Source organism: Rutidosis leptorrhynchoides, chromosome 11 (genome assembly GCF_046630445.1).
Source record: "Rutidosis leptorrhynchoides isolate AG116_Rl617_1_P2 chromosome 11, CSIRO_AGI_Rlap_v1, whole genome shotgun sequence".
In the NCBI taxonomy this organism is placed as follows: Eukaryota; Viridiplantae; Streptophyta; class Magnoliopsida; order Asterales; family Asteraceae; genus Rutidosis; species Rutidosis leptorrhynchoides.
The window spans coordinates 20,580,106-20,652,194 of record NC_092343.1 but is presented as its reverse complement, the minus strand read 5'-3'; the positions used below and the strand labels follow the sequence as shown (position 1 = coordinate 20,652,194).

Here is a 72,089-nt window from a genome sequence, read left to right as displayed (position 1 = left end):
CGAAATTTCTTTAACGGGTAGGTACTGTGACGACCCGAAAATTTCTGACCAAATTTAAACTTAACCTTTATATGTTTCCGACACGATAAGCAGAATTTGTAATGTTGAATCTCAAAAAGTTTGGAACTACATTCATGTAATCAATTACCCTTTGACCGTGTTTGACGATTCAAGAACAATTATGAGTATATAGATATGTATATATAATATATAATATTAACTGAAAACATTAACAAAGTATTAGATATATGATACTTTACATGAACGTATTTGTTCTGATATATTTATCGACAGAATTAAGAGATAATATCAAATGATTGAATTATCAGATACATTATGATATGATTACGGGCCTATGTTATGAGGTCCACTGTGATTTAAGAAATCTATTCTTTTTGACAACATTCGGAAAATGGTAAAGTGATTTATAAATAAGAACAAATGTGTCAATTAACGGGAACTAGACAAGGGTTAGTGGAAATTCCTGTCTAATTTCCAAGGCATGTTTTATAATATTTTTCTCGTGACCTTGATAAGATAACTATGTTAACTTTCATTTTATTTAATATGAAAATAAGAACGTGGAGTATAAATAACTTAGATGTTGGATATCGACAAGTTAAGTAACTCGACATTTTTTATTAAGATGATTTCATACGTTTATTTAACCTTTGGACTTTATCCCATGCTTTACCAACAGACTGTAATTTAAAAACTTGAAACCTATTATGAATATATATAATTCTATTTTTTTAAAATGTTTTGTGATATAACGATTTCCATTATTTTAACCTTTTAACAAAATGATTCTTAAATATATTTAGTTTTGGAAAACAAAATTATCATATTTATTTGATTTAGTTTCAAAAGTACAAAAAACGTTTTCAGTTTAAAAAGAACTTTATTATTAAAACGTATATATCTTTTATAAATATCTAGAACCACTTTTGACAACTCATTACTTAACCAGTATGATAAAGATAACGATATTTATATTTTATTTTATTAAATATATATAACGATTTAAATTAATATTATATATATTTATACGCGTATTATACGTATATAGTTTTATACTTTTACTATACTTTTACTTTACCTTTACTTTACTTTTATTTTACTTTAACTTTAATAATTCACTTTAATAATTTATACTTTAATAATTCACTTTAATAATTCACTTTAATAATTCATACTTTAATAATTCATACTTTAATAATTCACTTTAATAATTCACTTTAATAATTCATACTTTAATAATTCACTTTAATAATTCATACTTTAATAATTCACTTTAATAATTCATACTTTAATAATTTAAAAATCTATTATAAATATAATTCAATAGGTTTCATTATTTCATAGAAACTTGAAAATATATTTCTTTAAACTCTCTCAATCGAATTACATATATATATATATATATATATTTTGTATTATTTCAAGATATTATTAGTATACATAAAATACTACGACGGAGTTATACTCAGACGATTTCAAAATAAGTTTTCAAACGGGATAGAGCTAAGGAAATTATGGGTTATAGCTATGGAGGTTATGGGTATTGATCGAGGGTATTGCTCGTGAGGTCAACCTAACGTTTATCATTTTCGTTGCGTCTACGTACTTTCCTGCAATATTGAATCACAATATTGATACGTTCGTGAATCCGAGACAAACCCTGCACTTGTTCAGTGCCGTCATATATATAATTGCTACGAAATACAGTATTGTGAGTTTCATTTGCTCCCTTTTATATATATTTTTGGGACTGAGAATACATGCGCTGTTTTTATAAATGTTTTACGAAATAGGCACAAGTACTAAAACTAATTCTATGTGGGTTTAAACCAGAAATATACCCTTAGCTTGGTAACATTAAACTACTTGTCTATGTACGGTAGGCGCGAATCCTAAAGATAGATCTATTGGGCCTGACAAACCCCATCCTGACTATGGGATGCTTTAGTACTTCGAGGTTATTTTAAACACACCTGATCTGGTGTACTTCAGAGGGTAAAACATGAACGTTAAGGCTTGTTACCGGGTGCCTACAACTTATAGAATACTTTTATACACTTGCAAGTGTACATATATTTATAAACGGAAATCTTGTGGTCTATTAATATGTTGAAATGATTGTTATGATAAACCTATGAACTCACCAACCTTTTGGTTGACACTTTAAAGCATGTTTATTCTCAGGTATTAAAGAAATCTTCCGCTGTGCATTAGCTCATTTTAAGGATATTACTTGGAGTCATTCATGGCATATTTTGAAAGACGTTGCATTCGAGTCATTGAGTTCATCAAGATTATTATTAAGCCAATTATAGTTGGATGTATTATGAAATGGTGTGCATGCCGTCAACTTTCGTTGTAAAGAAAGTTTGTCTTTTAAAAACGAATGCAATGTTTGTAAAATGTATCATATAGAGGTCAAATACCTCGCGATGTAATCAACTATTGTGAATCGTTTATAATGTATATGAACGGGTCCTTTCATTTTCAATGCGTTCATTACCATTGAACGTAAAATCCTAGGAATTCAACTGGAATTCATTATGTCACCTGAACCAAATCGGGTGTCAACCGTAAGAACGGTGGTTGCATAGCATGGTCGGAGACAGGACCTTGTGCCAGACCGAAAAATCGTAGGATGATCTTTACTATTGCTCCTACCAAGGATAGTACTAGCATCCGACACGTTATAGACCATAATCATCTGCATGTCACGGGACATTGCCTTAACAGTTTCTTGTTCATCGCTTTCCTTTACAACCGGACGGTAGTTTACCGAAAGATAATATACGGAACAAGTAAACTGGATGTGTGCTTTCCGATACAGGGATAACAGTGGATTACACGAGTCTAAAAGTTTTAGCCAAAATATTGATCCACAAATATATTTTGCAACACCGATGGTGGATCAAATCAAAAAACTTGTCTAGGGTAAAATCTAGCATGAATTTTCAAAAGATCAAATGTTTTCATAAAGATCCAATTTCCTAAAGGATCTAAATTTTTATAGTCATGTGAGACTGTAAACCACATCGTTACTATCATTGTTCATACCGCCGTATTGAAATCACTGATGTACAAAGTGTGAAAAATAAAGAAATGATTCAAGTATTTTTATTTCAAGACTATATTGCTTGAGGACAAGCAACGCTTAAGTGTGAGAATATTGATAATGCTAAAAATGAACACATATTTCATAGCATTATTCCTCAAGAAAGACAAGATTTTAGTTGAAAATTGTTCTATTTACAAGTGATATTTGTTTAAATATTAAAAGGTGAAGACAAAAGGCAGATTCGACAAATTGAAGACGGAAAGGTCCAAAAAGCTAAAAAGTACAAGATACAATCAAAAAGGTTCAAATTATTGATGAAGAACGTCTAAAAATGACAAGAGTACAAGTTACAAAACGCAAAGTACACGATATAAAATAGTACGAAAGGACGTTCGAAAATCTGGATCCGGGACATGAGTCAACTCTCAACGCTCGACGCAACGGACCGAAAGTTACAAATTAATTATGTATATAAATATAATATAATATATAATTAACTATATAAATTATATATTTATATTATATTTATATTATTAAAATCCGTCGGCAAGTAAAGATCCAAAATGGATGAGCTGTAAAGTCGAACTCCGCTACTTGCGGAGTTTGAAGAACAAGAGTGTCGCGACTCGCGGAGATACCTGGTCCCAAACTGCCTATAAAAGGCCACACATTTTTCGAGTTTTATATATCCATCCATCTCTCTATCTCACATACGATATATATTTATATTTATATTATAATTTTAATTTCTAATAATAAGGGTATGTTAGCGAATGTTGTAAGGGTGTAAGTCGAAATTCTGTCCGTGTAACGCTACGCTATTTTTAATCATTGTAAGTTATGTTCAACCTTTTTACATTAATGTCTCGTAGCTAAATTATTATTATGCTTATTTAAGCTGAAGTAATCATGATGTTGGGCTAAAAAAATACTAAAATTGGGTAATTGGGCTTTGTACCATAATTGGGGTTTGGACAAAAGAATGACACTTGTGAAAATTAGACTATGGGCTATTAATGGGCTTTATATTTGGTTAACTAAATGATAGTTTGTTAATTTTAATATGAAGATTTACAATTGGACGTCCCTATAAATAACCATATACACTCGATCGGACACGATGGGCGGGGTATTTATATATACGAATAATCGTTCATTTAACCGGACACGGGAATGGATTAATAGTCTATGGAATTATCAAAACAGGGGTGAAATTATGTACAAGGACACTTGACCTAATTGATAACAAAGTATTAAAACCTTGGGTTACACGCAGTCGATATCCTGGTGTAATTATTAAACAGAGTAATAAAACCTTGTTACAGTTTAAGTCCCCAATTAGTTGGAATATTTAACTTCGGATATAAGGATAATTTGACGAGGACATTCGCACCTTAAATTTATGACCGATGGACTGTTATGGACAAAAACCAGACGGACATATTAAATAATCCAGGATAAAGGACAATTAACCCATGGGCATAAAACTAAAATCAACACGTCAAACATCATGATTACGGAAGTTTAAATAAGCATAATTCCTTTATTTTCATATTTAATTGCACTTTTAATTATCACATTTTTATTTATTGTCATTGTATTTAATTGCACTTTTAATTATCGCACTTTTTAATTATCGTACTTTTTAATTATCGCAATTTTATTTCATCGCACTTTTATTTATCGCAATTTCATTATCGTTATTTACTTTACGTTTTAAATTAAGTCTTTTATATTTTTAATATTTTACATTAGGTTTTAACTGCGACTAAAGTTTTAAAATCGACAAACCGGTCATTAAACGGTAAAAAAACCCCCCTTTTTAATAATAATATTACTTATATATATTTGTATTTTTTATAAATTAAAACTAATATAGCGTTTAGCTTTGTTTAAAAGATTTCTCTGTGAAACGAACCGGACTTACTAAAAACTACACTACTGTACGATTAGGTACACTGCCTATAAGTGTTGTAGCAAGGTTTAGGTATATCCATTCTATAAATAAATAAATATCTTGTGTAAAATTGTATCGTATTTAATAGTATTTCGTTGTAAAATTTTATAGTATTTTATACCCCTTAGCTTTAACATCAGGTATCTCGATCCAAAATAATAGATATAGGACCCCCGTGTCGAGAGATGACTTCCTTGATAAGCAACTTAGCCAACGTCTCCGACGATATCGCTTCCTTAATGGGAAGAAACAAAGCACTTTTCGTCAATCGATCAACTATAACCCAAATCGAATCAAATTGGGTTCTCGCCGTTTTAGGTAACTTTGTGATGAAATCCATGGTAATGTGCTCCCATTTCCATTTCGGGATTTCTAACGGTTTTTGGTGTTCGGCTTTAACTTGCAAACATGTAACACATTGTTCAACATATTTTACGACATCGCGTTTCATGCCCAGCCACCAATAATCCTTCCTCAAGTCAAGATACATTTTCGTCGCGCCCGGATGAATGGAATACTTCGACTTATGTGCTTCATCAAGTAGCACTTGTCAATAATCACCCATCTTAGGCACCCACACTCTTCCTTGAAAAGACAACAACTCACGCGAACCCATAGTAATAAATTCCGATTGTCCCACAATTCATTCCGCATGCTTGTTGTGAACATAAGCCTCTATTTGAATCACACCAAGTTTTTCAAGAAAATCATTAGTAATAATCATACGTAACAATCCCAATCGTAACGTCGGGTGATGACTCTTTCGAATTAACGCATCCGCGACCACATTCGCCTTGCCCGGATGATAAAGTATCTCACAATCATAGTCTTTTACCACATCCATCCACCTACGTTGACGATAATTCAAATCTCGTTGATTAAAGAGATGTTTCAAACTCTTATGATCCGAATAAATCGTACTTTTGACACCATACAAGTAATGGCGCCAAGTTTTCAACGCAAGTACAACCGCCGCCAACTCAAGATCATGAGTCGGATATCTCGTCTCGTGTTCCTTTAATTTTCGAGAGGCATAAGCGATGACTTTATCCCTTTGCATAAGAACACACCCGAGCCCATTTAGAGAAGCATCACAATAAACCATCATGTCTTCCACACCTTCCGGCAACACCAACACCGGAGCTTGACACAACTTCTCCTTTAACAATTGAAAAGCAATTTCTTGTTCGTTCTCCCAAACAAACCTCGCGTTCTTCCTCGTCAATTTCGTCAACGAAGAAGCGATCTTAGAAAAGTCTTGGATAAACCGACGATAATAACCGGCCAATCCGAGAAAACTTCGGATTTCCGTAGGCGTATTCGGTTGTCTCCAACTCTTCACCGTCTCTATCTTCCCCGGATCTACTTGAATACCGTCTTTGTTCACAATGTGACCAAGGAATTGAACCTCCCTTAGCCAAAATTCACATTTGGAGAACTTAGCATACAACTTCTCCTTTCGTAACTTCTTCAATACTTCACGCAAATGACGTTCATGTTCGTTCATGCTTTTCGAGTAGACTAGTATGTCGTCAATGAACACAATTACCGACTTGTCCAACATAGGTTGGCACACTCGGTTCATAAGATCCATGAATGCCGCCGGTGCATTCGTAAGACCAAAAGGCATAACTACAAACTCAAAATGCCCATAACGCGTTCGAAAAGCCGTTTTCTCGATATCTTCCTCACGGACCCGCACTTGATGATAGCCGGACCGTAAGTCAATCTTAGAAAAGTACGTCGCACCTTGGAGTTGGTCAAACAAATCGTCAATCCGAGGCAATGGATAGCGATTCTTGATCGTCACTTTATTTAACTCCCTGTAGTCGATGCACATCCGCATACTACCATCCTTCTTTTTCACGAATAAAACCGGAGCGCCCCACGGCGAAGCACTCGGTCGAATAAAACCCTTCTCAAGCAACTCTTGGGTTTGATTTAACAACTCTTGCATTTCCGTTGGTGCTAAACGATAAGGAGTTTTAGCAATGGGAGTAGCTCCCGGAACCAACTCAATACGAAATTCAACTTGTCTTTCCGCCGGAACACCCGGTAACTCGTCCGAAAAGACGTCTTCGAATTCAGCAACCACCGGAATTTCACGGATGGTTGGTGGCTCATCGCGAGTATCAATAACAAGGGCAAGAAAAGCCATGCTACCACTAACAAGAAAATGACGTGCCCGTGCAAATGAACATAACGGCACAAGCCTTCTTCGTTTATCACCGTGAATAATTAACTCTTCCCCACTAGGGGTCTTCACACGAATAGACTTCTCATGGCATGCAATATCGGCTCTATTTCGATCGAGCCAATCCATACCCACAACGATATCAAAATCTCCCAAAGTCATAGGAATGAGATCAATTTTAAAGTTTTCGGCACCAAACACAACATCACAATTTTTACACACGTCAACCACTAGCACCGTCTTGCCGTCCGCTATTTCAACTTCTACCGGACGACTTAACTTAGCTAATGGCTTATTAAGTTTAGGTACAAATCGAGGTGACACAAAAGACAAATTTGCACCACTATCAAATAGAATCCTTGCCGGATTAGAGTTAACCATGAAAGTACCGGAGACAACTTCGTTTGATTGTTTGGCTTCGTCATTGGTCATCAAGTAGTTTCACCCCCGGGCCGTACCTGCCGCCTTCTCTAACCTCTTAACATTATCATTATTCAAATCGGGACATTCCGACTTCTTGTGCCCTTCCTTACCACAATTATAACAAGTGAGTTTGGTTGTGGAAGATGGTTTGGTGCAATCACGGGCCATATGCCCCCTTCGCCCACAATTGTGACAAGAATAAGGAAAATCCCCCGAAGCACCTTTCTTCACGCTACCAACACTCTCGGAGCCCTTCTTATGTCTCTTGTTAGAAAAATTCGATTGACTAGTAGCTTCAAACTTCTTTTTGCCCAAGGTAAAGCCACTTTTTCTCAACACAAGTGCCTCAAAACCTTTGGCCATGTTAAACAACTCATTAAAGCTTTTCACTACATTCACACTTATCTTCTCTTGATAACTATCATTCAAGATCCGATAGAAATCTTCTTTCAACATCTTATCATTCCCGACATACTCCGGGCAAAATTGGGTCTTGGACAAAAACACGGATTTGAGAGTGTTCAAATCCATCGACCCTTGCCTCAAGGAACGTAACTCGTCCTTAAGCCAAGTAAGATCGGCCGAAGTTCGGTACTCATCGAAAAAATCCACCTTGAATTCATCCCAAGTAAAATCCATGCATTGTTCTTCACCATAAACTTGGATTTTCGCATCCCACCATAGCTTAGCATCGCCTCTTAACATGCTACAACCATACCTCGTCTTTTTATCAAGAGGGCATTCGCAAGTTCAAAAGGCCCCCTCCATGTCGGAGATCCACCGGGCACTCTTTAACGGGTCTCTTTCGCCCTTAAAATTAGGTGGTTGAGCATCCTTAAAGTTCTTATAGAAAAAGTCACGTCTTCCCACATTATCTTCATGTAGGACGGCCTTAACTTGTTCTTTGACTACATTGACCAATTGCTCGTCAATTGAGTCTAGGAACATCTTCTTGATATCCATAAGGTACTCCGCTTTTTGACTTTTAAGAATGGCCTCAATCTTGGCCGTCAACTTGGCGTCCTCACTAGTGCCCCCATTTTCGGTGTCGTGTCCGTTTCTCATCTTCATTCTATAAAACGAAAAAGATTAAACAACGAACGAAACAAAAGGACATAACACGTATGCATATACGTATACCCCACACTACTCCATCTTACTCAACAATCGTCGTACATTACTTGTTTGACACGATTTGCACCCGTAACAATGGTAGCTAATCATTGTTACTCGAGAACTTCGCATTAACTTGCTAGTACAACGTCCATCTCGCTTGATGATTGCTAAACACAACACAATCAATTAGCATGAGGTTAGTTCATATAAACCAAAGCACTAACAATTCCAGATTAGACCCAAAGTCCTACAATTCCCGCATAAAAGCGCATGCACAATAAAGTCTAAGTCTAGGCACCTATCTCAAGTCGCCTAAATCCCTTAGACCATGCTCTGATACCACTTGAATCAACCCAACCCGTATTCCATACGATAATTTTTTTTTTATAAAACACATTTACGCGCCAATTAAATATGTAAACCATTCCACAAGGTTCATTTAAACGTACAACAATTTAAATGTTTACAAAAGGCACGAAGGCTATTAATTAAGTTCAATACAAGTTTGACCCACTACAAAAATGATAGTTTATAATCCAAACGATACTTGAGCATGGTTTGGGACTAAACTACCCAAAACGTTAGGCCAACTCCCAAGCTTCAACAAAACATCATCAAGGGCCGCCTAATGCCCGATAACCCCTTTGCCCTTATCCGCACCTGCGACTAAAAAGACAAACAACGAGAGGGGTAAGCTAACGCTTAGTGAATGCAATAATTATACATGTTCATATATAACCTACTTACTTGCATCACTTACACAATACCGTACACAAGCTAGCAATTCGACAACTATGCAAACATTAAGCATAAACCAAGATCCGCAATTCACAAGAAGCTAGCAACCAACAATAGCATATAGTTCATAAGTTAATATGCTAAGTACACATTCACACAACCATGGTTAACCAATCATACAAGGGAATGGTACATGAAAGCCCGTTGGAGTTCATAACATCCACTAGTGTTACTTAACCACCGCGTAATCACTAATCCCCCGGGTGATGTCTTGAATACCGCGACTAACTCACCCTCATGACAATGTGGCGTCTTAAACACCGCGACGAATCCACATGTCAATCAAACAATGAGTAGTGTCTTAAGCACCGCGACAATACTACCCGTTACTTAAAATGTGGTGTCTTAAACACCGCGACAATTCCACATTCATACACACAAATAAATACATTATATACGTACACACATAATTATTCCACTCACCTTGACACAAGGATGGTGATTACGCACTTCCGACTTCAAAGCAATGTACCTAATACATTAAATACAATTTCAATACACAAACTAGTGGAATTAACCACATTACACCTACTTGAGCATTTAATGACCCAACTCGCATTAAATGGCTCAACCACACCACAACCGCCCCTTAAATGGCTAAGACTCGACTTTAATCATTAAAGCTAGTGAATTAAAGTCTACCAATTTCAACTAACACAAACTTAGGGTAATTCATACCCATTTCACCCAAACTAGGTCAACATTACTCTATTTGACCCATTTTGACACTTACACTTTCAAACTTGTCAAACATGACCTATTTACCATTTCCTCATCATTTTCATAAGTTTTTAATGATTAACAACACCATCAACACTTACAATCCCATTTCCATTAGACCAAACCCTAGATTATGGCTATTAGGGTTTCATTACCACTACATAACCCAAATTCACCCATTTTACCCCCAAAAGGGTCATGCAAGTCTCTAGTAACCAAAACCCTAGCCATTAACCGATTAAAACTCAAAACTTAGAGTTAGAACTTACCGAGACTATCAACGCGTAGCTAGAGACACAAAGAACAACTTTAATTCTTGCTCCAAAGATCAACCCTTAATCCTTCACTCTCAAATCTCACTTTTAATTCAAATGGGTTTTAAGTTTTGGGAGAGAAAATGAAAGAAAATAGAAAAAGGAAGTGAATTAAATGAACAAGTGGTGCATATTTAATGCTCCAATCTGATCTAGACGTCAAATTACCAAATTACCCCTCAAAATCTCTTAAAAAGAGCTAAGTCCGGATTCTGTCCAGCAGGACTGTCACGGCGTAGCCCAATTCGTCGCGGCGCGACACATAAAGGGAAATTCGACCCTTCTTAACCCACTTTCTGATCCAGGTTTGCTTGTTATGCCGCGGTGCGGACCCATTTGTCGCGGCGCGGCTTAAAGCTGCATCTGGACAGCTCGACCATTTTAAGCAATTTTTGATTTTATTTAATTTGTACCTTCCAAACCCGCTTCCTATATTCACCTAGACCTCATATCTAAGTCTCACAAGACTTAACGCTAACCGAACTCATTTATAAACTTATGAACACACACATTAACAAGTACATATATATATATATACATATATATATATATATATATATATATATATATATATATATATATATATATATATATATATATATATATATATATATATATATATATATCTACACAATTACGCATAATCTAACGAGTTACAAACGTACAAATGATTAAGTATGTACCTTTCAATACGTACGGGAAAAACGGGATGTTACATCTACACCCTAACCTCTTTGCAGTTTCATAATCAAGAAAGTTGTGAGTACTGCCAGAATCAATAAGTATGCGTATTTTATACTTATTCACACTACCAGTAACTCTCATAGTTTGGTAGTTATTTGTGCCTGTCAATGCATTCAATGAGATATGTGGTTGTGAATATTGATCAGACTCTACACCTTCAATTATATCTTCTTCACTAATTGTACTGTCTTGGACTAATTCCTCTAACTCTTCATTGGCTACCACTTCTAAGGAGTATAGCTGCCCATTGCACTTATGACTGGGTGAATATTTTTCATCACAACAGAATCATAAGTGTGTTGCCCTTTTTTCTTCAATTTCCTTTTGTGTCAACCTTTTGTTACCCTTTTGACCCATATTGTATGGAGTCATTGGTAATGCTAGTTGATTATTCGCTGGTGGTAAACTAACATTTTTTGTGATTGCAGGTGTGTATACATTGTTTCTACTGTTGAAGGTAGCTTTAGGAGTTGGTAAAATTGGAGTATACCTCTTTTTAGAAACTGCCAAAGTGTCCTCTTATAGTTTAGCCAGTGAATATGCATCTTCCAATGATCTTGGTTTAAACATTCTCACTGTTAATTCGATCTCTTTTTGTAAACCAGCCAAGAACAAACTTATAGCTTGCTGAGAACTTATCTCCACCTTGTTTAATAATTGCTCAAACTCATCATAATATGAATCTACTAAACCAGTTTGGCCCCAGATTCTTGAGATCAGATAATGGATCTTCAATGGTAGTGACAAACCTTTTCAAGATAGCTTGTTCATATACAGCCCACTCCACATCTTCACCATGGATTCTAACAAACTGTTGGTGCTAATTAAGATCCTTATTGAACATGTGAATTGATGATATTCAAAATTTATCTATTTCTTTCACCCGATCTATAGTAAAAAAGTAAAGAACTGATTACACATGTATATCCATCCTCTGACGTCATCACCTTCAAACTCTGGAAAATCAAGTTTTGTTACTCGAGATAGCATCATTTGACCTCTATTATGTCCTCCATATCCATTTTGTAATCGTTGCATATCATCTATATGATATTGTTGTTGCATGATTACTCGATCAGTTCTTGCATTGATTTGTGCTATTGCCTGAGTTAATTCAGCAATCGAAGCTCTAAGATCAATTGCATCATTTTCTGCCGTACTGGCTCCACCACCGGCGTTGCTTCTCGTTGTTGCCACCATCTCTTCAAATCTGTCAACAAGAATGATCAATTTCCTCAGGAAATCGCTCTGATACCAATTATTATGGTTAATCTAAGTAATGAACTGGAATTAACCAAAACTCAACCTGATAGCTTATAATTGGAAGCTACGAAATTGAATTCAGTATATCAATTACAACAATTGAATGTATGATACAAACCGTAGTTGAATATGATACAAGAAATGAGAGGGAAAAGTTGAATTACAACATCAATCGAAAACTGAATTCATCTAGCTATAGTTAGCTACTTAAACGATGACCTAACGACTAACAGAATCCGTTAGGTTGCAGTTGATGTCTCTCACATGCCAATCACGTGCTAACCAGCTAACACATTCATGTGCTTCGCACGTGTTCATTAAACTCATCTTCTTGACTGAACGTTGACTAACTAAAACCCATAACAGCTAGCATAACTGTCGTTCTATGATGAGTTGTAACACCAACCTGTCCTCTTCAATTGCAGGTCCAACATTACCCAATTGATCAACAAGAATTTTCAATTCCTGACAATAAGAGGAGGCATCAGGGAAATTTTCAATTCGGGTGTTGGCGAATTGGTGTTGCAAGTGAACTGCACGGGAGTTTTTGTTGTCATGAAAAACACCCTTCAATCGATCCCAGGATTGTTGCGTAGTGGCTTCTGGTTTGAAAATAGTACGAAGAAGATTGATACTGCTCATATTATACATATTTTACATCGCGATATCGGTTCTTTATTGTTGTTTATTTGGAGAAATATGAAGACTTTGGTGATTAATTGAGTTAAAATGATAAATATAGCTCCAGAGGTCTTCAGGTTAATGTTTTAGTGATTTATTGCTAAATATTGGTGATATTTGAGCTTAAAGTACGTTTGGATGCAATAAAATGAAGTTTTGCTGAGTCTGGAGTGAATCACGATCGTGATAGGTGGTATCCCGTTCGTAATAAGTTGGCAGGGATTGACAGAATTCGAAAAGGGTTGATCACGGTCGCGATATAAGCATCGCAGTCACGATGCTGTTTATGGATCTCGGTCACGATAGGGGTATCGCGGTCGCGATGCGGGCTCGAACAGGTGACTTTTTGTTTAGCTATAAATACTCGAGTTTTTAACCCTAAAGGAGAGTGCAGTTTTCCAGCTACTAATTAAGGAGTTCTTTGAAGACCTAAACCATACTATTGAAGACTTGCTTATTCTTTGCTTCTATTCAGTTAATCATAACGTTAGGTACTCGTTTTTATTATCAGTTTATCATTGTAATCATGAATACTTTTGGTTTTTACTGTTTGATTGTTCTTTGCTACTTTAATATGCAAGGCTAAATCAGTTTAGTGTTTGCTTGAATGTGAAACTATCAATATTGGATTGTTCTATCTTAAGGATTTAATGTTTGTGATTGATACTAATTGTGTTTGATTAAAGATCCACTCTTATGCATGTTCTATGTTCTTAATTCAATTACATAGGTTGTTAATCATTTAATGTGAGTTAGATTTGAGATGCAATCTATGCTTCAACACTTAGGTGATCTAGACAATTAAAGAAGTGATTTCAAGTGATTGTGTCATTGATTTAATTGATAATTGAAAGACTTGTGAATTGCATGATAGTGAAATTGTTGCAAGTGATTGTGATAATTAGGACTTTATGTGAGTTTAGTCCAAATCAAATCTCGTTAGTTTCTATCAAATATAGTTTAATCTCTTAAAGTGAGTTTATGTGAGTTTACCAACTTTGATTGATTAGAACTTTGTGAAAAGTCATACAACTATATTTAGAACATAATAATCGGTAATAATTGCAAGAACAATCCATATTAGTAGTGAATCATTCAAGTGGACATTGTTTTATCTTTATTGTTAATTCATTTTATTTTACTTCACGTCGATTGCGTGAATTGAAATACAAACCAAATCTTTAGATTGAATCTAGGATAATTATTAGTGTTAAGATCTTGATTAAACTGCTCTCTGTGGAACGAACTGGTCAATTACTTACTGCATGATCGGGTTATAGTTGCCTGTAAGTATGTGATAATTGTTAAGTTTTTAGCTAGTTATTTTAAGGTACGATTTCACATATCAAAGATCATGAGAGATCGTACCATATATCCATTAGAGAACGATAGCATCAAGACGTTCCCAAGAAGCAGGTTTGGTGCCGGTGTGGATTGAGTGCCGGTGGTAGAAGATGAGGAAGAATCACTGTTTGTGGGAATCACATGATCAAGAACCTCGTAGGCCCTGCAATGGATCTGAAACAGACCGGACCAGAAAGAGTACTGTCTCTTTTCCATCTCGAGGGTAATAGGTATGAAGTTTTTGATATTGTTTACAGTAATTGCTGGATGATTCTGTTTGTGTCGGACATTGTGTTTGTAGCAGGTTTAAGAAGAAAATAATAGGGTTGTTATAAGCATGTAGTTGCTGATACCAAATAGGAAATTGATCCGTGAATGTTATTCATGTATGTGTCGAGTATAAATACACAAGGGATACAATCATGTGACCTAACAAATCCTAACAACCTTGCAGTATATATATTGCTAATATACAACTGTACATGAAATATAACATAATAATAGGAGATATGGTTGTGATAAGATAGTTGACTTTAGTTCATTGACTTATAATTTGAAAGTTTCGATTTTGAATGTTCAAAGAAATGGCGATGATAGATTAGGGTTTTCATTTAGGGTGGTGGATAACGATGAACTAAAACTAATATGAGAAATTTATGTTTTTGTATCTTAGCATTAAATTGATGGTGGCGTTGTTTCTTAAATCGATACCGGGGTAACCACCTCCGGCATTAAAGCGTTTACTTCCGTCCAGTCTCATCGATGTCGTCACCACTGCCACTCTGAGATCTAACTCCATTGTTAGATTTTGAGTAGTCGGATTCATACGATCAAAGAGAATTGCGTCTCTGAATGTTTATTAGTGTGATAGTAGTACGTATTATTCTATTACTATAGATTGTATTATTCTATTAGCTGATAATGCAGAGAGGTTCATACTTTATATCTAATTTAACACGAATATGATGTAGGATTACATAAAAGTTCTATCACGTATGAAGAACAACCCATCTATACTTTTATATATCATCATTCATAGTAAACGTCTAACGGTAGTAATAGAGTGATAGTTTAAGATTGATTTATTGGATTTGTGTAAAAGGTTTAAGATTCAACAAAGGGAATTTTTAGAAAGTAGAGACCAATGTAGTTTGAAGATTTGTAACTGATGTACTATATCTATGCTTGGAAATGAACATGTAAAAAACTGAAAAAAACCCATCACATGTTTGACACATATTTCACTTAACTGGATGGTATTAACGTTTGTTAAATTGTGAGGACTAACAATATACAATGTTAAAAACTTAAGACCAATCATGATTGTTATAAACTATAAGTCTTATCTTAATTTTTGTTACAAACGTTGAGGACCAAATATGATATTTTGTCAAGATAAAATATACTCCGTAAAAAAAGTCTTCCTTTTTACTCCTATGTTTTTAACCAATCTCCATTTTGCCTGTTCACCCCATCACCAAATTAACCACCATGACAGACTCACAGCCACCACGGGAACAACCATTAAGACCGTTGCAACCACCAAACTGTTGGGAAATTACGGTCTCACTAATTCCACCACCCAGCCCAACAATAATAGTAAAGAAATAAGAACAATACACAACACAAGATTTAACGTGGAAACTCCAAAACAGGAGAAAAACCACCGGCCCCCAAAGAGAGAAATACACTATATCACAAATTGTTACAATGATATAGACGACTCTCTTAAGCCAACTACACTCTCCAAAATATTTAACTAATACAACTCTCAAACAAGGGTAAGAAAGAAAGAAATAATCAAATACTTAAAGTGTATTGATTGGTGCAATTTGGAAGTAATCTCATAAGCTCCTTTTATAACCAAAGAGATTACTTCCCACTCTTTCCATCCACCGATGTGGGACTAAGCAAAAAACATTTCTTCTACTAGCCAAAAAATCAAACTAACAAATCTCCACATTTTGGATAGAAGAAGATAACCATGCTTCCACATTGCAAGGATAACCGATGTACACGCTTCCTCGACGACAACTTCAAGATCCTCATCTTCATGTCGTTGACATTATCTCCCAAGAGACAAAACTTGCATCTTCATCGAACATTGTCAAGACCCGACAATCATTGTCATCACAGACAATCATAACTCTTAACAAGAATTATCATACTCCACCATTAAGAGTATAGCACTTAGAATATCACATTCCAAGCACTTCACCTCGGCACATGTTGTTGAACAACCAGCTGAAACTTTATGGTGCAACTTCCTGTTTGGCTTTCCCTGGAAGTTTCATCAGCTACAACATCAGTTTCCAACACACAACCTGCATCAATGCCAAACCAATGCCCATGTGCAATTGTGGAACCGCTAACGAACATCCCTTTACATGGTGGCGCGGACACACCATGAGGATGGTGTGACTTTAGAGGAATTCGTCACTCTCCGTAACAACGGAGACATCATTAGCGCCTTTAGAGCCATTTACCGAATTAGCTCCACCTGGACAATTAACCCTTACATGCCCAGTCTTCCCGCACCTCCAGCATACCAGATTCTTCCCAGAGTTTCTCTTTCGCCTATCCGAACACAACACTATCGTATCTCCTGATGACGAGACCCCGTTACCTTCCAGTCTTTTCTCCTCGGATAGGAGCTTGCTAGTAACGTCTTCAAACTTCAGAGTTTTCTTCCCATACATCAAAATAGGTTTCATGTGTTCATAAGACGATGATAAAGATAATATCAACCTCAAAGCTTTATCTTCATCATCCGTTTTAACTCCAATAGCCTCCAGTTCTGAAACAATACCGTTAAGAATACTTAGATGATCTGAAATCTTTGAACCCCCATCCATACGTAGAGTATGAAATTGTTCTTTAAGACACAACCGATTTGAGATGCCCTTGCCCTGGTACAACTGCTCTAGTTTAACCCAAAGCTCCTTTGCCGTTGAAAACCCGTGCACATTTGCAAGCACGTTCTTTGCAAGACACAAACGAATCGCACTTGCTGCCCTCAAATCCATATCATCCCATTCTTCTTCATCGAACTTACTGCTAGAATCACTACCAGGAACAAGGGTGGGTTTACCCTTCAAAACCTTGTGTAACCCGGACTGAATCAACACATCCTTGACTTGAACCTGCTATAAGCCAAAATTGATTATCCCATCAAATTTCTCTACATCAAACCTCATTGGACTGAACTTCGACATCGTATCCGTATCCTATAAACAACACTTTCTCTGATTTTGCTCACGTTTCGAATAGCCAAAAGATGTAGCAGGTAGCCAGGACCCTTTAAATCGGAAATCCACAACTCGCCACTAACAAATTCAACTATTACTACGAATTAGAAAAAATATTGTCTAACCAGATACCCTATACAATCAATAGAACTCGTTTCTGATGTGGACGATCCACTCTCGTGGCAACCACAGAGCATACTCCGACTCCTATAACCGAGACCCCCGTCAAACCTGACGCTCTGATACCAGTTGTTGGGAAATTACAGTCTCACTAATTCCCACCACCCAGCCCAACAATAATAGTAAAGAAATAAGAACAATACACAACACAAGATTTAACATGGAAACTCCAAAACAAGAAAAAAACCACCGGCCCTCAAAGAGAGAAATACACTATATCACAAATTGTTACAATGATATAGACGACTCTCTTAAGCCAACTACACTCTCCAAAATATTTAACTAATACAACTCTCAAACAATGGTAAGAAAGAAATAAATAATCAAATACTTAAAGTGTATTGATTGGTGCAATTTGGAAGTAATTCCATAAGCTCCTTTTATAACCAAAGAGATTACTTCCCACTCTTTCCATCCACCGACGTGGGACTAAGCAAAAAACATTTCTTCTACTAGCCAAAAAATAAAACCAACACAAACCTATACATACACCCCCACCTTGAACCATTCGAACACGGTCTAATTGCCTTACAGAACTTCATTTTCACTGACAGTTCACAAACCCTAACTTCAGTTCATGACAAATTACTTCAATTACATCCACCAAATAACCGAATTAACTCCGTTATCCTTTCTGAAACCCCAACGATATTACCTGAACGCGCGCCTTGTGATTGATATAATATCGTGTGTTCTTCATTCAGATTCCGATCCACTTGTTACTGTGAAAGCTGATGAGGTTGAGTCCGTTGGTGTTAATGTATATGATCTGATTATAATATAGTATATACAGTCGTATACAGTTTCTTCCTAAAGGTCATAAGGATTCTGCTGCTGTTGTCTTGGCCTTCTACTTCTGCTTTTGATGGATTCTTATATCATATTCGCGTATATTCATTTGTATGTGTTTGAAAGTCATTAAATTTATCACCATTAGATAATGTGTTGTTGATGATGGTGTTTGTAATGTCTGGTTTATTTTGTAAAAATTAAATTAAATGATTAAATAAAATTTCTAAAGTTTGATAAATCAAATATATTTTTAAAGAGTGTTATTAGTATCATTACTATTACTATTATTATTATTATTACTATACTAAATAATTTAAAAGATTGAGTAAAAACTAAATGTCTTTTAACGGAATATTTAACGCATGTTAGTATGAATGTATGACTACCCATATAACGTGTGCAAATCACGAATACAACAATACTCAATTCTTAAAAACACGACTAATAATCTTTGGTGACTAGTTAAAATATGTGATCGATTTAAGAAAAGATCGAACGCCAACCAGCTTGCAACTTTTTTCATTGGATGCCATGAATCTTAATACTTTATGTTGCCTAGTACATTGTCCTCTGATATTTGTGCTTTTTTGATAGCCGGGTTGTAGTTAAAATATATCTGCACGCATTTAGATGTTATCTAAACATTTTATTATTCAAAATAATTCACGTGTAGCGTGCTCCCAGCTTCATTTTATAATTTTCTATGATCAAATATTATTAGCAAGTTGACAATATAGAAATCAAATTTTAATTTCAAATTTAGCCCGTTTCTCAAAAACTTTTTCTCAGAGAAAACTACTATAACAAAAAAGCTGTAAAATACACATTTAAAAGCATCTGTTGAGATGTTCTAGTAACTATTAATAGTCTAAGGTTTTTATGTTAGAAATAGGAGGTTATGTATATTATTTGTGGAAGAGAGGATTGATGATTTAGAAGTTTGATTGATCTTGAAAACTCTTCTTTTATTGCTTATTGAATTGCTTTGTTGCTTGATTACAAATGAGGGGTGAAGCCCTCTATTTATACTACTCAATGGATTAGTCTAGATCACTCCATCTACTACTACTATCTAGATATTTCCTAGTATTTCTAGACCTAGATATTTTACAAGATTATTCTACACACATTCTACACACTTTTACTACTACATATTACAAGAAGTTTCTACATAATGGGCTATAATCTTGATCCAAAATATTTGTATACTTGCAAGCCCAAATCCAAAACAAATAGCCCATAATCAAGTTTAGTTTCCAACAGCCCCCCTTAAACTTGATTTCGTTACTCCGAGCATATTCCGTAATCTCTGAAAAGTCTCGTGTTTTAGAGGCTTTGTGAAAATATCAGCAACTTGGTCAAGTGACTTCGCGTACTTTATCTGCACCTCTTTATTTGTAACACACTCCCTGATGAAATGGTATTTCGTATCGATGTGCTTGCTTCGATCATGGAAGACTGGATTCTTTGCTAGAGCAATCGCAGACTTGTTATCCACATATATCTCTGTAGGTTCCTTTTGAAAAAACTTAAGCTCACTTAGTAACTTCCTGAGCCATATTGCATGACAGGTGCACGATGTTGCTGCTACAAACTCGGCTTCACACGTTGACAGAGTCACAATGGGTTGCTTCTTCGAGCTCCATGTGAACGCCGTATCTCCCATATAGAACACGAAACCACTCGTACTCTTACGATCATCTATGTCTCCAGCCCAATCACTATCACTGTATCCAACTAGCTTGAAGTGCTCAGAAGGCGAATAAAATAGGCCATAGTCAATCGTACCTTTGATGTAGCGAAGTATCCTCTTGGCCGCCTTCAAGTGATTTATTGTAGGTGCTTCCATGTATCGACTTACTAGTCCAACTCCGTAGAGAATATCTGGCCTCGTGCAGGTTAGGTACCTCAGACTTCCAACCAAACTCTTGTATTGTGTTGGGTCCACCAAGTATCCTTCATCATCTTTTGACAATTTGAGATTGCAATCCACCGGTGTATTCATTGACTTGCAGTCAGTCATCTTAAACTTCTTGAGCACCTCATTCGCATAACCTTCTTGGGATATGAATATTCCTTTTTTCTTTTGTTTTACCTCGATCCCAAGATAGTAAGCCATAAGTCCAATGTCGGTCATCTCGAACTCCCGAACCATTGCTTTCTTGAACTCCTCAAACATTTTGGGATTACTACCGGTGAATATCAAGTCATCCACGTATAGGCACACAATCATAACATCTCCATCATTGCTAACTTTGGTGTAGAGGGCATGCTCATGGGGGCATTTCGTAAAGTCATTCTGCTGGAAATACTTGTCTATCCTGCTATTCCATGCCCGAGGCACTTGCTTCAACCCGTATAAGGCCTTTTTCAATTTTAGCACCTTATTCTCTTGGCCTTTCACGATGTATCCCAAAGGTTGTTCTATATAGACTTCTTCTTCTAAGTGGCCATTAAGGAACGCGGATTTGACATCCATTTGATAAATCTTCCAATTATGTTGAGCCGCAAGTGAGATTATCAATCTTATAGTTTCTAGACGAGCGACGGGAGCAAATACCTCGTCATAGTCTATGCCGGCTCGTTGACTATATCCCTTCGCCACCAACCTTGCCTTATATCTTTCAACTTCACCTTTGGAATTCTTCTTGGCCTTGTACACCCATTTTACACCAATAGCCTTATGTCCCTTTGGAAGTGTAGCAAGATCCCACGTATCATTCTTCTCGATTGCTTGAATCTCCTCGTCCATGGAACGTTTCCACTTTTGGCTTTTTGCTGCATCTTCGTAACTTATTGGCTCACAATCGGCAAGAAGGCTGAACAATGTTAGATCCTCCATAGGTTGAGTTACCTCGTACAACTCCTCAATGCTCCTTGTGTGATGTTGTAGCCTACTTGATTCTCCTCCTGATGTTGGTGTCACTTCATTAGGTGTAGTGGTTGGAGTACGTGGAGAGTGCGGAGATGGTGTACTAGAAGGTTCTTGAACTTCTAGATATTCTTCGTTCCTTGTAGTACTTTCGAATGGATAAGGGAGAAAGTCGTAGTTCTTCTCTTCGGGAACATTCCAATCCCATGTTTCTTCTTCATCGAACACCACATCTCGACTTGAGATTACTTTACCATTATTGGGATTGTATAGCTTGTAACCCTTCGAACTTGAGTCATAACCCACGAATATGAGTTTCTCGCTTTTATCATCGAGCTTCGTCCTCTTCTGATCTGGTACATGAGCATATGCCACACTACCGAACACTCGAAGGTGTGAGATGCCGGGCTTCCTTCCACTCCAAGCTTCAATGGGCGTTTTGTTCTTGACACTTCTAGTGGGCGAGCGATTTGATAGATAGATCGCACAGTCCACTGCCTCAGCCCAAAACTCCTTAGGCATCCTTTTGCTCTTTAACATACTCCGGGCCATATCAAGAATGGTCCTATTTTTTCTTTCCGCAACACCATTTTGCTGAGGTGAATACGGAAGGGTTAGAGGACGTCGTAAGCCATTGTTGTCGCAAAATTCCTTGAATTCCTTGGATGTGAACTCTCCTCCACGATCGGATCTCAACGCCTTTATGGTGAGACCACTTTGATTCTCCACAAATGCTTTAAACTTCTTGAACATTCCAAAAGCTTCCGACTTCTCTTTTAGAAAATAGACCCATGTCTTTCGACTAAAATCATCAATGAATAGAAGAAAATATCTATTTTTACCAAAAGACGGTGGGCTGATGGGTCCACACACATCCGTGTGAATAAGTTCTAGAGGTTTCTTCGCTCTACTAGAAGCTTCTATTGGAAAACTGTTTCGAAAGTGCTTTCCTAGAAGGCATCCCTCACATATTTGATCCGGATGATTAATTGGAGGCAAACCCTTCACCATTCCTTTACTTGATAATAATTTTAAGCCTCCAAAATTTAAGTGCCCGTATCTCATGTGCCAAAGCCAAGAATTATCTTTGAAACATGCTTTTAAACATCTTGGAATGTCATGTTGAATATTTAGCATGAACATCCTATTCGTTGACATTGGCACCTTAGCAATCAAACCTCCTTTTTGGTCTCTTAAAGAAAGGGTACGATTTATCATGTGAATATCATAGCCTTTCTCCAAGAGTTGTCCAATACTCAGTATATTCGTCATCATATTGGGCACATAATACACGTTAGAGATAAATTGATGCCTTCCATTTTTCAAGCGGATGAGAATCTTACCTTTGCCTTTAACCAGGACTTTAGAGGAATCTCCGAAGGTGATATTTCCACTAATTACCTCGTCTAACTCCACAAACATGTTTTTGTCACCGCACATATGGTTGCTTGCACCCGTGTCGAGATACCACAAATTTGATTCTCCGTTATCTTCACCTTTGCATGCTAGTAACAAAGTGTTTTCCACGGCTTCAGTATCTTCTTGTGCAAAATTTGCTCTTTCTTGCACGTAATTGTTTGACTTCTCGCATTCCGAAGCATAGTGGCCAAATTTATGACAATTATAGCATTTGGTTTGAGAATTGTCATACCTTGGCTTTCTACTTGTGTAGCCTCTCCCACGACCTCTTGTCGGGTGAAAATCTTGACTTCTTTCTTCATTTTTGTAAGAACTATAACCTCCACGTTTGATATATCCTTGCCCTCGTCCTCGGCCACGTACTTGACCACGACCTCGTTGACTCGTTTGATGAGTCTTTTCACTGTTCTCTTCCTTGAAAGAGAGTTTTGCTTGTAAAGCTTGCTCCAAAGGCTCCTTATTTTTCTTATTGAACCTCTCTTCATGGGCTTGTAGTGAACCCATGAGTTCATCGATAGTCATTGATTCTAGATCTTTAGACTCTTCGATGGCTACGACTATATAGTCGAATTTTGAATCTAATGATCTAAGAATCTTCTCAATGACTCTTACATCACTTAGAGTTTCACCATTCCTCTTTAATTGATTGACAATCGCCAAGACTCTTGTAAAATAATCGGAAATTGATTCTGAGTCTTTCTTATTTAAGGATTCGAACTCACCTCGTAGTGTTTGTAGTCGAACCTTTTTCACCTTTTCAACTCCCTTGTGAGAATTCTCCAAGATCTCCCATGCTTTCTTGGCGGTGGTTGCACTTGCAATTTTCTCAAAAGCTCCATCATCTACACTTTGTTGGATGATGGAAAGAGCCTTTTGATCGTTCGTCTTCATTAATTTTTTCTCCTTGCCGAGAGGACCTTTTTCTGCACGTTCCTCATAGCCTTCCTCCACAATCTCCCATAAGTCTTGTCCACCTAGGAAGGTCTTCATTTGGATGCTCCATCGATCATAATTATCCTTTGTGAGGCGAGGAAATGTGATGACATTGTTGGCCATCATCTTGTCGAACCAAGCTCTTGATACCAATTTGTTAGAAATAGGAGGTTATGTATATTATTTATGGAAGAGAGGATTGATGATTTAGAAGTTTGATTGATCTTGAAAACTCTTCTTTTATTGCTTATTGAATTGCTTTGTTGCTTGATTACAAATGAGGGGTGAAGCCCTCTATTTATACTACTCAATGGATTAGTCTAGATCACTCCATCATCTACTACTATCTAGATATTTCCTAGTATTTCTAGACCTAGATATTTTACAAGATTATTCTACACACATTCTACACACTTTTACTACTACATATTACAAGAAGTTTCTACATAATGGGCTATAATCTTGATCCAAAATATTTGTATACTTGCAAGCCCAAATCCAAAACAAATAGCCCATAATCAAGTTTAGTTTCCAACATTTTATATATTCACAATTGATTTCATGTTTAAATCCAACAACATCATATTTTGAGGTGTGCAGGAAAAGAGTAGAAAAACGATCACGAAAAACTGCGTATATATCTTAGCACTGAATAACAGTGTGTCACACAGGCACACAGCCCATGACCACTGTAACATCCCACCTGAAAAGAAGTTACAACTTAATTTATTCACTACTTGTGTAGTTTATTTAAAAATGATACAAAAATAATAAAGTATAACCAAGAGATCTAGGTTGCTTTCATATATCTCACCTTCAAATTCATTTGTAATCCACTGTTTGAGTCTTTTTTTTTTTTTTTCTTTTTTTCATTTGAATAATAGAAACATGGAATTTTTTTTGGAAAGGATAGAAACATGGAATCTACAATCTCAAAGTTTAGTCACTTACAAATCCCGCTTGAAGAAGTCTTAGAAGCCACCAACAACTTTGATGAGAAAAATGTCATTGGCCAGGGTGAGTTGGGGAAGGTGTATAAAGGGAAGCTCTTGCTGTTAGGTAAGTCGGTGAAAATTGTTGCACGGAGATTAGACAGTAAGCATAAGCGAGGACTCGAGTTCTTAACTGAGATTTCTGCACTTTCTAGTCTCAAGCATGAAAATATTGTTTCTATTATCGGGTTTTGTAATGAAAAAGGAGAGAAGGTGATCATAAACGAGTATTTGGCCAAGGGAAGCCTCGAGATGCATCTAAGCAAGCCAACCCTGACATGGGTTCAAAGATTGAAGATATGTATTGGTGTTGCGCGTTTAAGTTACATCCATTATCAGGATAGACGTAGTTACTCATTTATACACCGTAACATCAATAGCTCTACGATATTATTAAATAATAAGTTTGAGCCAAAGTTATCTGGCTTTGAATATTCCATCCAACGTTCAGTACATGAGATGGGTCGAGTTCTCATCACAGAAGCTATTGGTACAAAAGGGTATGTGGACCCAGCAATAGAAAATACTGGAGGTGTGACGTACAAGTCGGACATCTACTCATTTGGTGTTGTTTTATTTGAAATATTATACATGAGGAAAGCATTTATTCCGGATGTATTTGATAGGTTTCTAGCTCCACTAGTCAGATTTCATGATGAAAACGGAACACTGGCTGTGATTCGATCCATCCTAAATGATCAAATAGGCGTGAAATCAGGCATCACTTTCCTATCAGCAGCATACTCTTGCACAAATGATGATCGAGCACTACGCCCGGATATGAACTCTATTGTCAATAAACTTATGGAAGTGTTGCAGCTTCAGGTGCAGTATGAAAGGCTTTATGTAAGAGTCTCTCTCTCTATCTCCTTTTTTTTTTTTACCATCACATTTTGCCTGATTTTTTGTGGTTGACTTAGAAGTGTTCAAAAGTGGTGGTCAAATGTGTTAAACAGGTGATGCGGTTGACTTAGGTTTTTTGTATTACTCATAACTGTAAAAATAGTCTAAACTACAATTTCTTTTCAGTTCAAGTAACAGCCTCCTAATTTTCCCTCGTTGCATGCAGAGACCCGACATGGAACGCTTGACATCTAAACTCAGTCACATGAAGATTAGACTCGCGGATATAAATTTAGCCACCGACAACTTTTCTGACACATACTTCTATCAAAGTACCCCGTTCTATGACTTGTATAGAGCAAAACTTGAACACTTAGATAAAAAGAATTCTGCCTCCTCTGTAGAAAAGAGATGCACCACTGTCATTATTAAACGCCTACGCCCTAGAGAAGACATTGAAGGAGAAAGAGTATTCGGTACAGACATTGCGATGCTTACAACTTGTAAGCATCGCAACTTAGTCAGTCTACTTGGATTCTGTGATGAAGATCCCGAGAAGATCCTTGTCGTTGAGGATGCTTCTAATGGATACCTTATTGATTATTTGGAAAAAGACAAAGACAAAGACATGTCTCTTCTTAGCTGGGAAAAACGTTTGAAAATATGCCTTGATGTTGCACATGGATTAAAGTACCTACATTACGAGATGGAAGACCAAAAGAGGGTGATACACGGTGATTTCGCTACAGACTCAATTGCTTTAGATGAAAAATTCGGGGCAAAGATTGAAGACTTTGGGCTCTCGATGTTCTTGCCTCCTGACCAAAAGTTTCTTCATTTGAATTCGTATTATGGCTTTGTATTTTACGTTGATCCAGAATATGAGGAGACATGTAAGTTAAGAAGAAAATCAGATGTATATACTTTTGGAGTAATTTTGTTTGAAATGTTGTCTGGAAGGTGGGCTGGCGATGAAATGTACACCAAGGAGAGTGAAGCTGGGATAGTAGATGTGGCACGCAGATGCTACCGTAAGGGAACACTAATAGAAATAATAGATCCTTTGATAATCAAGGAAGCAGACAAACATTCTATAAAAACATTTGTAGATATTGCATATTGGTGTGTGGCTGAAACTCAAGACAGACGTCCAACAATGAAACACGTTGTCAATGAGCTTGAGAAAGCATTAGTAAGTCAATATATTAGAGTATATAAGACTAAAACATCTATATAAATTTAGTTTTAAGTAGCAGCCTTTTTCTTTTTTTTCCCTCTTTGTTGCAGAAACCCAACTTGGAACGCTTGAAATCTCAACTCAGTCACATGAAGATTAGACTCGCGGATATACGTTTAGCCACCGACAACTTTTCTCGGACCTACTTATGTCTAACAAGCGGGTTCTATGATGTATATAGAGCAGAAGTTGAAGTCTGGGATAAAAAGAATTCAGCCTCTGTAGAAAATAAGAATAAAAGTGAATGTTCCAAGAGAAGCACCACTGTCAGTATTAAACGCCTACGCCCTGGAGAAGACAACGAAGAAGAAGAAGTATTCGGTACAGACATTGAAATGCTTACAACTTGTAAGCATCACAACATAGTCACTCTACTTGGATTTTGTGATGAGAATTCCGAGAAGATCCTTGTCATTGAGGCTGCTTCTAATGGATACCTTATTGAGTATTTGGTAAACCACAGAGACAGATCCGTTCTTACATGGGAAAAACGTTTGAAAATATGCCATGATGTTGCGTATGGATTAAACTACCTGCATCATGAGATGGAAGACCAAAAGACGGTGATAATCCATGATTTGACACTATACTCAATTGCTTTAGATGAGAATTTGGGGGCAAAGATTGTTGACTTTGGGCACTCGATGTTCCTTCCTCCTAACCAAGATTCTCTTCAACTGAATTCAACTCGTGGCCGTGCATTTTACGTGGATCCAGAATATAGGAAGACAACTAAGTTAACAAGATATTCTGATGTACATATTTTCGGAGTAATTTTGTTTGAAATGTTATATGGAAGGGTGGCCTGGGATGAAATGTACATGAAGGAGAGTGAAGCTGGGCTTGTAGATGTGGCACGCAGATGCTACCTTAAAGGAACACTAATGGAAAAAATAGATCCTTCAATAATTAAGGAAGCAAACAAAGATTCTATAGACACAGTTGTAGAAATTGCATATCGGTCTTAAAGGAACACTAATGGAAAAAATAGATCCTTCAATAATTAAGGAAGCAAACAAAGATTCTATAGACACAGTTGTAGAAATTGCATATCGGTGTGTGGCTGAAACTCAAGACAAACGTCCAACAATGAACCGCGTGGTTGAAGAGCTTGAGAAAGCATTAGTAAGTAATTTATTATAAGACTATTCCTTTTTATATGATAATGAAACTCAAGACAAACGTCCAACAAGTCGCTAATAGATCTACGCTTGCTGTTGACGAGCCGTATGACGTCAACATCTATCTATATTAATTCATACTTAACAAAGGTAGAAGGATTTTTCCTTTTCGGGATACCCGGGAGGGCGAGTAATCCGACCCCATCCCATTGGGATTACTCTTACTCTCTAGTCATCACTAAATATATTCGTCTTAGACAAGATTCGAACTAAAACCAGGAACTAAAGACCCCAACTCACTAAATATACTTAACACATCTATATAAATTTAATTTTAATACCTAATATATATTAGAATGCAAAAAACAAAATCTTACACCAACGAAGCATTGCTTCAATGGTACCGCGGTTACACTTGTGTACTCGCAGGGCTAGAGGTCTCGGGTTCGAACCTCGTCACCCGCTCTGGGAATTGAAACATTATTCCTTGAAGGTGGCCCAAAGGAAAGGTTTTACCGACCCGCTCCGGGATTAAGATCCGGCCCGCCTGCCCCTCGGGATGGTTTAAGGGTCGGATCCTCAGAGTGTGGTTCGGGTTTCCTGCCCGAAAGCGCGTGTGTGTGTGCAAATGATGACTAGGCTTCGGTCCGGACTGATGCAAGCTTGCCTTTCAAAAAAAAAAAAAAAAAAAAAAAAAAAAATCTTACAATTGACATCAAACGTTGACGTCAAAACTTAATCACAATAACCGTCTTAGAATTTAACCATGGTTTATATTCTGTCAGGTTGCTGTCGCACAACCGCATCCAATTCAACACTATGCACCTTATGGTAATTACCTTTTCAACACGACACAACTCATTTCCTTTGTAAGTCGGTCTGTCAATTCATTTATACCACTAGTGGTCAACAACTTTTTCGATGCACAAACCACCGGAGGAAAGGAGATACTGTCGTTGCCGGAGATTAGCGATGATCATCAGGTGAATATCTATCTTTAATTTCGTAGACCAACAACAAATTAGTTTAATCAATTGAAGCAAGTGAGTCGGTTTCTTTGTATTTTGTATCATATCATATCATAGTAGTATATAAAAACACTGATAACTAAGTATGAATATAGAAAAGGGATATTCGCCATTTTAAAAAGTTTTCAATGAAAATATACTTTTTTAAAAAAAATTGTCAATATACACCATTGGGTAAACCAAAGTGTTAGTCGACCACCATATATCTTGATCGACCACCTCATTTTTCAAGGTGGTCGACCAAGCTTCATTGAGTCCCCGGTCGACTACCATGTAAACATGGTCGACTACCACTCATTTTTTCATGGTCGACTACCCCCACAAGAAAAAAGGGGGCGACCAAATCCATGGTCGACTACCAAAAATTGGTATATGTGAAAATGAAAATAATAAATAATAATATACATATCTCAATACACATGCTTCTTGGTTAGTCAACCTGCATCTTTTACATCATAATAAATAATGGAACCCACTCTATATTAGTTTAATCGGATGTGTGTAAGTGGTTTACCAAATAGTCATGTATGTGGAACCCACTCTATATTAGTCATATAATGTATGTGGAACTTACCCATCAAATTTTTGTGGTGGTCGACCAAGAAAGTGGTCGCCCTTTTCATTTTTTAGTCGACTATCTTGAAAAATAAGGTAGTCGACCACACTATAGGGTATACGACCAAATTGTAGGTCGACTTAATGGTGTAATTTGCTAATTTTTTTTAAAAAAGTATATTTTGTTAGAAAACTTTGAAAAATAGTATAATTTTGGCAATTCCCTAATAGAAAATCAACCATGAGTCATATCTTTTAGTTTAATTATTGATCCGGAATACTCCTATTAAATTAAAATGTATGATTTGTTATAATAATATATACATATATGTATATATATGTATATGTACAAGAAGTCATAAATGGATGGCTTTATAATAATATATATATGTACAAGAAGTCATAAAATGGATGCCAATTTTGTAGTATAAATACCTCATGTATTAGCATTGTAAAATGTACCATTTCATAGAATTATATGAAATACACACTTATCCTCTCTTTTACTAATATTTCATAAATAAGTATAATTGTATTTTGTAGTTCTTTTATTAAATTATAACACGTTATCAGCACGAAGAGCTCCGTATAATCATGGTGATTCTTCTAGTTGCTCAACCACCACTTCCACCTCTCAAGTTTTCTACCGGCCACCGTCCTCCGCCGCTGAAACCGTCAGAAGATCCTGAAACTTCCAATGTGTCTTCTCATCAAGAAGTTACCAGCTTGGATTCTTCCATCACTAAGTTATACTCATCAGGTATTCCAAAAATTGTTGACGTTATTTAATTTAAATTACTTTGAATTAATTAATTAACAAGAAAACCAAGACTTTACAACGATCATAAAATGAACCTGTTTTGAAAGAGATAGTTTAAAAAAAAGGGAGATATTAAGATACACATATATATATTACTTACGCATATATAAACACCCACCTCGGGTATCACCTTCTTGATGAAACCTTCACCACCATTGAATCCTTTTAGAGGCGGAGCCAGAAAATATTTTCAGTGGTGGCACAGATAATAAATTTACTTTATATATATATTTAGAGTAAAATTTAACGTAACTAAAATATCAATAAAAGAAAAGTTTAATATTAAGAATTTAGGTGTTATTTTTAATTTCAATGATAATAATGATGTTTAACCAAAATTGAATACTACAGCTTCTTTTTGCATCTTAAAAAACGTATAAAATTAAAAAAGAAAAACATAAAAACAAATGTTAGATTGTAATATTGATTTCTAAGTATACTTATAATCAAAAGCTTATTACTTAAAAATAAAGGGGTGAAAAGTTAAAAGATTACATTTCAGTAGGGGTGTAAGAGAAAAAGAGTCAAAAGTGTTTACAATGTGTGCAATCGTGATTGGCTATGGGACACATGGGGTCTTCTTCCCCACCAAACCAAATTTACGCTCTCCTCCATGAAAACTCAAATTCTCAGTTTTTTTTTTTGTAACTACAGTCAACAAATATTATCTACCAATTAATTTTTGGATGTATCGAATCGCTAATTTATTTACCATTTTCAGTGGTGGCACGTGCACCCACTAACTACTAAGTGGTTCCGCCCCTGAATCTTTTTGCTCGATGAAACCATAACCACCAAGAACTAGCAAATCAAAACCGTTTCTCTCTCACTATCGTTTCCTTCTATTTCTGTTCAAAGCACTAAACCAACACCTTTGTATTCTACTACATACTTTTCTTTTCGTGACCCTGTTGCTACTTCTTTCTGGGTTATACCCAACGAAATTATGTTGATACATGAAGTAATCGGGTCATTTTAAGAGATAAAAGGGAAGTATATATATTCACAATTCAAAGCTTTGTAGAAGTAGATATGTGGAATATTAAATTGTCTTACTTTATTAATCTCCAAGAAAAAGAGTTATGCAAGTGGTAGTACTATGGCCGACCACTTAAAAGCTCGATGAGCTGTCTTCAATTTTTCTTTTTAAAAAAAAACAAACCCACAATAATGAACCTCTATTCGGAATAATCAAAGTGAGAGTGGAGACGGTGGGGTTTCAAGATAGGGAGTACCTTGTAAAAAGTAAAGTTGTTTAGATAAAATAAAATAATTAGATACTATGAATGATTTACTATGAAATTTATGTCAATTAAATCAATTGTTACGATGAAAAATATAATAATAAAAGTAATAGTTATAGTTATTTTATTAAGCACATGTGTGGGGGCACCGCAATTGTCGGTAGCTAAAACAAGAGCATATGAACGTAGTAATGTTTTGCATCTCCATAGCAACCCCAACTACTCTTTTGGTTAAATAAATCATTAAAAAAAAAAAATTACGGAGTACATTTTTTTTATGAGCTAAATGAGTAAATAAAAAAAAAATAGATAAGTAATAAGTGGCGGAACTTGAACTTTTCATCTGCGGGGGCAAGAGAGATAAGAACTAAAATAATTTATCCAAAAAAACATAAATTTGTTCCAGCAAATATTATAGCATATAGCATACATATTACTAGCAAATATTAAAGTCTAAACAATTTATCAAATATACAAAAACGTAAACAAAATAATTGGAGTTTTGTGTTTAAATTTTCTGATAGGCTACCATTAAGGTATTATGCTACATTTTTTTTAATGGGCCAATTGAATTACCTTTAATTTATTATTTTGGGTGGGGCTGGGAAATAATAAATACTACTAATAATTTTCCAGCCCATTACATACAAACGCTATTACGCTAGTTAGAAGAAAAAAGTGAGCAGGGGCAACCGCCACACCCTGTCTCATGAATCTTCCGCCCCTGTAAGTAATGATAGTGGACAGCATTAAAGAAGATATGGTTATCAATGTATACTGTTTAGAAATTATGATCATAAAGATGATAGATAATGATAGATGAATAATGCACTGAACAAAAATTTCAACTAATTGATATCAATAATACAAAGTAATAATAAAGAAATAATAAAATAATAATTTGATATCAATTGAATTCTCTGTATCTTACGAACAACTTGTGGATATTTATGAAGTTAGTGGTGATGCATGATTGCATGTATATTTAAATATTAACAGGTACAGTAATATAGGTACCTAATTGAATTTATAGCGTGCATAATAAAATTAATAATATAATAATATAGAGTAATATAGAAGAAGAGATATATATCTCTTAGGACGGCGCATATGATTAAAAGCGCATATGATAAAAGGCGCATATGATTAAAAGCGCAACGCATATGATTAAAAGCGCATATGATAAAAGGCGCATATGATTAAAAGCGCATATGATAAAAGGTGCATATGATGAAAAGCGCATATGATGAAAAGCACAGCGCATATGATTAAAAGCGATTAAAAGTGCATATGATGAAAAGCACATATGGTGATTAATGAAAAGAGTATTGAGAAAAATCACCAATGTTTCTTGAAAGAATTCAAGGTTATATATATGAACCAATTCATCCATCATGTGAACCATTTTGATATTTCATGGTTCTAATAGACGCATCTAGCGGATGATCTCATATTTGTGTGTTATCAAGCCGTAATATGGCATTTGCAAAGTTTCTTGCACAAATTATTAAATTGAGAACACATTATTCTGATTACACCATTAAAAGGATGAGAATATATGTTGGATATGAAACATCTTCAATCATAAGATATATTGAGCCCATGACGGGTGATGTTTTTACAGCACGTTTTGATGATTGTCATTTTAATGAAACATTGTTCCCTAGATTAGGGGGAGAAATGAAAAATAAAGAAAATGATGTTTCATAGTATGAACATCAATTAAGGTATGTTGATTCTCGCACAAAAGAATGCGAAAAGAAAGTTAAAAAATAATGCATATGCAAGAATTTGCAAATTAATTACTTTATGTATTTAAAGATACAAAAGAGTGACTAAATCATATATAATAGCAGGAAATGCTCCAGCTCGAATTGAAATTCCAAAAGCTGGCAATAATGTCACTCATGAGTCTTTGCCACATCTGAAACGTGGAAGACAAATTGGTTCCAAAGATAAAAATCCTAGAAAAGGAAAATCAGCTGATAATGAGATAAAAGAAAGTGTTCAAGAAGAACCATAAATCAATATTCCTTCTGCAGAGGATATTGATAAATGTAAATACATAAATTGCGATAAATTATGCAATATTATGGAACCGAAATGAAATGAAAAAAAAAAAAAAAAAAAAAAAAAATCTTGATGAGATATTTTCATATAATATTACAATGACATCATGAATAAAGATGATGATCTAGAACCAAAATCTGTCATTAAATATCAAAATAGACATGATTGAGCTCAATGAAAAGGAGAAATACGAGCTGAATTAGAATCGCTCAATAAAAGAAAAGTTTTCGGATTAATCGTTATCACTTTGAAAAATGTGAAACGTATGGGATACAAATGAATTTTTATCCGAAAAAGAAATGTGCAAATGAAGTTACAAGGCAAAACTAGACTTGTAACTCAAGATTTCCCACAAAGACCGGAAATGAATTATGAGGAAAACTTATCCTCCTGTAATGGATACAATTACTTATTAGATACTTAATCAACCTGGTAGTTACTTAAATGCATCTCATGAATGTTGTAACTACTTATCTGTATGGATCACTTAATAGTGATATATATGAATATACCTGAAGGGTTAAGGTATCATAAGCATCTAATACAAAACCCAAGGGAATGTATTCTATTAAATCACAAAGATTTTTATATGGGTCTATACAATTAGGACGTATGTGGTATAACTGATTAAGTGATTACTTGATAAGAAAAGTGTATACACATAAACTTATTTGCCATGTTATTTTATTATGAAAAACAATGATCTTAACATCATATGAACAAATAAAGAGATCTATGAAATCATTCAACTTCTAAAGAATTATTTTGAAATGAAAGATCTTGAAAATACCAAGTATTACCTTAGATTGCAAATTGAGCATATGCCTAATGGTTAACTTGTACATCAAACAACTTATACCGAAAAGATTTTAAAACATCTTTTAAAGACAAACTCATTGTTGTTAGATCACTCAATATTGACACTGATCTATTTCATCCCTGCGAAGATCATGAAAATCTTAACAGATCGGAAGTTCCATATTTTAGTGCAATTGAGGTTCTTATGTATCTTATAAATTGTACAAGACCTGACATTTCTCTTGCAGTTAATTTGTTGGCAAGATTCAGCTCAACTTCTACCAAATGACAATGGAACAGGATCAAACACATATTTTGATACCCTTGAGGAACTGCCGATTTAAAATTATTTTATTCTAACGCTTCAAAACAAGATTTGGTTGATTATGTATATGCAGGTCATTCATCAAATCCTCATAAAGATAAATCTCAAACTCGATATGTATTCCTAAATGGAGGTACCACAAAATCATGGCGTTCTAAAAAACAAACACTTGTTGCAACATCATCAAATTATGCCGAAGTGATTGCATTACATGAAGCCACTCGGGAATGTTTTTGGTTAAGATCAATGACACAACTCATTATTGATTCTTGTGGACTAGAACGCGATAAAAGTTCAACAACTATCTATGAAGATAATCCAGCTCGCATAGCACAGATGAAAGAAGGATATATCAAAAGTGACTGAACAAAACACATACCCCCCTAGATTCTTCTCATACACTCAAAATATCATCAAGGACAACCAGATTGAAATGAGATATGTTCAATCCAGCAAGAACTCTGCTCATCTTTTCACCAAAGCATCTTCAACTGCTATTTTCAGAACGCATGTTCATAATATTGGCATGAGGCATGTTCAAAAGATGTAACAGCTCAACAATGTCTACTTGAGGGGGAGTCAACTATATGCTGCACTCTTTTTCCCTTAGCTAAAGTTTTTATCCCACTGGGTTTTTCTTTGGCCAAGGTTTTTAACGAGGCAGTAAATTGTAGTTTATCTCCAACAAAACAAAAATTGACATCCAAGGGGGAGTGTTATAATAATATATACATATATGTATATATATGTATATGTACAAGAAGTCATAAATGGATGGCTTTATAATAATATATATATGTACAAGAAGTCATAAAATGGATGCCAATTTTGTAGTATAAATACCTCATGTATTAGCATTGTAAAATGTACCATTTCATAGAATTATATGAAATACACACTTATCCTCTCTTTTACTAATATTTCATAAATAAGTATAATTGTATTTTGTAGTTCTTTTATTAAATTATAACATGATTAAAATTAAAGTCCAATATTAAAGCACATTTATAAGTGACTCATATGAGTTTTCCACCTTGATATTTGATACTCACAGATCCACCAAACCTATGCAATAAGTATTCATATTACATGCATAAATAGATGTACTCTATAGTGAATTTATCAAAGTTATAATGGAAATATCACCTGCCATATAAAAAACGTACAATCGAGTCTACAGATTGACGTATATATTGCCTACAAGACATCTTGAAAAATACCGTTAATGAAATCGAATACTGTAGCAAAACCAAAACACGCAACATTTGATATAAGTTTTTCTTTCTAACATCTATTTTTTCATGTTATTGCTTAATGAAGGAGCTAACACAAGGCCAAGAACATTCCGACCTAATTGTGGATAGATTTGAATTGACACATGAAAATTCGGTAACACTCTCCTTCTACTTTTGTTTTTTCTTTCCTTTTCTATTTAGTATGCCAAAATTAGTAACCTGAACAAGTTTGTAATCCGAATATGTATATGCTACTTGATCAAGTAAAAGTTAGGTTGAGTGCAAAAATTGAGGATTAGGTACGATCGATCGTTTAACTCTCTCCCAATCGTGCGAACCCTAAATCGGCCAATTACTCGGTCAACGCTGGTCTTTGGAATCTCTAATGGAAACCCAAGTTCAAAGTTCAATCCTCATACCGTACAACTTGGGAATATTGCCTTTAAAAATAAAAATAAAAAAATATAGTAAGTAGATATGTACAATACATTATTTTAAAACTTGAATGTACACAACAAGATAATTGAAGGTTGGACGCAAACGATAATAAAATGTGTAAAGTTCAATACACTCTCAAATTAACTTCATGTGAAACCCAAACAATTCGATACGCATCATATGTATACCACACGTCCACACCTTACGTTTTGTTTAAAAAAACTTAAAGTTACTCACTAGCCGAACTCAAGCTCTCGAGATCTAAATGAACCAAGCTCAAATTCGTTTTGTTTACGCCCTTTTTAGATACCATTTTAAAAATCTCATCCCATAATTCAAACATTTTTAATTAGAATGAAATACGTTTGTTTATTCTCATTTTAATAAACTAAACATACTGTTCGTTTCATTTTCAGTTTGGATCCCTACATTGCATTTGGTACTATATATTATTTCACTTAGCTGACTTCCATCTTTTGCCACTGTCAATATAATAGCTTCAGAGGAATCAACGAATTCAGATAGTATACAATTTCTTTTCAATTTTGTTTATATCCATCTAGCAAAGTATAAGCTCAAAGAGTAATTACCCTTTATCACAATGTTACGTTGCAGGCAAATCTCTTTGGCCACCTTTATATTCGACTCAGTGACATATTGTTGGCCACTGATAACTTTTCAAATGAATACTTTGACGGACATGACGGAGATTGTTACTATTACAAAGCAGAACTTGAACATTTTGATCAACAAAAGTTTGGCACCGTAAAAGAGAAGAATAGAAGTGAACCACCCAAGAAACGCTCCGCTGTAGTTATTAAACGCCTCCATGGAAAATACAAAGATGGAAAAGAATTATTGTATAATGAAATTGAAATGCTTACAACTTGTAAGCATCCTAACAGTCACTCTTGTTGGATTTTGTGATGAAGATCACGAGATGATCCTCGTTTTAGAGACTCCTAGTCATGAAAGCCTTCATGAATATTTGGTGCTCAAAGAGAAGTCTATTACGCTTTCATGGTCAAAACGTTTGAGAATATGCCTTGATGTTGGGCGTGGATTGAAGTATTTACATTATGAGATGGAAGACCAAATGATGATATTACATTGTGCTATTTGGAACAAGGCAATTATTGTGGATGAGAATTTTGGGGCAAAGATTTGCAATTTTAGCTACTCTGCATTCCTTCAACCGAATCGAAATTACGTTTCTTTCAATCAGGACTCTTTCTGTATGACCTGTTGTCACCAGGATCGAGATACTTTCGAGACGGGCAAATGTAAAAGAGAAACAGATGTATATAGTTTCGGAGTACTTTTGTTTGAGATTGCGTGTGGGAAGTTAGCCAATGATGGTATTTATAGGAGGAGTGATACCAGAGGACTGGCATCTGTGGCCCGAAAATGCTTCTACAATGGAACACTGAAGGAAATGATAGACCCTATAATTAAGGAAGAAAGTCTTGAAAACAATTTTGCCCTGTTTAGGGGTCCCAACGAAAATTCTCTTGATGCATTCTTGAGAATTGCAGTTGCGTGTGTGGATATTAATCAAGACAAGCGTCCAACAATGAAAGTTGTTGTAGAGGAGCTCGAGAAAGCCTTATCATATCAGGTAAGTTCAGTCTTTGTTGTTAAAATACAATGCAAATTTAGAATAATATGGAATTAGTAAATGTATATGGGTAAAATATCTAGATATTAATATGTATAAGAAAATATCTAGATATTAGAATATGAGAGAAAAATCTAGAAATTGAAATGTAAAAGAAAAATCTAGATATTTGTAGGTTGTAGAAATATCTAGATATTTATATATCCATGAAAATATCTAGGTTTTAGAATGTTCCATGGAGTAGTATAAATATGGGAGGAGATTTCATTTGTGTTGTGTGAAGTAAGTTGTGAAGTTGTGAGAGTGAAATAAGAAGTGAGTTGTGAAGAAGAGAAGAAGAGTGTGAGTTAGCGAAAGTAGAGAAAAGAAAGCTTGTAAGTAATATTGTAATTGTAATTTAATATAAGTGTTTTTGTTAAGTTTCCCAATCAAGCCTTAGTTTGTGTTTAAGTTCTTAGTGCACTTTTGTTGTTCTTATTATATGGTCGGCTCTGCCGCCTAAGTAATACATGGTCGGTTATACCGCCTAAAGATATATGGTCGACACTGTCGCCTAAATATTATTGTGCACTAAAGATTTATAAAATTAAAGGCTAACCAACGTCAAAGTGTTGGTCTAGTGAGTGAGTATAACCTAGGTCCTCTATAGTGGGTGTGTTGGGCTCGTCAAAGCTTCCAACAATTGGTATCAGAGCGGGTCGTTCGGGACCATTTCTAGTGGAGGAAATCGGTAAACGTTGGACGTTTACATCGGCTTGTTTTCACCAAGGCTCTAAGGAAGATTCTGTCGGAGCACAGTTAGGAACTGTGAAAGCTCATCGGTTAGGGACCAAGCTTATTGGACGTTGGACGTCATGATGACAGATCTTGCAAGTACGAGCAGTGGAATCAAGAGTCTCAATAACCACAACTATGGTTATTGGCGGACTTGCATAGAATCCTACCTACAAGGACAGGATTTATGGGAAATAGTTGCTGGCAGTGACACAACGCCTCCACCAAAAGAAAATGCTGAAGCCTTGAGAAAATGGAACATCAAGGCCGGGAAGGCTTTATTTATATTGAAGACTACAATCGAGGAGGATCTATTGGAGCACATCCGTGACGAGAAAACACCAAAGGCAGCTTGGGAAACTTTTGAAAAATTATTTTCAAAGAAGAATGAAGCACGCCTCCAGCTCTTGGAAAATGAGCTCGCGGGTATCTCACAAGGAAGTCTGTCTATTTCTCAGTATTTCACCAAGGTGAAATCAATTTGCCGTGAGATATCTCAACTTGCTCCTGAAGAGAAAGTGCGTGATGCAAGGATGAAGAGAATTATCATCCATGGCTTAAGGTCCGAGTATAATGGATTTATAGCCGCTGTGAGAGGATGGCCTACTCAACCATCATTAATAGAGCTGGAGAATTTGTTGGCTAATCAAGAGGCATTAGCCAAGCAGATGAATGAAGTAACCATAAAAGACGAAGAAGAGGCACTTTTCACCAATAAGAAGAAAGCAACATCTCAAAGACAAGAGGCGATGAAAGAAAGTAAGACATATGGGTGGAAGGGTCACCCAAAATCAAAAGGCAACACTTCAGGGGGAGTTCGGGGAGCTCAACAAGGAAGAAGAGATCATCGCCAACAATACGGGGAAAATGATAAGAGAAAGAATGGTGAATGCTTCAATTGTGGCAAGAAGGGTCATTTTGCTCGAGATTGTAGATTCCCCAGAAGGCGAACTTTTGAAGGAAATGTGGCCGCCGCAAGAGATGAGAAGAAAGAGGTCACATTCGAAGCAACCATTAATGAGAAAACATGGGATGCAGAAGCTGGACTTTCTGTTGAAGCTGACATAGATGATCAAGCTCTTACAACAACTTTAAAATCAAAAATAAACTACAAAGATGATTGGATCATCGATTCTGGGTGCTCAAATCATATGACCAACGATGGGACAAAGCTGCAAGAAATGGAGGATTACAAAGGAAAGAGAGTCGTGTTGATAGCCAATAATTCAAGGTTGTCTATTTCTCACATTGGAAAGACAATAATTCCAAATGAAGGCGACTCTCAAAAGCTCCAACTCGAGAAGGTGTATCTTGTCCCTGGCCTAAAGAAGAATTTACTTTCAGTACCGCAATTGACAGCAGAAGGGAATTATGTGCTCTTTGGACCAGAAGATGTGTCCGTATTCAAGAGAGTAAAGGTGGTTGGCAATCCAGTTATGCATGGAAGAAGAATAGAATCGGTCTATGTATTATCTGCTGAAACAGCTTATGTGGATAAGACTCGAAAGAATGAGACGGCTGATCTGTGGCATGAACATCTTGGGCATGTGGGATACAATAAGTTAAAGGAGATGATGGTGAAACGCATAGTAAATGGGCTTCCTCAAATTGATATTCGAACAGATACAATATGTGCTGGATGTCAATTTGGAAAAGCTCACAAATTGCCATTCAAGGAGTCACAACATCAGTCCAAGACACCACTAGAGCTCATACACTCAGACGTCTTTGGCCCAGTGAAAAAAACATCACTTGGAGGCATGAAGTATATGGTGACATTCATTGATGACTTCTCAAGGTATGTGTGGGTTTACTTCATGAAAGAAAAGTCGGAGACTTTTCAGAAGTTTAAAGAGTTCAAGAAGAAGATAGAAAGTGAGCTCAATAATAAGATTCGGTGCTTACGCACAGATAATGGAGGAGAATATTTATCGACTGAGTTTAATATCTATCTTGAGAAGCACAAGATTAGAAGACAATTAACTTGTCCCAATACTCCACAGCAGAATGGAGTGGCGGAACGCAAGAATCGTCACCTTGCGCAAACTTGTCGAAGTATGCTTCATGGTAAGAATGTACCAGGCAGATTTTGGGCCGAATGTATGAGGACGGCATCGTACGTGATTAACAGACTCCCACAAACAAAGTTGGGATATATTTCACCATATGAAAGATTATGGAAGATCAAACCAACCGTCAACCATCTCAAAGTTTTTGGGTGTGTATGCTACGTCTTCGTGCCAGATCATCTACGAAGCAAATTTGAGAAGAAGGCAATTCGGTGCATTTTTGTTGGTTATGATGAATCAAGAAAAGGATGGAGATGTTGTGATCCAAATACCGGAAAGTGTCATACTTCAAGAAATGTGGTATTTGATGAAGCGTCTTCATGGTGGTCACCTCAAAAGATAGAGCTTCCAGAATCTCATGGATTAGAAGAAGGTCCAGAAGAAAAAGAAGAACATAAAGAGCACATATCGGATCCAATTAAAGAAGGAGATGGATCGTACTCTAAGGAAACGAGTCCATGGAAAACTGGGTTACATCAATCTACATCCGAAGAGGTTCGTCCAAGCCAAATGGATGCCGAGGAGCATGTGCAAGAATTACGGAGATCAACAAGGTCGAGGAAACCTAATCCGAGGTATGCCAATGCTGCTCATGTGGATGAATCAATACCTATTAAGCCTTCCACTTATGAAGAAGTAGCACAAAGTCAAGAATGGCAGAAAGCGATGGAAGAAGAAATTAATGCACTAAAAGAAAACCAGACATGGAGTTTAGTTCCAAAGCCAAAAGATGTAAAACCAATATCTTGTAAATGGGTTTACAAGGTGAAGACTCGATCAGATGGCTCCATTGAAAGGTATAAAGCTCGACTTGTTGCTAGAGGTTTTTCTCAACAATATGGGCTGGATTATGAAGAAAGGTTTAGTCCAGTGGCGAAGATCACAACAATTCGAGCTCTACTAGCTTTAGCTGCTAGCAAATCTTGGAAGTTATGGCAGATGGATGTCAAGAACGCTTTCTTACATGGAGAACTTGACAAAGACATTTATATGGAGCAACCAAGAGCCTTTGAGAACAAGATCCATCCTGAGCATGTCTGCAAATTAAAGAAAGCACTATACGGCTTGAAGCAGGCTCCAAGAGCTTGGTACGGGAAAATTGGTGAGTTCTTAGTACAAAGTGGTTTCACAGTTGCTCCTTCAGATTCTAGTTTATTTGTGAAACAAGATCAAGGAAAACTAGCCATAGTGCTAGTATATGTGGATGACTTAATCATCACAGGAGATCACTATGATGAGATCCAAAGAACAAGAGAGAATCTGTCTATCAGATTTCATATGAAGGAGCTTGGAGAACTCAAACATTTTCTTGGACTCGAAATAGAGCAGAAAAGAGAAGGATTATTTCTGGGACAACAGAAATATGCGCGAGATCTTTTACAAAAGTACGGAATGCTTAATTGCAAACCTATCTCAACTCCGATGGATCCGAATACAAAACTACGAGCAGATGAAGGAAAAAGTCTTCAAGATGTTACCATGTATCGAAAGATGGTCGGAAGTCTTATTTATCTCACACTAAGTCGGCCAGATATATCTTATGCAGTTGGAGTGGTTAGTCGATACATGAGCAATCCGAAGAAGCCTCACCTTGATGTTGTACGACGCATCTTAATGTATGTCAAAGGCACTATTAACTTTGGTATTTTATGCAAGAAAACAAAAGAATGTCACGTAACTGGATATTGTGACGCCGATTACGCTGGAGACTATGATACACGACGGTCAACAACTGGATACATGTTTAGTCTTGGATCGGGAGTAATATCATGGTGCAGCAAGAGACAACCAACAGTATCCTTGTCAAGCACTGAAGCAGAATATCGATCGGCAGCATCAGCAACACAAGAAATTATGTGGTTGAAGCAACTAATGGAAGATCTTCATCAATCAACAGATTATCAAGTAAAGCTTTTCTGTGATAACCTATCAGCTATTCGTCTAGCAGAAAATCCAGTCTTTCATGCGAGAACAAAACATATAGAAGTGCACTATCACTATGTTCGCGAGAAGGTCCATGAAGGAGAGATCAAGATGATGTCAACAAAGACAGATGAACAGGTTGCAGATATATTCACCAAGAGCCTAAGTAAACCGAAGTTTACAAAATTCAGAGAAGCACTTGGAATGGTCTGCAAGACATCGTTGGAAGAAAATTTGCATTGAGGGGGAGTGTTAAAATACAATGCAAATTTAGAATAATATGGAATTAGTAAATGTATATGGGTAAAATATCTAGATATTAATATGTATAAGAAAATATCTAGATATTAGAATATGAGAGAAAAATCTAGAAATTGAAATGTAAAAGAAAAATCTAGATATTTGTAGGTTGTAGAAATATCTAGATATTTATATATCCATGGAAATATCTAGGTTCTAAAATGTTCCATGGAGTAGTATAAATATGGGAGGAGATTTCATTTGTGTTGTGTGAAGTAAGTTGTGAAGTTGTGAGAGTGAAATAAGAAGTGAGTTGTGAAGAAGAGAAGAAGAGTGTGAGTTAGCGAAAGTAGAGAAAAGAAAGCTTGTAAGTAATATTGTAATTGTAATTTAATATAAGTGTTTTTGTTAAGTTTCCCAATCAAGCCTTAGTTTGTGTTTAAGTTCTTAGTGTACTTTTGTTGTTCTTATTATATGGTCGGCTCTGCCGCCTAAGTAATACATGGTCGGTTATACCGCCTAAAGATATATGGTCGACACTGTCGCCTAAATATTATTGTGCACTAAGGATTTATAAAATTAAAGGCTAACCAACGTCAAAGTGTTGGTCTAGTGAGTGAGTATAACCTAGGTCCTCTATAGTGGGTGTGTTGGGCTCGTCAAAGCTTCCAACATTTGTAAACTCAATTTTTTCTCTTATCAGTATGAATATCTTTGAACCATTCATTTTCATAATTCTCATAACAGATATAAGGGTATAAAAGGAGTACTAACTTTATGATTGCACCCTTTTAACTTTTAATTTAATAAAGATTTAAAATTTAAATTCAAATAGTATTTGGTCCAAAATTATTCTAACTCTGTTCTTAAAGTAAGAATATTCTTTCATGATTGCTCCTTTTTTATATATATATATATATGGGCAGGATCAATGGGGAAGTAACCAATCGGGGGGAAGCAAATTTTTTTTTTTCATTTTTTGAAAAAACTTTATTCACGAACATTATAGATTGGATGAAAATATGAACATTTAGAAAAGACACTTCGTGATGAATGTTATTATTTTGGCGAGAAAACGATCGACAAAAATAACATTCAAGATAATATTGTTCGTGAAGAATGTGAACGTTTTTTTTCTTCATGTTTTGTGAAGTAAAATTTAGCCCGATTTAGAGTTTAGGGTTTAGGGTTTGGTGTTTTGGGTTTATTCCATAAACCCAAAACACCAAACCCTAAACCCTAAACCCTAAACCCTAAACTCTAAACCGTTCGTGTTAAAAACTAAATCTAAATCCTAAATCTAAACCCTAAATCTAAACCCTAATATCTAAACCCTATAAACCCTAATATCTAAAACCTCAACATACGCTCGAAAAACACGATAATTGTTATATATTACTTCTTCGAGCGTTTTCCGGCCAAAATAAAAACATTTATCACAAAGTGTCTTTATTAAATGTTCATATTTTCATCCAATCTATAATGTTCATGAACAAAGTTTTTTCAAAAAATGAAAAAAAAAAAAAAAAAATTGCTTTCTCCAGTTTCCCCCCGATGGATTACTTCCCTCTTGATCCTACCACTATATATATATATATATATATATATATATATATATATATAGTCAAATGTTCAAACAAGAAGTACAAAAATGTACAAAATTGTGTTTACTTTTAAATTTTCCTTTTTTTATAATGCATGTATATTTTATTTAATTGATGTCATGGTTCACAGAAAAACCATAAAGACACCCTCAGGATTGCACTTGAAGACGTCAAATTAGCCACCGAAAACTTCCATGAAAAACATTGTGTCGGCCAAGGGGGTTTCAGGAAGGTTTATATAGGAAACCTTTCAAAGGGCGATGATACAATTGTTGCAAAACTATTGGATGTAAAGGGTGGTCAGGGAGAAAAAGAATTTCAGAATGAGCTTCAAATTCTTTTCAAGTATAAGCACAATAACATCATCGGTCTTGTAGGATACTGTGTCGAAAACGATTCAAAAATCATTGTGTATGAGTATGCGTCAAGAGGAAGTCTTGATAGGCATTTGGATGATCCTTGTCTTACTTGGACAACACGACTCAACATATGCATTGATATTGCAACCGCATTGGATTTCCTTCATAGCGGAATTGAAAAACAAGCAACGGTGATACATAGGGACATAAAAGCGGCTAATATTCTACTAAACGATGACTGGCATGCAAAACTTGGTGATTTTGGGCTTTAGTTAAAAAGTGCAATAGATGAGGAAACCGACTATGCCATCGATAAAGTGTGCGGCACAAGCGGCTAGGTGGATCCACTTTACTCTAAGTCGGGTGTCTTAACCAAAGAGTCTGATATATATTCGTTTGGTGTCGTTTTATTTGAGATATTGTGTGGAAGATCAACGTTTAAGACCCACGAAACGGAAGGTATGCATCTACCAAATTTCATTAAAGATAGATTTAAGAAAGGAAAAGGAGAACTCGATGAAGTGGTATTTGAGAAAATAAAAACACAAATCATGCCGGAAGCACTGAATGCATTTTACACGATTGCTTATCGTTGCTTACATGAAAATAGAGAAGCACGGCCAACAGCAGAAGTAGTCGTAAAACAACTTAAAAAGGCACTGGAATTACAAGTAAGTTATTATAGTTTTTACCTAGATATTAAGTTGATGATAAGCTAGGATTTTATAATAATAGATTACATTAATTTCTATCGTCTATCAAATTACCAAAGAGACATCAATAGATTTTTTAAGAAAAAGTTCCACCTCTTGAATCATTAATCGGATGATAATTTTGATTTATATGCAGATGTCCAGAGGTGATGGAGTTTCCACCGAAACATGTACGTTATATCAATTGCAAGATCAAAAGTCAAATGTTGTCGCCTGATACCGATTGCACGGATAGAGGTTATTTTGTGGAAGGTTAACTCGGATCATGAACTTAAAAATGTATGTATTTTTTAGAATTTGAAACTTGTAACTATTCAGCTACTTTGATGGGCCTTATTTAGAATTGTTTGAGTTTCGGCTGATTCATGAAGAATTGTTTCATTAAATAATGGCCGCTCATGATCTTGTGTTTTATGTCGTAGTGTCATGGTTTATGTATGCTTTTGTTTTGTATCTTATACGAAACTAAAATCGGATCTGTGTAGATCTTGTTCAAAGATCATGATATGATAATTCCAAATTCATCGTATATGTTAATCAATTAACATTGTATGTCAATAGGTATGTACATAAAGAAAGGGGATTAAATTTTTGACTTCATCACATGTCAGTTCATTGGGGTATCTGGTTCTGCTAGATAGTTCTGTATTTGGAACAAGCGTGCCTTGGGATTAATATAATTTTGATGAAGTTGTTACTTCGAAACTGATGATGCTGATTCCGTGGCGTAATGTATATGATCTCAAATATCTTAGTTAATTCGGACCTTTTTGTATACCGAACCAGATGTTACATTTTGCAAAATAGAACCTTAACAGATATAATGGAAAAAGGATATTCATCCAATAGTACCCCCAAAGTCTACATTACAAGAGCATCAAAGAACCAAAAAGCAACTTCTAAAGATCAAAAACTCAAAAGGAACAACCTTTTAAGAATCATTTTTCTTTGCTACTACTCTTAATTAAGTTAATCACATATAAACTTAAACTAAAAATCACTGCAATTTGATGCGGTCAAGACTATCTGAAACCATACGCATCTTTGGTCGAACCTCATGATCAATTTCGGTGCAATTAAGCGCAATATGAAACGCAGCCAACACTTGTTTCTTAGCATGAACTTCTTGCAAAAGTACCGGGTCAATAACCTCGGACAACGGCCTTTCATCTCGAAACACCTTTCTTACAAAACTCTCTAGCCCTTTCCCATTATTATCTAGCCCATCACCATCAGGAGCCCGGCCCGTTAACATTTCCAACAACACAATCCCAAAAGAGTAGACATCACATTTTGGGCCAAGTTTTTGGCCCGAAATCCGCACCTCTGGGGCCACATAGTGCACATTTGATGACGATGAAGATGATGAGTTTTTTGAACTCGTGATTGTTAATTGGCTAGAATTATTAAGCTTTCGGGATGTTGATTTTGAGATGGTTGATGACACGAGACGGTTAAGCCCGAATCCAGATATGAAAGGCTGCAAATCGTCATCAAGAAGGATTTTTGATGATTTAATATTTCCGTGAACATGTTTTCGAGGGCTGCATTCGTGTATGTGGGCTAGACCTCTTGCGGTCCCTTGAGCAATCTTTAACCTTGAGGCCCATGATAACGGTGGTAACGGGTTTGCTGGCCCACCTATATCTTACATAAAAAAAACCAAACAAACAATCAGTACAAACTGGAATCTGAAGCATAAAAACATTATACAAGTGCCATTTTATAAGGTACAACTCACTATATCACTAGATTTAAAAACAAATGTGTATGAGTGGTCCTAAGCATTTTAGCTGTTGAGTCTCTTTCAAACAGATCACATGATTTATAGACTTATATTTTAACATTATGTGAAAGGGGTCCATTTCATATAGTAACATAGGTTTATTTGAGTTGCACTTTATTCTGATGAGATCAATAGGTAGTATCAAGAGGTTAAGTGCAAATAAAATGTCTCAAAACAGTTTTAAAAAAAGAGTCCCAAATCCTACATGTGCTTAAATAAAACAACTTTCTGCAAATTAAATCAAAAAGTTAGCAACTTTTATAACCCTTTTACAAGGAGGGACTATATCAATTCTTTGTAATCAAATACTAAAAAAGTGAATGAAACGTGTGAAATAACAATGAAACTAATGATAAATATAGTATACATATTTAACTATTCTCAAATAGTCAAATGTACACGTTTAGTACATTTGTGGGCATGGTTTCACTTAGTACATACCATAACAAACTGCAACAAATTCAGAAAAGGAGCAACATGATTGATCATGCCTTACCAAAACAAGATACAACAAATCTTTTTTATCTCATGTACCATAACATTCACACGTTTGCATTTTATAAAAAATAATGACATAATTTGGAACTAAACCAAACATGTGTTCATGCCTTCATGGTACTATACCACTTGAAGTTATAGGGCGAGATTCAACTAGGAATTGAACATTTTGAACTAAACATGAAAGCAACATAACTTTCCTACTTCTATAGTGAATGTATAGATTTGTAACATTATCTAATCAAGGAACATGGACGTTTCATATAAAAAATGTACATACCGTGAAGCATGGAGTACAAGCTACCATTGCTAATAAAATCCGAAACCAAAAGCTTCTCATCATTTGCATAATAATAAGCTCTTAATCTCACAATATTAGGATGTTGCACTCTCCCAATACTTTCCACCTCTGCCTCAAACTCCTTCAACCGCCACACACCGTCACCCTCACTCAACCGTCTAACCGCCACCACGACACCAACCGCCGCGCCCGAACCCAGGCCCGCAACCACTTTATACACTATCCCATTTTTACTCTTTCCCACAACATAAGCTGATGCCCTTAACAGATCCTCTAATTCTAAACTAAACCCTTCATCCATTACTACAAATTTACCATCTTGCCCTTCGTGATCATTCACAATTACATTAATCTGTTCTTTTTCAATTTCCTTTTTTCCTACTTTAATACCCTCATTAAACTTGCACTTTTTCTTGTATACCCACATTGAGATGAACAATACCCCTATAAGCACAATTGCACCTGAGATTAAAGGAACTGTTACTGACCCGGAATTGGGTTTACCCGATAACCCGGTTGACAAACCCGGATCTTTTGGAGTATCGGGGTTAGATAAGATTCTCGGGTTTTGAGCTTCCGGGTCGGAGCATTGTGTTGTTAATGGAAACCCACATAGATATGGATTACCTGTAAATGCTGTTGGTCCCTGTATTAAACATGCAAATTTTTAGTCTATACTCTAAACTAAAAAAAAAAAAAAAATTTCGCTCACTTATTACTTATAGTAATCAATTTTTTTATACTGTTTTGTGTCTCACATGGATCATTTTTCTATATTCATGATCATAATACCATCTAAAGGAAATGATAATTTAGAATTATGCATATAAATAAAATAAACAAGACACACAACTAGCAATTAATGACTAAATAGCCCAAACAAGATACACATAAAATGCTATATAAACTCTAAATTTTTTAATTTGTCGAATTTAACGTCACAAAATAGCCCAAGCAAGACACGCAACTAGCAGTTAATGACTAAAATGTACAATAATTGTGTTGGTATTTCTTTATATACACAAACCACAAAACAATTTCATATATATAAGTTTAAAATTAATATACTACATAAATAGAGTAATTTTTACTACCAAATAACTTCTCGTTTAACATGCCTCAAAATGTTAAATTTAAAGAAGATAATAAAATAGAATAACATAATTTATTTGGGTATAAAATATAAATGCACACAAAATAGAAATCCAAATTAAATTATACTGAGTGCTAGTAATAAATACTAGAGAATTTGTTCTTTAGCATACCTGATTAAGCAGCGAACCAACCAGCGGTATTTTTCCACTGAGGTTATTATACCGGAGGTCTAAGCTAACAATCACCGGAAACAATCCATAAGACGCCGGAATCTCACCGGAAAATTGATTAAACGATAGGTTAACCGTTCCAGCAAGGTTAGTAAGGTTACTTAATGATTCCGGCAAATACCCACTTAACAAATTTGAAGAAAGATCCAAAAAGGTAAGACCTTTAACATTGTTGATATTTTCCGGCAAAGCTCCGGCAAGCGAGTTACCCGATAAATCAATAGACAAAAGATTCGTAGCATTAAAAAGATGATCTGGGATGGGTTTTGAGAAGTTATTATTTGATAAAGATAGATGCCGGAGAAAAATGAGTGCCCCGAGCTCGGACGGAATGTAGCCGGAGAGGCTCTTATTGGGGAGGAATACGGTGGTGACACGGTGGTCGGAGTTGCAAGAAACGCCGGTCCAGTGACATGGGGTTGCGTCGGTTTCTGACCAGGTGGTTAAAGTTTTGGTGGGGTCACGGGTGACGGCGGCTTTAAGTGCTAGTAGTGATAAACCATCGGAGTTTAATGATGATGATATAGATATAGATACACTGAATGTGATATAATGAATGTATAACCAAATCATAATTTTAACGGGATTCATTTTTTCCTTTGAAATTGTGATTAAGGAATCATGATTGTAATTTTGAGTACAATTTAGCAATGTGTGTGTGTGTGTGTTATCTCGGGTGTTTTTAGTGTGTGAAAATTTGAATTTAAGGGTGGATTAATCGAGGTTGGTAAGTGGAGTAACATGGGGGTTTAGAAGGTCTTTTTTGAATTGTTATGGTTTTTTGGTGTTTTATATAAAAGAGCTTTGGGACATGTGGCTTACAGGCTATAACTTTCACTTAGGCCCACTTTGTTTACTCAACTTCACTTTGGTACTCACAAATCAGCTGGTCATCTTAAAATAAGTCAGCTCACAAATTATGTTAGACATTGTAGCTTAAAAAAAGTTCACATACAACTTCGCTAATTGAGTTTTGATAATGTGTATCCTTGCAACATACTCCTAAGTTAACATGCACTATACATCACACAAAAAAACAAATATGTTCAAGCTACTCGAATAAGAAAAATCTAATTTACTCAACTGTACGCTTTTTAAGATCATTTATAATGGTGATAGCGTGATGGGATGTGATGAGTATTTTTGTGAAGTATAGTGCTGATGTGGCAGTGTGATAGTGTGATGGAGTGATAAAATTTGTAATGGTATTGTGCGATGATTGTCCGATAGGGTATGGGTCCCATTACTTTTAATGTGTGAAGTGGTTTATTTATTTTGATTTATTAAATGAAATTTTGTGATTGCGCCATATATATTCACGCTTAAAATGATACCCGTGATGGAATGATCACTCCAACAATATTTGTCTTCCATCATGCCGCATTGTGGCGTGATGGTGTCACATTCGAAGCCTTCACGATGCATTACAAATGGTCTAAACAGGTTATCTACTAACAATTTCTGATCATTTTACCTTACCACTGCAGCCACTGAGATTATCTCATGATAATTATTTTTACCGCAACATCTTTTTTGTTTTCTAATAACATGTCATTTTCCTCGCAAACAATTAAAAGTATAATTTAATTTGATTTCCGACTATTGTAAATTACATATTATGATTTTAATCCACAGTGATTAGATTTGTTAGACATCAACGCATCCATGGTTGTGTTAGAGGGTGTATAAGATATGTCATCAGACGAGCTGAAATTTTGAAGGAACCGGATATTCTGAAAAAAAAAATTTATATACTCCGTGTTTGTTTAGCTATCGATTCAAAGAGGGTAAAAAGACTTAAAGAAGAAGAAAATTCCTCTAACACAATTACCTAAGTTAGAGGTCATTTTGATTACAAAATCTCGAAAATAAACAGAATATTACTTTTACAAGAGCATTTGTATATCTCGAACAGACACCTCCCTGAATGCACCTACTTAAAAATTATGATCGAACATAATGATTTGTATTGTATATAATACTAACAACTTAAGATAAACTAGAAAGAGTTAGCTTATAGAAATGTTGAATGAATAATGGGAAATATTTGATAAAGCCAATTTTAAAGGGGTGTAAATGAAAATATACATTGGATGTCTTGTTATGTAGGTGTTGACTGTTTTAAGTGATCTCGTCGTTAACGTTAAGATTAAAACGGAACACATAAAAAAACACAGGGTCTAGTTTTCTCATTTTTCTATTTTGTCTACACCTTTCATCTAAATATTAGTATTAAACTTTTTACTTCATAGAGATCCTAATTGTAGTTTAGTCATTAATTTTCATTATTTTTGTATATTATGATTTAAAGGACTTTTATAAATTTAACACTTGATGTGTCATTAACATCCATAAAATATCATACATTGCAGTTCCTTAATTTAATGTGACCATTATTTGATTATACTATACTTTTATGCTTATTAGTAATACTTCTAAGTGCTACATAGCACCAACATTAAGAAAAGATTGTTTGGACGGTAACTCTAACATGAGATAATTTGCTTTCGGTGTGACCCTTCTCTAATGATCACACTTTAAACAATGACTAGTTGTTTTTAAGTTTTAACTATATGTAATTCACCCAAATCATTTGTAGTTATAACTAATTGCGAATATATTAAAGAAGTTTAACAATAGGACTTGTTGAGTTGTAAGCCATAAAATTATTACATAACAGGTATTAATATGAGTATTCAGATTACCATAAACTTGTACAATAACCTAATTTTCATGATTAAATAATTACTACACATTATTACCCATTACCCATATATCCTAAACCCCACGACGACAAAAAAAACCAAAACCAAACCACGATCCTAAACCCCACCACGATTTTTGCCGTTTTGGCAAAAAAAAAAAAAAAAAAAAACCAAAACCAAACCACGATGGAAAAAAAAGGGTCCCCCAAAACTTTTACCACTTTGCATTTTCAACCCCCAAATCACATATATCCTAAACCCCACGACGATTTTTGCCGTTTTGGCAAAAAAAAAAAAAACCAAAACCAAACCACGATGGAAAAAAAAAGGGTCCCCCCAAACTTTTACCACTTTGCATTTTTAACCCCCAAATCAGTAAACTCCACCCATATTTTGAAACGGGCATATCTTCTCGCTCGCCGCGAATTAAATTTTTCCGACGCCACCGTTCAACTCGAAATAATCTTCCGACCTCAACGGAACTAACTATATGCGAAACAGACGTTTTTCAAAAAACGGTAAATACTTCGGGCTATATTCCATACATATATATACGCGTATAATAAACAACTCAAACTACCTACGTCATATCGATGATTCCGTTTCCACTTTTTACGCAATCTTCCTGACATTAAAAACGCGCAGGCCATTATGTATACAAGGTATTTACCCCGTGTATCCAAACACATCCGTAGCAAAACGTTTTTAATTCTGTAAATACATAACGCTACTATACGCCAACTATAATATGCAACCCGAAAGGCACGCGGCATCGTGCGGGTCACTTTTACTAGTTAAATCTAATACAAAAACGATACTCGATTTCGTACCTGCAAGTTATGAGGGAAGCGAAATGTAGACAATCTTTCTTCTAATCTAAAATAGAAAAGAGAATTCGTTTTTCTCAATTGATTAATGAATGTAAAAAACATTACACTTTAAAAGTTAAAATGGTAGTTGTAAGTAACTTTTTTTTTTTTTTTTTTTTTTTGGGAATATAGGATTTGATTTTGTGTTAGGAAAAAAGACACTGAAAAAGACAAGAAATCATGCTTTTCAGTTTCCACTTGGATTCATTTGAAGGTACTGTCATCTCAAAAGCATGCAATTACTACACACCATGACCACGGGCTTCTACAGTTCTATCTTTTTACATGTAACTACAATTTGAATTTTGGTTATGTTTATTTGGCACACTTTATTGGTCAACTGTTTTTCATCTAGATAATTCAACATGGGCTTCCATTTTCCTCAAGAACTAGTATAATATAAATATACTCCGTAATGTTTAATCTTTAAGTTTTAATTTTGAGGTTTATTAAGTAATAATAACAAATTAACAACTAACTAAGATAATATTAACACAATGATGTCATAAGAGAATATTACTTAGCAATGTGTGTTGCTAACTACAAAGTGAAGTGACCATAGTGGCATAGTGGGGATAGCAATGATAAATTTATTTCAAGTCACATTTTGCTTTTTTGATGTTGTGGGCAAAGGCTGACATTTTAATCATGTGGGTGTGGTTCATAATGCAAAAAGATCAAAACTTTGTAATTGCCCACTCCCCAATAAAAGTTTGAATCTTGCAATCAAGATTAATTTATGAAATCCAGCCAACTGCACAGGATACCCAATAAATCATTGGTATATTCATCTCTATCTTAGCAGCTGATAATATAACAGATGAGTAGAACAAACCTAATATTTTATTAATGTGATGGTTAATGTTAATGTTATGTTATTATTATCCTGTAAGGATGTAAATTATCATGTCTAAAGTACAACAGTTTATTGTAGAATGAACTAATCGTATAATTCTAAAGTCTGGACCGGGAATCCTTTTTACCAGGAATATGTAACGCGTCGTAATGACCAAACCCATGGTACAGTACTTTGATTGGATCCTCCTTGCTATACTCATGACCGTATTCCGCAATCGATATTAGACCACCTGAATCCTTATCGTTCATGTACACCGTAATTGGCATTCTGTGTAGATATGGAACAAGTAATTTAGTTGGTCATAAAACATAACTCCAAAACTATACCTGGAAAACGGGTCAGTTTGGGTTGATTTGGGTAACCGGTCAAAACGGTTTCAGGTTGAAATGGGTCATGGGTCAAAACGGTTTCAGGTTCAAAAAAATATTAATATACATAATGTTTGATACAACCATTAATGCTTTCATAAATGATTGATGGATGAAACTTGTTATGCTCGACCCATTTGACCCATTCACAAGACCCATTAGACCTGTCACTATTTATTGAACTTTAGGATTTGATACGCATTTGATCCGTTATTTTACATTTTCCACAAGACCCGATAAGTTGGAGAATCACTCATTGGACATTTTTTTAAGTTTTGTTTTACATTGTCAAGTCTAACTTTTTTCAAGACCCAATTGACCTTAAAGTTTGACCCATTTGACCCAAATGTGAGAGTATAGGTCTCAATTGCCAGGTATAAATGAGTTGAAATGAAAAATGATGAGCTGGGAAGTACTCTATCGGGACCTTTTAGGGGGAGTCCTGAGGGAATACTCGGATGTTGACCAAGTTTGACTTTGACCGAGTTTTGACCGATTTTGACCAAGTGTGTATGAGAGTGGAAGATAAAGACTTACTTGAGAACATGAGATGCCATGAGCAATTCAGGTTCGCCACCCCATACATGTGTCTTCCTTATTTGTGATACATATGAATCGAAGTCACCTTCAATGAACCTGAACAACGTTTAAATACAATCGATAAACTTACTTTAAAAAGAATTTTGATACAGATCATTCGTCTTATATTAAAAAGCACAGACCGCATGCACACAAAACATTCAACAACGTAAAGAGGTGGATTAAAAATCCTACACAACTCACCATTCCGTCTCCTCTCGTCTTTTGACAAATTCATCCGCCACCTACAAAAGTGCAAGACACAAAAGATAATATTACAGAGCAAAAAACATAACAAGTTTTTATAAATAAAAAAAATGTGGTGCAGGCAGTTTACTTTTTACATTTTCCATTTTATGTGTATTTGAGACACTAAGAAAGATGCTAAAAGTATAGAACCAGTAAAGAAAAAAAAAACTAATAGCAAAACCACATAATAGAAACTCTCAATCATCTAAGATAAATCAGAAACTTAATTCAAGTCCAAAATGACATCTATCTATAAGTACATAAGAATAAGGTTGCAAAAATCGCTACTTGAGGAGTACTCGGTTTAGATCACCAGCCGAGTTCTCGGTGCCCAACTCGATTAATTACTTGGTCAACGACCAAGTTACTCGGTCAACGGCCATGTTTCTCGGCCAACTAGGGGATTTCTCAGTCAACTCGGTAAGTCGGTCAAAAACTCAGCAGCTCGGTCAAAGTCTATGAGATTAGAATTTATATTATAAAAACTAAAAAATCGGCGTAAGTCAACATCCGAGTTCTCTCCGAGTTGCCGAGAAATCCCCAAACATGTCCGACCGAGTTCTCCCCGAGTTCCAAGTTTCGAGTTGTCCAACCCTTATTTTTAAGGACTACTTAGCAACTCGAGTACTCAGATATTGATCAAGTTTGACTTTGACCGATTTTGGCCGAGTTTTGACCGATTTCCCGAGTAATCCTGCGTTTTGGCCGAGTTAACACCGGTTTTTCGAGTAATTTTGAGTTTTGGCCGAGTTTGACCCGGTATTCCCGAGTTGCAAAAACTGAGTTCTCGTCGAGTAATTCCGAGTTCTGCAAAGTTCATGAGCAATGGGAGTGACCTATAAAGGAATTATCAATTATGGGAGTTGACTGATCATAAATTGGATTTTGTGTCAAGGAGACAAATTGTGTACCGACATTGACCGATTAATAATCATGAGATGATTACACCGGCACAATGATCTATGGTATATGTATACCTGGCTAAGAGGTCAGGTTGGGTCAGTTTGGGTAACGGGTCAAAACGGTTTTGGGTTGAAATGGGTCATGGGTCAAACGGGTAAAAGTTTTAAACCGGTCCAAATGGGTCAGGTTGCGTCGTTTTAGGTAACAGGTCGAAACGGGTAATGTGTCAACTAGGTCCAAACGGGTCATATACTTTTACATTTGATTTTTTACATTTATTATATTTAGTTATTATTACTTATTATTAGTTATTAATATTAATCACACATATGTAAAAAAATATTAATATACATAATAATTGATATACCCATTAATGTTTTCATAAATGATTGACGGATGTAACTTGTTATGCTCGACCCATTTAACCCATTCACAAGACCCGTTGGGCCTGTCTTTATATATTGAACTTTACGATTTGATACCCCATTTGACCAGTTCTTTTATATTTTCTATAAGACCCCATTGGACATTTTTTTAAGTTATGGTTTACATTATCAGGCCTAATTTTTTTCAAGACCCACTTAACCCGAAAGCTTGACCCATTGGACCCAAATTTGAGAGTATGGGTCTCAATTGCCAGGTATAGGTATATGGAAGGTACCAACTGCCAAGTGAAGTGATATCACAAGTAACTAACAATTAAAATATAATAAGCATTAATATTAATATTAATATTAAAATATGTACTGGAATTAAAAACATACGTTAGCGCGTAACTCATCGGCCAATTCTCTTTGAAGGCTCTCATTAGGAGCAGGCTTCCCTGATCTTAAACAAGCTCCATGAGCAACCGCCCGAAACAAACATCTCCCATCTCCAGGTATTCCTATAATAAAAAATATATATATATTTAAAAATAAAAAATAAATTCAACCCAAATCCACACATTTTGACCCGACCCGCCCATTTTGACACATCTACTACTTCTGCTTAACTCACCTATAACCGAATAATCAGTGTGCACTTGCTTCCCATGTGAAGAATTAGTAACAGAGGAACTACATTCATCTCCTTTGTTCTTTTTCATTTCAGCGTGTACCGGTTCAGAAGACGAATTACAAACCGATAATCCCAATACAAAGCCAGCAGCCGTACAACTTTGTATCCAAGACCCAGGTACCAAACTCCATTTCATTCTCGAAATAATCGATTGTTTCGGTAACATAACCCGTAAGCTTGTATTTCGGGACCCGCCCGAAAGATCAAACCAAGTCTTTTGTGAACCCCGTCTCAATCGCATAGCAGTTTTAATAGTTAATGACTGCAAGTTGCTTCTTTGGTTTGCAAGTTGAGAACTGATAAATGCGTGTTGACCGTTTGTTTTTGTAACATAACTAGGTTTGACACATTCAAGAGGAAGACGGAAACAACATGAACTTGATAAAGATTGAGGCATCACAGTTTGGCGGGGCCCAATTGAACGATGAACGTATTTCGCACAGGATATCATGTTTTCATGACTACAAGTTCAATCACTCTACATAATATTATAAGGTTCACATCAATGAAGGTAAAGCAAAAAAATATATATAATATCACTCTGCATAATATCATAAGATTCACATCAATGTAGGTAAAGAAAATAGAAAAAATAATTAATAATTAAAAAAGGGAAAAGTGTGACTACATTCAGATTAGGCCTATTTACTAAATTAATAAAAAAATACTAATTAATAATCTATATTTAATAAATTCATCAAAACCTCCAATTCCTAATTCAGATTAGGCCTAAAAAGAATCAGTTTCCTAATTCTACTATCTAAAATTCTCAATCTACAAATTATCAAGTTACACATATACAATTTCGGTTCAACAATTAATAAAAGAAATCAAATTACCAATCACAAATGTATAAAGTTCCAAACTTTATCAATTCAGATGATATCAACAAGCAGAATCAGAATAAAAGATCACAAAAAGCAAAGAACTTTAATGGATAATAATCCATAGTTGATTAAAATATTGATTTTTATTAATCAATTGGGTCAAAACGTAAGTCATCAAATCAATATAAAGGGTAAAGTAATACAGTACAAATTTATGAAATTTGTAAAAGGGATACGAACATACCTGTTGAATAGCTGAATATTACTAGTTAATTTATATATTTATATTTATTTATTATTTATATATAATAGCATTAAATTGGATAGCCTCATGAAGAAATGAATTGAAATGGGGGAATGGAATCAAAGAAGAGCAAGATAAAATGGAATTGAAGGAAAGAATGGAACTATCTTGAAGCTTCTTCTATTCTAATACAACCATGTGATTGTCAACACTTGTTCAAACCCTAATTTTGTCACTTCTTTAAGCTGTCAATTGGGTTTTTTTCCGCAGTCGGTGATAATCGACGCCGACGTCGGTAGACACCGGCTGTTGGTTTTACACTGTCGGGTACCGACGGTGTGAAATCTGATCGTTTGATTTTGAATTTTCAAAAAACTAGCCGTTAAACGGCTAGTTTTTCTATATTTTTTTTCTCTATAAATATTTACACTCTCACTCATTTTTCCTCACCATTTTATATCTATTCTCATTTTTCATTCAATATCAAACAATATTTGTCTTTTAATATTTAATAATAATGTCGTCTTCGAGTTCGTCGGACGATTCTACAAACTATACGCTCTACACCTTAGATGAGCTTAATTCTTCAAGCAATGATGGTGCAAATACCCGTTGTTACATACGTCGTGATCATTATGGTGCACATGATCGGTTAATGGACGATTATTTTGTCGAGGGTCGCAAATATACGGATGAAAATTTCAAACAACGGTTCCGGATGCGGCAACATGTTTTTCAAAGAATTACGGATGATATTCTAAGCTACTCTGCAAATCCATTACCGCCATATTTTAGATGGTTTCAGATGAGACAAGATTCACGTGGCAAATGGAGTATTAGTACGCATTTGAATATTACCGCCGCACTAGGTCAACTAGGATACTGTTATACACCGGATGCGTTGGATGAGTATTTGCAAATGTCCGAACGTGTTGCCCGAGAGTCTCTGCTCAACTTTAAAAATATCATTATTGTTTTGTATGCAAATGACTACCTAAGAGAGCCAACGAGGCATGACATTGAAGATTGTACGCGGCTCATGAAGAGATTCATGGTTTTCCGGGAATGATGGGTAGCATAGATTGTATGCACTGGGCGTGGGCAAAATGTCCAGTTGCTTGGAGAGGCCAATATATGCGAGATGATCACCGTCACCCAACTTTTTGCTTAAAGCCATTGCCTCGTATGATAATTAGATTTGGCATGCTTTTTTTAGTGTGATGGGTTCAAACAACGACTTAAATGTCTTATATACCAGTCGTTTGTTCAACTCAATGCTTGTCGAAGACATTCCGGACATCCCTTATTATGTAAATGACGTGGAGTACAAAAGATGCTACTATTTAGCATACGAGATGTAAGTAACTAGAGGGGGTGAATAGTTACTTGATACGTTTTTAACACTTTTTCGATTGATCACCAAATTCGATTTAACTTTGATCAACCAACTCAGCTCAAACTTGATGTGTGTAGTGTATATGTTCACAGTGATAAATGAAGTAATGTAAAGAACATAGATACAAGGATTTATAGTGGTTCGGGTGGATGTTAACTAATCCACCTTAATCCACTCCCCGATTACACTAATCGGGATTTGTTGCTTCACTAAGCACTTTTCTCCAAACCCGGTGGAGATCCGATTTACAAGTCTTCAACTTCTTTGGTAGACAACAAACCTAATCTTTCTATCCCTTTGAAAGATCAACTCCAACCTAGATCAACTTGTCTTCACCTTGGACAAGTATTAATCTCCAAATAAGATTAATCAACTTCCTAAGTCCCTTTAAGGAAGTAGATCACTAAGCTAGCCTATGCTTCTACTAATTGAAGTTACAAGACTTATACACTTTGCAATGATGATCCTAAGAGAATACTAGGACATACATTACATTAAGTAAACTCACAAGATAAATGATTTTGATTAGTAAGTTTACAACAACCCAATTCTATATCTATAAGATCATAGAATCTTCTCTTGCTTGATCACATTTGAGTAGTAATTGATGCACTTGTGATCACTGTAAATAAGCCTTTGAAATATGCAAGAGGGTCAACTTCAAATGCTCTTAAATGTTTGCTTTTATTGTGACAACCCGGAAATTTCCGACCAAATTTAAACTTAATCTTTATATGGTTTCGACATGATAAGCAAAGTCTGTAATGTTGAGTCTCAAAAAGTTTGAACTGTTTCATATATTCAATTGACTTTCGACTGCTCTCGACGATTCACGAACAATTAATTTTAAATAGATATGTGTGTATGTATATATAAATAATAATTCAAAATATAACTTGAAGTATTATATGTTGTTGTTATTAAAAATTAATAAAATAAAAATAGAATATTATAATAATTATTATTATTTAAAATGTATCTCTATATATAAATAAAGTATATTAAAAAATAAATATTAAATGATTGTAATACTCGTTTGATGTTCCGATTGATATTAAGCTAGTTAAATTCAAACTTATGTAATTTTAAAATAAACAGTGATCCGAAAATGAGTTATATAAACTATAGGCCTATTAAAAGTATAATTAGGAACTAATTGTTTAATTTTAAAATTTTTATATTTTACTTAGGGGTTGGGAGTAAATAATTAATGTAATTTTTATTTAATAATTTATGATCGAATTTTATACCATAATGACCAAAATAAATAAATATAGTTAATCTAAAAATTTGGGATTTTTCCGAAGACTTTTATCCGCCACTGATTTCGCACGATACACAGTCCGTGAAAACTGTCGGTAGAAGAATCCAATTCATCCGGCTGCTAACTGTATCTAATTGATCAAATTTTGATATTATTGTGCTAATTACTGTGCTTCCATGTCAACCACTGAGTATTATTATATATTTATTATATTGTATGATTACTTTTAATTATTATTAAGTCTTATATTATAATAATTATATTGTATGGACATATATATATATATATATATATATATATATATATATATATATATATATATATATATATATATATATATATATATATATATATATGTATATATATGTCCATACTTCTGCATATTGAAAGACATACTAGAATGACTTGTTTTTGCTTCACTGTTTCTATTCTGGGTTAAGAACATAACCACGAACCATTATCAAATTCGTGCCACTGGTGCTTCTGTCCGAGAACCTAAACTCCATGAAGAAGAATATCACCTTCACCATCATCACTCAGAACCATTCACCCACATCAAACCACTTTCGTGACTTTTCTTCTCGACAACTATCATCACTCGAGAACAACCCACCATCGACAACAATAACCCACGACTATACAAACATGCTTTCCGTTGCACTATCGATGGCAACAACATTACTATCGATTCTGTTTATAGTTTGCTTCATGAATGATCACCATAACACCACCATATATCACAAACCCATCGTGAATGTTACTGTTCTCTCAGTTTATGATTAGCAAACCATCTTCAATCATCAACCACCGCCTTGCTACTGTTTACGTAATGGTTTCTACTGCAAAAATACTTGTAAACTGTTACTCGTTTCTGTTGTATCTCGATCCAACCGAAACAACATTGAACTGGTTCTATTTATATCGGTTCCTGTTACTGACCAAAGACACCATCGAGAACCACTCTCATCACGAAAACCACCATCATCTATCCTATCTCTCTCTCCTATTTTCTTCGTGAACCCACATCAAACGTGTTGTTGTTTATTGTTCGAACCCTGCAATCACCGTTATCACCATCTTCGTTCGAACCACCTCGCCACCTTCGGTCACCTTTCATCACCATAGATCACCATATAACTATTATACAACCACACTACCATGAAACCTGCTGTTTTTGTTTTTCCTTTATTTTATCGAACTAGAATTACTGCAAATTACTGTTACTATTGTGGTTGAGTTCGGTTAGCGAGATCAAGAACAAACCAACACCAATATTACGCTACTGCACTTATCTATTTCTGTTTATAAACCGCCACCATCGACCACTAAACCACTGTTACTGCTACTGCTAATTAGTTCTGTTTCAACTCGAGAATGATCAAAAACAACCACCCAAAAACCATCGTGAACCTGCAACTGTTTTATGTTTCTATTCTAGCTAACCATCGAGACAACCATCACTCAAATCCCTGTTCCTGTTCGACAAATATAACCCAAACCGAACACCGTCGCTAAATTTATTTATTTATTTTTTTCTTCGATGATGAGAAGGAAGATGATGAACAGTGGTTTATGATGATGATAACACGAAGATGATGATGATGCGTTTGAATTACCAGGCGAGGAAGATTATTTTGATGATGATATTATATGAAGATAACGATTAAGATAAAGGCAAACCAGAAAAGTCGATTTAGTTACTGCAAGTGGGTTTAATTAATACCGATAGTGAGTTGTTTTAATCATTGGGCTGTGATTTTATGTTGTTAATTTTGGGCCGGATACTAGTTGTTTTGCTGTTGGGCCGAGACCCATTTATTTTGATGGGCTGTGTAAATGAACGAATGGAGGATTGGTTAACACTGTGTTCGGGTTAGCAAGGAGTCTTGGGTTCGAGCCTTGTCTGAGGCATTTTTTTGTGTGTGAAAAGCTTCAAAGCTAGTTATTGTTATTATTATTATTATTGTTATTATTAATTACTGATATTACTATGTTATTATTAATAATATGAGTATTATTATTATTATTATTATTATTATTATCATTTTAGTTATTATTAAGTAATATCATTAAGTGTTATTAGTATAATTATTATTATTATTAACTAATATAAGAATTAACTATCCTTTATTATTATTATTATTATTATTATTATTATTATTATTATTATTATAAAAATAAATATTATTATTACTAATATTAATATTATTATCTTATCATTATTATTTTTACTACTAATATTATTATTATTATTATTATTATTATTATTATTATTATTATTATTATTATTATTATTATTATTATTAACATTACTAATTATAACTTTAGTTTTAAATGTATTTTGTATATAAAATATAACTATATTTTTATGATCTTAAACTAAAAAGATAGATATTATAAGTTAGATACAAACATTAGATATATAGAAGTACATATAATAAGTATACTACTTTTACTAAAAAAATACTTTTTGTTCATTTACGTTTTTAATATAACTCAAATCTATTAAAAATACTATCATATTAAAAATTATGAGTATTTAAAAATATTAATACTAAGTATTTATTCAAAATATATTATTATGATAACTTAATAAAATATATAAAAATGAAAATATTTAAGTAATTATTAATATTAAATTTAATATCACAAGTATATTACTAATATCAAAATATATATTTATTTGAATATTATTATATGTGTTAATATGCATACTTGATATAGGTTCGTGAATCCGAGGCCAACCCTGCAATGTTCAGTTCAGTCGTATGCATATTTTTACTACAAAATATCGTATCGTGAGTTTCATATGATCCCTTTTACTCTTTACATTTTGGGCTGAGAATACATGCAAATGTTTTAATAACTGTTTTACAATATTTATATGCGTGAGTTTCATTTGCTCCCCTTTTAAATGCTTTTGCAATATATATTTTTGGGACTGAGAATACATGCGCTACTTTTATAACTGTTTTACGAAATAGACACAAGTAATCGAAACTACATTCTATGGTTGAATTATCGAAATCGAATATGACCTTTTTATCATGTCCGAAGTTGTCCCGGAATGATGGCGAATTTATCATGTCCGAAGTTGTCCCGGAATGATGGCGAATTTATCATGTCCGAAGTTGTCCCGGAATGTTGGCGAATTTATTATGTCCGAAGTTGTCCCGGAATGATGGCGAATTTATCATGTTCGAAGTTGTCCCGGAATGATGGCGAAATTATCATGTCCGAAGTTGTCCCGGAATGATGAGGATATTCTATATGCAACTTGTTAAGGTCGATTACCAGGTGTTCAATCCATATGAATGATTTTTATCTCTATGTATGGGATGTATATTTATGAGAAATGGAAATGGAAATCTTGTGGTCTATTAAAATGATGAAAATGAATATTTATTATGATAAACTAATGAACTCAGCAACATTTTAGTTGACACTTTAAAGCATGTTTATTCTCAGGTATGAAAGAAATCTTCCGATGTGCATTTGCTCATTTTAGGGATATTACTTGGAGTCATTCATGACATATTTCCAAAGACGTTGCATTCGAGTCGTTGAGTTCATCAAGATTATTATTAAGTCAATTTTAGAATGGATATATTCTGAAATGGTATGCATGCCTGTCAACTTCCGATGTGATGAAAGTTTGTCTTTTAAAAACGAATGCAATGTTTGTAAAATGTATCATATAGAGGTCAAGTACATCGTGATGTAACCAAATGTAATGTATTCTTCCAGATGGATTAGGATGGGTCTTTACAGGTGGTATCAGAGCGGTGGTCTTAGCGAACGAGGTCTTGCATTAGTGTGTCTAACTGATAGTTGTTTAGATGCATTAGTGGGTCTGGACTTCGACCGTGTCTGCATGTTAAAAGTTTTGCTTATCATTTTATGTCGAAAATTACCTGCTTATCATCCTTAGGGAATCACTTTCTTATCATTCTTAGTCTAGACACATCATACTGCATTGATTGCATAGATAGTGTATAGATAAATTCATATCTTAGCGTATCTGTTACTGTAAGCCTTGTCTGACATCTTTCGAAAATTCCTCCATAATCTATGGGAACTCCTATACTATGTATAAGTATTCTATGTAATTAGAATATCATCCAAAATCTGAAAATCATTTCATATCGAAAAACCCTTTAATCAATAGTACGAAATGGAACTCGTCACTAGTTCAAGTTCTTCGGAACGCGACAACTATTCCGACATGAATGTTCACCTAAACTCCGAAAGCAGCGTCACCAGAATGAATGAATCAACCAATCATCCATCCCCATTTTATCTGATGGGTTCGTAGCCTACTTAATCACTGGAGACAAGAAGAAGGTGATCCCTTCCATCCACCTTATTGCCCTCTCGGTGAAGAACCTGATGCACTTACCGGCGAACCTGTCCGAAACACCATATTCACCCTCATTTCCAGGATATCTCGCAATGATTATATGATATCCCAAATTCTAGATCTTATTCATCCGCTCGTCCGAACCGACAATCACCCCGGTGTAATAGAAGAAGTCAACGATCTTCGCGCTCGGGTAGTGGCTTTGGAGAATATGGTGCAAAGGTTACAAGCACCAGCAACAGCACCGGCAGCAACAGTACCACCAGCATCAACATCACCAGTAGTCTCAACATCGTGCGCCTCAACATCACAATCTATACCTCAAGCATAATTTCCGTTCTACATATCTTTCTACATCATTTATCTTCGTTCTACATGGCGATTATGTAATCTCTAATGTTTTAGAGATTATATATTCTTATTCTAACGGTAAATCAAATGAGTTTAATATTATATTGACTCGTTAAATTCATGATTACATCAGAAGAGAATATATATGTATATATGTTTCATAGAGTTTGTAATTAAAAATTCTTTTGTACAAACTGTTAATGGTGAAAATATTTTAACGGGTAGGTAATACCCGAGGAATATTTAGATTTCACATTAATAAGTTACACTGTACATTCTTCGAATCTGATTCAAACATCATTTACTATCCTACTTACATCCACAGATATACGTAATCGTTCACCGCAGAATATCCATTTTCATTAAATTTCATATTTGAATTTTGACCTATCAGAATCCAACAAGTGGCATAATGAAGAAAACATTGGACAAAATAAAATTTGTTAGAAACAAACAAATTAACTATGAGAAATTTGGTTAAGAATCCACGCTAACAAAATCCTAGCTAACTGTTCCTAGTTAACTGTTGATTCCATATTACATTTATTTATCGCAATTTTAATTCTCGCAATTTTATTTATCGTCATTTAATTTCTGTATTTATTTTATGCACTTTAATATCGGGACACGTATACAAGGTTTTGACATATCATATCGACGCATCTATATATATTATTTGGAATAACCATAGACACTCTATATGCGGTAATGACCGAGTTAGATATACAGGGTTGAAGTTGATTCTACAATAATATATATACTTTGAGTTGTGATCGAGTCTGAGACATGTACACGGGTCACGATACGTATTAATTAATTTGAATATTATATATTAAACTATATATGAATTATTGAATTGGTAACTGTGGAATATTAACTGTGGACTACCAACATTGGACAATTAAAATGAATTAAAATATTGATTATAACATATGAAACTAAACAATTCTTCAAGTTTGCCACTTGATTTCATCTTAAATCTCATTTATATCTTGATGATTACAATCTGCGTTCAAACATTTCATGATTCTTGAAAACACCTCAATCGAGAGGATGAACCAACCACACTTCATCTACGGAAGAAAAGATTGATGCATATAGTTATGCACCTGAAACCACTCGGAACCTGAGTAAACATTTAACACGTATCTGTGCTAGCTCCTTTGGCGTTGTTATTACCGAAAATAACTTTACAATTCCTTTTCAAAATAGCCAGTTTTGTCACAGCTTCAGCAAAATCAAATTCGACTTTTCATCCGGATTGGTCTTATTATAACCTTGATAAACATGATTGCCCTTTTATTTTTATCGAGGAAAACTTTTATATTCCACCTTTGTAACCACAGACGTATCAGTAACCTCATCGCTCCGTGGCTTAAATCTCTCCGAAAAATCACTATATTTATCTATTGAAGTCTTTTCATGAACTCATCGGCATCATGTAACGATAATTACCATACTAAATACCGAGAGGCATCAATCGATAATCTCAAATTTCTCAGCGATGCTACGACAACAATTATATATATATATATATATATATATATATATATATATATATATATATATATATATATATATATATATATATATATATATATATATATATATATATATAATTCTATCCCCTGGATTTACGAACTTCAATTCTGAACTTCTGAAAAGCGCTTTAGCCTATGAATCAGTTTTCTGAGTTTTGAAAAAGCTGATGAAGCAGTGAAAACTGAAGACGACCTTAACAGCCAAAAGTTTAATGATAAAGAATAATGTGTTGGTAAAGCTCAGAAAAAGAGAAAGTTTGGAACTGAAAAACGGATTGAGCAAACCATGAAGGAGACTGTGGACAAATCACAAAGAATAAACCTATCTTCAAAGAATCCAAATGATTCAGTATCTGCTGAAGTTATTAACAAATACCTTACTCCTGACTCTAAACCTTTACGGAAAAATCTTCATCATCATCCATCTATATTAGAAATTTTAAGATATCATCGTATCTTTCATTATAAATATCCTCGATATTTTCGAAGATATTTTCATAACTGTTCTTATCCGAAATCATTTATCCCTTCGCACTATCAGTGTGACATCATAAAGGAAACTCTTTAGTTTCTATACTTTGTAAACCTTCGAGTTTAAATTATGAATGTTTTTGAATTAGTGTTGGGAATTGAAGCATGAGTTAGTATAATATAATGACACTTGATCAACGTGATTATATTACAGTAAGTCATGCTGAGTTTCTAATGAAACGTGATGATTCACAGACCATAACATCATCAGGTACCATGTTACATGACTCTTACATTCTACCTAATCTCCAAACATATCAAGAATATAACTTCCTGATAGTTCTATCTTTTCTCTTGAATTCTAGTAATTTAACCAATCAAGACCGTGCTATCACAATTTCCTTCTTAAAACATTAACTATGTTCATTTCGAAACTTCATACCTACGAATTTTGGACCATTATTCGCTTGAATTAAACTCGAGAAGAGAAATCAAAAGTATGAATTGAGAAAGAAAGAATAGAAGATATGAGTTGTGGAAATAAGGAAACGAAGGGAGTGGATTTATAGTAAAATATCCTACAGAGCAATCGAAACAGATTATGCATTTAACCAAAGAGGATCTTAATTTCCTTAATTCCGGAAGAATCAGATCTTATATAGATCACGATGATATTCTTTAAACCTTTTAAATTCTGAAAATCAACCGTGACTACGTCACCGGTTAAGACGAACCTGCATTTACTCCTTTCATTCTTTTGTGATAGCTTCACTCGTACTCTTCGGGTAATCGAATTATCTTATCTATATTACTCAACAGTAATAAAACTCTATTTATCAGCTCATATTCATCAGGAAAACATTCTTATTGTTAGCCATGACGATCCCAATCAAATTTCGGGACGAAATTTCTTTAACGGGTAGGTACTGTGACGACCCGAAAATTTCCGACCAAATTTAAATTTAATCTTTATATGGTTTCGACATGATAAGCAAAGTCTGTAATGTTAAGTTTCAAAAAGTTTGAACTGTTTCATATATTCAATTGACCTTCGACTGCTCTCGACGATTCACGAATAATTAATTTTAAATAGATATGTGTGTATGTATATATAAATAATAATTCAAAATATAACTTGAAGTATTATATGTTGTTGTTATTAAAAATTAATAAAATAAAAATAGGATATTATAATAATTATTATTTAAAATATATCTCTATATATAAATAAAGTATATTAAAAAATAAATATTAAATGATTGTAATACTCGTTTGATGTTCCGATTGATATTAAGCAAGTTAAATTCAAACTTATGTAATTTTAAAATAAACAGTGATCCGAAAATGAGTTATATAAACTATAGGCTTATTAAAAGTATAATTAGGAACTAATTGTTTAATTTTAAAATTTTTATATTTTACTTAGGGGTTGGGAGTAAATAATTAATGTAATTTTTATTTAATAATTTATGATCGAATTTTATACCATAATGACCAAAATAAATAAATATAGTTAATCTAAAAATTTGGAATTTTTCCGAAGACTTTTATCCGCCACTGATTTCGCACGATAAACAGTCCGTGAAAACTGTTGGTAAAAGAATCCAATTCATCCGGCTGCTAACTGTATCTAATTGATCAAATTTTGATATTATTGTGCTAATTACTGTGCTTCCATGTCAATCCACTGAGTATTATTATTTATTTATTATATTGTATGATTACTTTTAATTATTATTAAGTCTTATATTATATATATATATATATGTATATATATGTATATATATATATATATATATATATATATATATATATATATATATATATATATATATATATATATATATATATATATATATATATATAGTGACCCAAACTTTTCCATATTTATATATATTAAATGAAATTGTTATTTACATGATTAAGTGTTTCCAACATACATATATATATATATATACATATATATACATATATATATATATATGTATATATATATATATATGTATATATATATATATATATATATATATATATATATATATATATATATATATATATATATATATATATATAGTGACCCGAACTTTTCCATGTTTATATATATTAAATGAAATTGTTATTTACATGATTAAGTGTTTCCAACATGTTAAGCAATCAAACTTGTTAAGACTTGATTAATTGAAATAGGTTTCATATAGACAATTGACCACCCAAGTTGACCGGTGATTCACGAACGTTAAAACTTGTAAAAACTATATGATGACATATATATGATTATGTATATAGTTAACATGATATTATGATAAGTAAGTATCTCATTAGGTATTTTAACAATGAATTATATACATGAAATTGAATTTATTGAATTAAGAAACTCGAAACGATATATATAACGATTATCGTTATAACAACGTGTTACTAAATACATATGAATCATATTAAGATATTGATACACTATGTTTAATCATGATAAATGATAAGTAAACATGTCATTAAGTGTATTAACAATGAACTACATATGTAAAAACAAGACTACTAACTTAATGATTTCGAAACGAGACATATATGCAACGATTATCGTTGTAACAACATTTAACTGTATATATATCATACTAAGATATATTAATATATCATAATATCATGATAATGTAATAATTTAACATATCTTTATATATAATAAACAATGGGTTAACAACATTTAATAAGATCGTTAACCTAAAGGTTTCAAAACAACATTTACATGTAACGACTAACGATGACTTAACGACTCAGTTAAAATGTATATACATGTAGTGTTTTAATATATATTCATACACTTTTGAAAGAATTCAATACACTTATCAAAATACTTCTACTTAACAAAAATGCTTACAATTACATCCTCGTTCAATTTCATCAACAATTCCACTCGTATGCACCCGTATTCGTACTCGTACAATACACAGCTTTTAGATGTATGTACTATTGGTATATACACTCCAATGATCAGCTCTTAGCAGCCCATGTGAGTCACCTAACACATGTGGGAACCATCATTTGGTAACTAACATGAAATATCTCATAAAATTACAAAAATATTAGTAATCATTCATGACTTATTTACATGTAAACAAAATTACACATCCTTTATATCTAATCCATATACCAACGACCAAAAACACCTACAAACACTTTCATTCTTCAACTTTATTCATCTAATTTATCTCTCTCAAGTTCTATCTTCAAGTTCTAAGTGTTCTTCATAAATTCTATAAGTTCTAGTTTCATAAAATCCAGAATACTTCCAAGTTTGCTAGCTTACTTCCAATCTTGTAAAGTGATCATCTAACCTCAAGAAATCTTTCTTATTTATAGTAAGATATCTTTCTAATACAAGGTAATACTCATATTCAAACTTTTATTCAATTTCTATAACTATAACAATTTTATTTCGAGTGGAAATCTTACTTGAACTTGTTTCCGTGTCATGATTCTGCTTCAAGAACTTTCAAGCCATCCAAGGATCATTTGAAGCTAGATCTATTTTTCTCATTTCTAGTACATTTATCCACAAAACCTGAGGTTACCTTATTCGAAGGTTTAAACTTGAAATCACTAGAACATAGTTTAGTTAATTCTAAACTTGTTCGCAAACAAAAGTTAATCCTTCTAACTTGAATTTTAAAATCAACTAAACACATGTTCTATATCTATATGATATGCTAACTTAATGATTTAAAACCTGGAAACACGAAAAACACCGTAAAAACGGACATACACCGTCGTAGTAACACCGCGGGCTGTTTTGGGTTTGATAATTAAAAACTATGATAAACTTTGATTTAAAAGTTGTTCTTCTGAGAAAATGATTTTCTTATGAACATGAAACTATATCCAAAAATCATGGTTAAACTCAAAGTGGAAGTATGTTTTTCAAAATAGTCATCAAGACGTCGTTCTTTCGACTGAAATGACTACCTCTTACAAAAACGACTTGTAACTTATATTTCTGACTATAAACCTATACTTTTTTCTGTTTAGATTCATAAAATAAAGTTCAATATGAAACCATAGC

The 72,089-nt window shown here is 34.5% G+C and overlaps 4 protein-coding genes across 5 annotated transcripts; 2 read left to right on the top strand and 2 right to left on the bottom strand.

Annotated features, from left to right (window-relative positions):
- The first annotated feature begins 24,991 nt into the window (after nt 1–24,991).
- LOC139874347 (receptor like protein kinase S.2-like) lies at nt 24,992–28,114 on the top strand. Its single transcript, XM_071861792.1, has 3 exons — nt 24,992–25,912; nt 26,136–27,101; nt 27,197–28,114. Exons 1-3 carry the CDS (start codon nt 24,992–24,994, stop codon nt 28,112–28,114), a joined length of 2,805 nt encoding a protein of 934 aa, XP_071717893.1.
- An 8,243-nt stretch (nt 28,115–36,357) lies between these two features.
- LOC139877247 (uncharacterized) lies at nt 36,358–46,549 on the top strand. The gene is made up of 5 exons (XM_071864660.1): nt 36,358–36,496; nt 37,197–37,304; nt 37,396–38,398; nt 45,139–46,038; nt 46,217–46,549. Exons 3-4 carry the CDS (start codon nt 37,610–37,612, stop codon nt 45,637–45,639), a joined length of 1,290 nt encoding a protein of 429 aa, XP_071720761.1. The 5' UTR covers nt 36,358–36,496; nt 37,197–37,304; nt 37,396–37,609; the 3' UTR covers nt 45,640–46,038; nt 46,217–46,549.
- A 487-nt stretch (nt 46,550–47,036) lies between these two features.
- Nucleotides 47,037–50,580, bottom strand: LOC139877334 (receptor protein kinase-like protein ZAR1). 2 transcript variants are annotated; one of them, XM_071864751.1, is made up of 3 exons: nt 49,931–50,580; nt 48,645–49,311; nt 47,037–47,727 (listed from the first exon to the last, which is right to left on the bottom strand). In XM_071864751.1, exons 1-3 carry the CDS (start codon nt 50,561–50,563, stop codon nt 47,078–47,080), a joined length of 1,950 nt encoding a protein of 649 aa, XP_071720852.1. In that variant the 5' UTR covers nt 50,564–50,580; the 3' UTR covers nt 47,037–47,077. The 2 variants fall into 2 exon arrangements, with proteins under 2 accessions (XP_071720852.1, XP_071720853.1); XM_071864752.1 differs by having other exon boundaries at nt 47,037–47,721.
- A 3,841-nt stretch (nt 50,581–54,421) lies between these two features.
- Nucleotides 54,422–58,857, bottom strand: LOC139877442 (OVARIAN TUMOR DOMAIN-containing deubiquitinating enzyme 4-like). The gene is made up of 6 exons (XM_071864870.1): nt 58,653–58,857; nt 57,522–58,059; nt 57,287–57,408; nt 55,575–55,615; nt 55,329–55,427; nt 54,422–54,690 (listed from the first exon to the last, which is right to left on the bottom strand). The coding sequence occupies exons 2-6, from the start codon at nt 58,030–58,032 to the stop codon at nt 54,519–54,521; spliced, it is 945 nt and encodes a 314-aa protein (XP_071720971.1). The 5' UTR covers nt 58,033–58,059; nt 58,653–58,857; the 3' UTR covers nt 54,422–54,518.
- Between the last annotated feature and the right edge of the window lie 13,232 nt (nt 58,858–72,089).

Bases quoted from the DNA above. Each gene is read 5' to 3' on its own strand.
- LOC139877334 (XM_071864751.1), bottom strand. From the start codon at position 50,563: ATGATTTGGTTATACATTCATTATATCACATTCAGTGTATCTATATCT. The intron at 49,312-49,930 runs GTATGCTAAAGA...TGTTTAATACAG, and splicing joins TTGGTTCGCTGCTTAATCAG to GGACCAACAGCATTTACAGG. The intron at 47,728-48,644 runs GTATGTACATTT...TTTTTATGTAAG, and splicing joins CTTGTACTCCATGCTTCACG to ATATAGGTGGGCCAGCAAAC.
- LOC139877247 (XM_071864660.1), top strand. From the start codon at position 37,610: ATGGAAAATACAAAGATGGAAAAGAATTATTGTATAATGAAATTGAAA. The intron at 38,399-45,138 runs GTAAGTTCAGTC...CATGGTTCACAG, and splicing joins AGAAAGCCTTATCATATCAG to AAAAACCATAAAGACACCCT.
- LOC139877442 (XM_071864870.1), bottom strand. From the start codon at position 58,032: ATGATATCCTGTGCGAAATACGTTCATCGTTCAATTGGGCCCCGCCAA. The intron at 57,409-57,521 runs GTGAGTTAAGCA...TTTTTATTATAG, and splicing joins CACTGATTATTCGGTTATAG to GAATACCTGGAGATGGGAGA. The intron at 54,691-55,328 runs GTAAGTCTTTAT...ATATCTACACAG, and splicing joins ATGGCATCTCATGTTCTCAA to AATGCCAATTACGGTGTACA.
- LOC139874347 (XM_071861792.1), top strand. From the start codon at position 24,992: ATGGAATCTACAATCTCAAAGTTTAGTCACTTACAAATCCCGCTTGAA. The intron at 25,913-26,135 runs GTAAGAGTCTCT...CGTTGCATGCAG, and splicing joins TGCAGTATGAAAGGCTTTAT to AGACCCGACATGGAACGCTT. The intron at 27,102-27,196 runs GTAAGTCAATAT...TCTTTGTTGCAG, and splicing joins ATGAGCTTGAGAAAGCATTA to AAACCCAACTTGGAACGCTT.